Source organism: Toxotes jaculatrix, chromosome 6 (assembly GCF_017976425.1).
Source record: "Toxotes jaculatrix isolate fToxJac2 chromosome 6, fToxJac2.pri, whole genome shotgun sequence".
In the NCBI taxonomy this organism is placed as follows: domain Eukaryota; kingdom Metazoa; phylum Chordata; class Actinopteri; family Toxotidae; genus Toxotes; species Toxotes jaculatrix.
In genome coordinates, this window is record NC_054399.1 from 30,047,749 (window position 1) to 30,119,837 (window position 72,089).

At 40.5% G+C, this 72,089-nt stretch overlaps 2 protein-coding genes across 6 annotated transcripts; one reads left to right on the forward strand and one right to left on the reverse strand.

The window, feature by feature from the left end:
• Positions 1–16,710: 16,710 nt before the first annotated feature.
• LOC121183713 lies at positions 16,711–20,971 on the reverse strand. 5 transcript variants are annotated; one of them, XM_041040903.1, is made up of 7 exons: positions 20,874–20,971; positions 20,429–20,474; positions 20,214–20,279; positions 20,045–20,116; positions 19,766–19,843; positions 19,592–19,651; positions 16,711–19,370 (listed from the first exon to the last, which is right to left on the reverse strand). In XM_041040903.1, exons 1-7 carry the CDS (start codon positions 20,954–20,956, stop codon positions 16,950–16,952), a joined length of 2,826 nt encoding a protein of 941 aa, XP_040896837.1. In that variant the 5' UTR covers positions 20,957–20,971; the 3' UTR covers positions 16,711–16,949. The 5 variants fall into 5 exon arrangements, with proteins under 5 accessions (XP_040896837.1, XP_040896834.1, XP_040896835.1 ...); XM_041040900.1 differs by having other exon boundaries at positions 20,045–20,119; XM_041040901.1 differs by having other exon boundaries at positions 20,214–20,282.
• Positions 20,972–21,074: 103 nt separating this feature from the next.
• Positions 21,075–24,306, forward strand: LOC121183714. The gene is made up of 6 exons (XM_041040904.1): positions 21,075–21,384; positions 22,098–22,234; positions 22,455–22,695; positions 23,030–23,172; positions 23,275–23,494; positions 23,893–24,306. Exons 1-6 carry the CDS (start codon positions 21,090–21,092, stop codon positions 24,024–24,026), a joined length of 1,170 nt encoding a protein of 389 aa, XP_040896838.1. The 5' UTR covers positions 21,075–21,089; the 3' UTR covers positions 24,027–24,306.
• The last annotated feature ends 47,783 nt before the right edge of the window (positions 24,307–72,089 follow it).

Here is a 72,089-nt window from a genome sequence, read left to right on the forward strand (position 1 = left end):
AAGCAGCTGACAGTAGCGCTGATCCATATCTGGCTTTGTTGAGCTACAGAGCATCACCTCTTCAGTGCGGTCTGTCACCAGCTGAACTATTGATGAAGAGGAAGCTTCGAACTACCCTGCCGAGTCATCCAAACGACAAATCAGAGCAAAAGAATCCTGCAAAGATCGAAAACAAGCTACGACAGCAGAAATTGAGGCAAAAGTCATTCTACGACAGGACAACAAAACATCTTCCTCCACTGACAACCAACAAGACAGTCAGAATTGAGGATGCTGATGGATGGAGCACAAGAGCAACTGTTCTGCAAGAAGTAGCCCCACGATCATACACTGTGAGAACTGATGATGGACAAATCCTCAGACGCAACCGTCGCAGTCTGTTAAAAACTCTACAAGGGACTGTTAGTGAGCTCAGTGTGACCGGTGGTGAATCTCAGGTAATTCCCACACCTGCTATGGACTGTAGCACTGACTCTGACTCACCTACGCCTGAGTTGAGAAGGTCCACAAGAGAAATCAGAAAGCCTGATAAACTGAACTTATAAAAAAAAAAAAAAAATATTGACATGACATACATGTTGAACAAAATGTATGTGGGTTGATGTTGTGAATGTATTACAACTGTTTTGGTGTTTGCTTTGATTTAGGTTAGACCAGCTGACATACAGGATTTACTGTTTATGTGCTGCAGGGTCATTCTGAATTAGAAATGGTTAAAGTAACTGACACAGTTTGGTGATAGTTCATGTTCATGCATTTTGCATCAGAAAAAAGGGGATGTCGTGATTGACTGTTGTGACATGTTTTGACCACTGGTTGGCAGTACCTGTTAATAGTCAATTCAACACGCAATATAACAAGGTAGAGTGAGACCTGTATGAAGGAACAGGGTGTGTTTTATTAAAATGTGGTGACTGGCTCTGAACATGGCCTCATCATTTCCAACACGAACATAACAAAACATAGGGCTACTAAAGCCTATGTGGTTTAGTAGAGTAGTGCCTGTTGGTTCCGGGAGAGGGCGTAGTGCATTGCTAAAACACCCAGTGATAGACAGCGTCGGTTCCGCTTGAAATCTCCCCCAGATAATGCCGTGAAGCCGTACTGCAGCAGAGTTGGAAACGTGAGGAAAATAACTTCAGTTGAAGTGTTGATGTTGGAACTCCGGTGAGTTAGTGCCCTGTTCTGGAAGTTAAGATATTGTACACATAAAACCAGTCGGAGTTATAAGGGTATTGTTATATGGTTATGAGTTTTCTCTGTTTTTTTATGCAACTGTTGTGCTTAGGAAAAGACGCTAACCACTAACCGCTAATCGCTAACGCGATTGCTAATGACTAAGCTAGCGGCCTTTTGCTTATGCTACGGCAGAAATATTTATAACGGCTAGGGAATTAGAGCGCTGCTGATTTTTAGCATGGTCACTTTATGATAAGTTCAGTTTGATATGTTTATTTAATTCATGTTTGTCACTGCAGTGGACTGTATTAAAAAACACTATAACAATTTGGTTAAAAAAAGAGATGGTTAAGGTAAATATGGTCTGTTAATTCATGGTAAATACTGTTATGATAAGTGATTAGATTGTATTTGAAGTATACCCTCAGTAGTAGGCTATACATGATTGACTGATTGTTAAAAGATAATCGTTGAGATTTTATATAAGAAGGAGAGCGTTAGACAAAACAATTTATTTCTCTGCACTATTTGTGTAGGTTGTTGTTTTTTTTTTGTCACGTGAACTGCACGCTACATATGATCATATGATCTAATGAACCAGTTGTTGGCGAGCCTAGCCCAGCACGACGTTGGACGGTTCTGGAGACGGTGTGGCCAGCCATAGGAGTCCCCACTGAGAGCGTCTGCTTGCGGATCAGATAAGAGATACATTCACAATCCTAACTCTACCCAGGTCGGAGTACAACACTGGACATAGATATAAAAAGAGACACAGAACTGCTGAACCTTCAGCTCCTTAGCAAAAAGGAGCAACGAGCTAACTGAGCTCAAATAGAAAGGACTGACCAACTTTATTCTTTTGTTTTTTATAAATCTTTATTTTATCTATTTTGCATATTAGCTGCAGAATTGTCAGTTTAGTTTCTTTAGTTTTCCTTTGATGTTGTAAGACAATAAAACTGCCAACTCTTCATTTAAACATTACTTCCTTGTGAATTGTTCGGGAATTATTCTTTAGATGGCGCCGCGGATGGCGACCTCGGTACTTCGCTCTCTTGCACTTTGCGTGTTTTTGTGTTTTTTTGGAGCTTTTTGTAACCCCTCACTGATCACTTTCACCAGAGAGGAGCTTCTAAACATCAGAGAGACATCCCCAGATCTTTCTCCCCCAGCTTTCATCAATCCGGAAAGTTTTACAGGGATTTTGGTCGGAGGCGCAGCAGCGCTCTATGGAATTTGCCGGAGACGCCGTCGTGGGAAACGAGCAGGAGCGCTCGTCAAGCTGAGGCAGAGGGGACTTCGAACCTCGCTCCCGTCTATTCACCTGGCCAACGTCCGCTCCCTGGCAAACAAAATAGATGAACTGCTGCTGCTCAACCAAAGCAACTCGGACTTTCGTAGATCCGCCGCCTTGTGTTTCACTGAATCCTGGCTCTGTGAGCGCATCCCGGACAGCGCATTACGGCTGCCGGGCTTCCAACTTTTCCGTGCGGACCGTTGCACTGAGCTCTCAGGGAAAACGAAAGGTGGTGGAATCTGCTTCTATATAAACGAAGGTTGGTGTACAGATGTCACGGTGTTAGAAAAGTCGTGCAGCCCTCACCTAGAGACACTTTTCATAAATTGCAAACCTTTTTATTCTCCGCGGGAGTTCTCCTCGTTTGTTTTGGTCGGTGTTTACATCCCCCCCCCCAAGCCTGCGTAACACATGCGTTACAACAGCTTGCCGACCAGATATCAGACACTGAGAGAAAACACCCGGACTCCCTCATTATCATTCTCGGGGATTTTAACAGCGCAAATCTCACACGTGAGCTTCCTAAATATAGGCAGCACATCAAATGTCCCACCAGAGACTCAAACACACTGGACCATTGCTACACGGTTTTGAAAGATGCCTACCGCGCTGTCCCCCGCGCAGCACTAGGGCTCTCTGATCACTGTCTGCTTCATCTCATCCCAACCTACAAGCAGAAACTAAAATCTTCTAAGCCTGTGGTTAGGACTGTGAAGAAATGGACAGAGGAGTCAAAGCTGGAGTTACATGCCTGCTTTGACTGCACTGACTGGAGTGTTTTTGAAGCTGCAGCCACTAACATCAACGAACTTACGGACACTGTGACATCGTACATCAGTTTTTGTGAGGACATGTGTGTGCAGACCAAGACCTTCTGCACATATAACAACAACAAGCCATGGTTTACCCCCAATCTGAGGAAGCTGCGCCAGGCCAAGGAGGAGGCCTACAGGAGTGGGGACCAGGCCCTGTTTAAACAGACCAGGAACAAACTGACCAAGGAGATCAGAGTGGCAAAGAGAAGCTACAGTGAGAGGTTAAAAAACAGCCTCTCAACAAATGACTCTGCATCAGTTTGGAGAGGTCTAAATCACATCACCAACTACAGGAGACCATCCCCCCACCCCGCGGAAGATCCCAGACTGGCTGAGGAACTTAACACCTTCTACTGCAGGTTTGATAAGGACTTTCTCACACCTCATGGCCACACAAAGAACCCACCTGCAACACCTCCCCCACTGCCCCAGCCGCCCCCCCCCCCCCCCCCCCCCCCGCCCCGCCTGCCCTGACGATCCGTGAAGAGGATGTGTCTCGGCTCCTTCAGAGACAAAAGACCAGGAAGGCTCCAGGACCTGATGGAGTGTCCCCCTCCTGCCTGAGAGTCTGTGCTGAGCAGCTGACGCCCATCCTCACCAGGATCTTCAACCAATCCCTGGAGCTGTGTGAAGTGCCCTCCTGCCTCAAATGCTCCACCATCATCCCAGTGCCCAAGAAGCCCACTATCACTGGACTTAATGACTACAGACCCGTCGCCCTGACATCTGTGGTCATGAAAACTTTTGAGAGACTGGTGTTGAACCACCTGAGGGACATAGCTGGCCCCCTGCTGGACCCCCTGCAGTTTGCCTACCGGGCAAACAGGTCGGCGGATGATGCAGTCAACATGGGACTCCAACATACCCTGCACCACCTCAACTCCCCAGGGACATATGCAAGGATCCTGTTCGTGGACTTCAGTTCAGCGTTCAACACCATCATCCCTGAACTCCTCCATCAGAAGCTCTCCCAGCTCACAGTGCCCGCCTCCACCTGTCAGTGGATCACCAGCTTCCTGACGGAGAGGCAGCAGCAGGTGAGGCTTGGGAGAATCACATCCAAGACCCGGTCCATCAGCACTGGTGGCCCCCAGGGGTGTGTCCTCTCCCCACTGCTCTTCTCCCTCTATACTAATGACTGCACCTCAAGTGATCCATCTGTGAAAATTCTGAAGTTCGCAGACGACACCACTGTCATTGGACTGATCCAGGACGGCGACGAGTCTGCTTACAGACAGGAGGTGAAACAGCTGGTCCTGTGGTGTGGTCAGAACCACCTGGAGCTTAACCTGCTCAAAACAGTGGAGATGACAGTGGACTTCAGGAGAAACCCCCCCACTTCCCTCACCATCATGAACAATACAGTGTCCACCGTGGAATCCTTCAGGTTTCTGGGTACCACCATCTCCCGGGAGCTGAAGTGGACCCCCCACATTGACTGTTTAAGAAAGAAGGCTCAGCAGAGGTTATACTTCCTACGTCAGCTCAGGAAGTTTAACCTGCCTAAGGAACTGCTGATCATTTTTTACAGCGCCATCATCCAGTCTGTCCTCTGCACTTCCATCACCGTCTGGTTTGGATCAGCCACCAAACGGGATAAGACTGGACTGCAACGGACAATCCGGGCTGCAGAGAGGATTATCGGCACCGACCTGCCCTCCATACAGGACCTATACCAGGTCAGAGTTAGGAACCGTGCTAAAAACATCTCTGCAGACCCCTCACATCCTGGTCACAAACTGTTTAAACTCCTCCCCTCCGCCAGGCGCTTCAGAACATTGCTCGCCAAAACCAGCCGATACAAGGACAGTTTCTTTCCCCAGGCTGTGGCTCTGATGAACATGTGACTGTTTTTTCCCACTACCTCCTTCAGCATCTTTGCACATTTTCCAGCCCTCATACCAGACATCAATGATGTACGTGCTGGTGAAAGTACGTAACACTAAAATTTGCCAATGACCAGCAGTACAAACAGCCAATGGTCAGTTTTAGAAACTGAACTACCTATAATGCCCTGTCATCAGAAATGGTTAGAAACAATCCACCTGGAACACAATGAGTGATAGTATGTAGTGGACCAATCAAATCACTTTTCTCAGTGAGAAGGAAGGAACGTTGTCTCTCCAAACCTTTCACTGCTACAGTAGATTTTTTTCAGTGGTTCTGCAATAGGAATGCCCAAGACTTTTTAAGTAGAAACACAACCAAAAGTTGGTGGACACTCTTGCTCATTAGCTTTAATTGCTGAAATAGTAGCTCCGTTATCAACCAGAATATGCCCAGCAGTACCACTAAGCTCAATTAGCATAGCTGGATCTTCAGAGGGAGTCAACTTGTTGGTGCTTGTTTATTTTGATTTCTTTGTAAACCTCACACATTTACTACACATTACATTTACTTTTTGCACATTTACATACATACATTTTTCTGTTCACTTACTGTGTCTTTATTAATACTATTTTTGTAGCAATTTTTACTTTTTACGTATTTACTTCCTTTTTCCTCCTGAGTGTTAGGCAGTTGTAACAAAGCAGGGATTTGTTGTCATATTCCTATCTATGGACGAGCAAGGGGCTACCTCTCTGTGGACAGTAGCTGTTTGTCCCTGCACTTCCACGAAACTGAGTCAGAAGCTCAATTGTCTGTTTTTATTCTTCTGTGCCTTGTTAGATGTGTTAGGATTAGATAGTTCTCTCCCTCATCCCTTGTGTTTCTCCTGTTCCTTGGAGTTTCTTGTTTGTCCTGTTTGTCTCTCTATCTGTCTGAGTGTGTGTGCACCAGCCAGAGCTTGGAGTTCCAGTTTCTCCATTCCGTCAATTCTCCTTCACACCTGTGGTTAATCACCTCATCAATCCACCTGAAGACAGCAGTACTGAAAGACCGATCCTGCACTCTACTGGATTTTCCTCATACTGGTTTTCCTGTAACTCATTATTGTTCTACAGAATTTACAAACTCAGGTGTGTTCATTTGTCTTCTTGTCTTCATCCAGTTGTCAGCAGGGGCTCAGTGCTGAGCTGTGGTCAGTCTGGGTTTTGAGGGGTTCCATCTGTGGTCTTGGGGGTCCATTCTGGATCACCCCAGCCAGGGGTGGTGTTTACGTGTAAATAGTGCAAATATTTTAATGAAGGAATGAGGCAAGAAGAAATTTATTATTAATACTCGTTTATTGATTGTGGTCTTGTGGAGCTGTGGGGTCCATTTTGGATCACTCCAGCCAGGGGTGGTGTTTAAGGGCCTCCAGCGTGGGTCGGGCCTCCGGGCTTTTGACCAGACAGCTCAGCAGAAAACCCTGGCAGTCTGTCAGACAAACAGGGGTCATTTTTAACACTAATACTGTACTGTACTGTGTGTGTGTGTGTGTGTGTGTGTGTGTGTGTCTGTGCTTGACTGTACAGTACATATGTTTTTATGACTTACCAAAGGAAAGATCATCTCTGATTTCAGGGTTTTTATGGACAATCTCAGTGCTGTTGCTGAAGGGGAGAAATCTATGCAGCATCCCAAACAGAACTACACCAAGCTGCCAAACTGTAGATGGTTCAGCCCTGTACCACCCACTCTCAAATGTCTCAGGGGGGCTGTACTCATAGGTGCCTAAAATCCACACAGAGACAAGAAGATGGTGATGGACTGAGGTAGAGGAGAGAAACAGCAAAGATGCTGGTCTGGCTTGAAGAACAGGACTATAAGGAGAGCCTACCTTGATCAGCAATATATAATCCGTCTGACAGAAACGTGCCACAGCCAAAGTCAATAAGTCGGACACACGGGACATCAGAGCTGGTTTCAATGAGAATGTTGTCCGTCTTAATGTCCCTGTGGAACACACCTTTGGAGTGGACCTCAATGAGAGCATCAACCAGCTGTTTGGCAATGGTCTGAGAGAGAGAGACGAAGAGACATGTAGACTGTGAGACACGCTGGGTGTGGATGTAAACACAGACGCACACTGGTTGTAAATTGCATATTGAGTCTGTATAAGACTTCAGCATCACACTAGATTGACACAGGGTATTTCACACACTGCACAAACACTGAACACACATGCCATCATCTACTTACCTTAGCCTCACGTTCCTGCATACAAGATTCTTTAGAGTTGATATACTCTGACAAGTCCAAACAAGGGACTGGCCTCTCTAGGACAAGAATCAGATCATAGTCCAGATCGTACCAGTCCAGCAAGGGCACAACTGCACTGGTTTCTCCTGCCGCAGGTTTGACTTTGAGCAGCAGTGCCACTTCCAGAGGGACCACGCAATGCTTTCCAGCCAGAATCTTAAGACATAGAGTGACAGAGACAAAAGAAATAATAAAACATGTGTCTATACATTTGCATAAAAGTAAATCTCTTAACTCTTAGATTGTATCAGGTACAAGAGAAACCTGTAAATGCTCCAAGCATTTCAATAATGTACAGACATGTTGGCATTAGGACGAAGAACAAATCACCATTGATGTGCGTGGGACATCAAACTGGGAGATGTGTTTTATGGCCACCTACGGGACAGAAATACAGACATTTCAATAGCTTGTGCTACAGAAAGCGTGGCTACATGCATCTGTGTGTACGTGTGTGTGTGTGTGTCTTACAGGCAGATTGTCGTCTTTGCGGTGGCCTGCATAGACTGACCCATAGCCTCCTGCACCCAGCAGTTGCTCCTCCGTATATTTGGACTCAAATGCAACTGGAGAAACCACATACAAACTGATTGATTATACATGCTCACAACTTTCTCTGACCACACTAAGAAACTAGCTTAGCTTAACTGATGGAATACACAATTCATTTTTCAGCCATTTCTATCTCATCTCACCTCTGCTATGAGGCGGGGCAGTGTTTACAGATGAAGAGGTGCCAGGTTCGTCACTGGAATTGGTGCTCTGGGGGCTGGTGCCCTCAGAGGATTTGGTGGTCTTTCTGCTCCTCTTCCTGGGTTCCTCTCTCTCTTCAGACTTCCTCTTTCCACTCTTCCTCCCTTCAGCTTCAGCTGGGGTGGATGTGGAGGCATCCACCCCAGCTGAAGCTGAGGGGCTAGGGGTTCCTCTGCTTCTCTTCGTCGGTCCATCTCTGCTCTCGTCGAAGGTGGACTTCCTCTTTCCGCTCTTCTGGGTCTCCTGTGTTCCCTCTCCATCTCCAATGCTGGGTGCAGGAAGGCTCAAAGTTTCTGTTGAGACAATGTGATGACCAAGAAAAAGACTGTGAGCGTGTTTGCTTCACTTGTAGCTGGTTTCAGAGTTGAGACACGAGTTTGGGGAGTTAATACCAAACTGTGCACACATTTATCTATGCACCACTCAGACCTCTAAAACAATGCATCTGCAATCAGACATGAAGTTCAACACAAGTCTGATCTCAGGTGATTTTGCTATAAATGCTTTGACTTCACACACGTTTTAGGAGTCAACTTCAGCTGCTTATCCTCACCCTCAAACTCCTCTTTTAGTTTAGCATTTACTTTTTAAAACACAGATTTAATGAATCTTCCTATCATTTTTATCTCCTCTAACCTGTAGTGTCAGGTGGGCTGCTGTACACTGAGGGTGTACTGGGGGCGTAACTGGTTGAAGGCCCACTGAAAGTCTGGCTGCAGTCCTTGGAGGGACTTTGACTTGTCCTGCTCCTCTTACTGGCTCTTTCAAGATTCTCCTCAGGGTTTCTTTTGGAGGTCATCTTGTTTCCATGTTTTCTGCAGTCCTCTGCTACATAGATGACGGGGTCAGTGTGGCATTCTGCAAGAACAAAAAAGATCATTTCGTTTGCTTCATGTGCTTTATGTATATTATCTAATGTGTGAATGATCATTACCCTGACAGCTGAATCATATGGATTAACAAGTAAGAGAGAGGCAGTTTTTGCCAGGAGTTTGTCCTCATTACTCACTCAGTTGTCTACTGGAAGCCAGACACCGAACAGAACGTATTGTTGGCCACGTTTTCGAATTCATGACTTTCAAACAGTAAAGCTTGACGGTTGAATCTCCAAAGTACTGTGCTTGTCCAAGTGTAGTACCTGTCTGCTTACAAGCTGGTGCTCGGAATGTTCTGATCTCACAGCTATGACCTCACAATGTGCTACTGCGTGTGAAGTTCTACTCATTAAAATGCAGAATGTCAAGTCAAATCTAAACACACAAATACATTTAATCCAAAATAAAAATGTGATGTGATTCTGTGGTACCTCAAACACAAACAACAGTGATAGATAAAGATTCTTCATTCATCAGTCATCCTATACCATCCAAGGAATAACCCAGAATATCAACAACAAAACAAAGAAAAATAAAATAAAATAAAGAACTATATTAAACCCTGAATTCTAATCCTTAACTGTTTTGCATTTCACCGGCTCACATTATAGGAATTAATTACTTGACATTTTTAAGTTTAAGTTAAGGAATGCTATTGTTCACCACTCGAAAAAACACTTCCAGTGTTTGTAAATACACAATATCCATGAATTTTAAAAAAAGAGGATCCAATTGTGGTGGGGAATCCTCCCCTACTCTAGGTGGAGCTGCTGAGTGCAGCCTTGAGCCAGTCCCTCCTAACTCCTCCTAATGAGGAACAAGTTATATAAGACACCTGTGATTTATTGTCTCTCTCTTTGCCTCCTGCTCTGTTCCTGCTGTGGCTGTCCAGGTGCTGCATTGCTTGTGAGGGGTTTGATAATAGTTTTTAACATCCTGTGGTGAGTTGGCCTGTGACTGTTCTTTTTTTAATACTTTTTAAATAAGCAGTGTGAACTTGGTTAATGGTGTTTCTTCCCCTTTCTTTTAGGTTCACCTGCACTTTTGCTGTTTTTCCCCTTTGTTTGCCCCTTAGTCGTCTTTAGTTGCCCTTTAGTTTGCCCCTCAGTCGCTTCTTAGTTTGCCCTTGTTCTGCTCTTTTAGTTGCCCCTTAGTTTGGTCTTGTTTTCCCCTTAGTTTGGTCCTGTTTTGTCCCTAGTTTGCCCCTTTGTTTGCCCCTTTGTTTGCCCCTTTGTTTGCCCCTTTGTTTGCCCCTTAGTTCGCCCCTTAGTTCACCCCTTAGTTTGCCCTTGTTGGACCTTACTTTAACCTTTGTCTACTTGTTTAGATTTCTTTTACACTTAGTTTTGGCTGGTAGATTTAGTTTGACCTTTTGTTTTTGACTTCTGCCTTGAGTTTAGCCTTCTGTTCCTTTAGTTATTTTCTTATTGATTTCTTTTGTTTGAATTTGCTCCTGGCCAACTGGGTTATTTTGTATTTTTGCTTGGTTGATTATTGTTTATCGGGTTATATTTGCTTTACCATCATTGTTCATTTGCTTGTGACTTAATTTTGTTATGAGATTCTTTTCTTTCTAGGCAGAGTGCTACTGTGGAGAGGCTAGGCACCTGTGGTGAGGGCCCTTCTCTGAATTGCATGTGAGTTTATACACAGGGACACTGCAGACTGCATCATTTGCTGTGAGGTTGCCGTGAGTTTGATTTGCTGCACCAAGGGTGAGTAGTGGTAGCACTCCTAGCACTCCTTTGTGTAGTCTGCCACTCTGCATGTGGCCTCTGCCTAGTGTTTTTAACTTGAATTTTAAAATCTTAAATATATTGTTCTTTCAACTTGATTGTTGAGGCCTTCCTCCTTTTTTAGTATATAAAATATAATATATTTTAACTATTTCATTCAGTTGCCGGTATTCTTTTCACCTTTACTTCTTTCTTTTTCAGCAGTTCTCATCAGTTCCAGTCTTTGTTTTTTTGTGATTATTAAATACATTTATACATTTTTTAACTCACGTCTCTGCCTCAGTAATGTATCTGTGTGTCTTGTACATTTACTAAGAAGTTTATGCTAGGAATTTCCTGGGGTGCGAGTCCCCAGGTGGCGATGTCAGTGATTTCAATCCTCCCCTTAGTGCCCCTCGCCACACTATAAACAATTGATTTAGTTGGTTGTTGGTATCCAACGTTGTTTATTATTCTAATGGCTCTTTTCTGAAGTTTAATAATTGGGTCTATTTTTGTTTTATAGGACTTTCCTCAAACTAAAGCACAATATGACATGTAAGGCAGAACAAGTAAAGAATACAGTGCATTCAGACATTTCTTAATTAACAAATCTCTTACTTTATAAAGAACAGCAACTGATACAGATAGTTTCCGTTTGATATATTCTATATGTGGCTTCCAACACAGTTTATGATGTATAATCACTCCCAGAAACTCATTTACCCTTTTAATTTCAACACCATTTAAATTCAGTTGTATGTCACCTGGGGCCTTAATATCACCATCAACACCATAAATTAAGTATAAATAATAAGTAATAAAGTATAAATAAATTAGGTCCCACTACTGAACCTTGTGGAACACCACAGGTTACGCTTTTCATCTGTGATTCAATATTACTAATTTTTACATACTGACCTATTGTTTAAATAAGTTTTTAACCAACATTGTGCAACACCTCTTATACCATATTGTTCACATTTCTGCAGAAGTAAGGAGTGATCAGTAGTATCAAATGCTTTACTTAAATCAATAAACACCCACAGTGTGCTTTCTTATCTATTGCTGTGGCTATATGTTATACGAATTCCATCACTGCCAGAAATGTAGGTTGATTACTCCTAAAACCACACTGATGGTCATTTAGATGCTTATATTTCTCAATAAAGGCATCAAGTCTTTCAACAAATAATTTTTCCAGTATTTTAGAAAATTGAGGTAGCAATGAAACAGGTCTGTAATTTCATAGTGTGCTTATCACATTTTTATGAATTGGAATCACTTCAGCGATTTACATTTTATCAGGAAAAGTACCTGTTAAAAAAAAGATTTGTTACATATATAGGTAAATGGTTCAATGACACAATTAATTGCTTCTTTTATGAGTGACATATCAACAGTATTACAATCAGTAGATGTTTTATTCTTAAACTTTCTAACACATCACTTGAACAAAGCCCCCCAAGAAACATAGAACGTATCCATGTGACACCAATCAGACAATAAGGACTATCTACTATTCTCAAAACAGCAATCATTGAACTTTATCAAAATACCATGATCATAATTGTAATTTAAACATGGTAATTTATGTAAATGAAGTTAACAGTGTATGGGAAACAGCGGTTTAATATATGCAATGTCATATTTGAAACTTAATAATAATAAATAATAGCATATGAAAGCGAAATACATAGTACATGTGGATGCCAATAATCATGTGTAATGAGAATACTTCTTTGTGTGAGAGTTTGATTGCAACTGAAGCAAATTTGATTGACGAGGAAATGCGGCAGCTCTTCAGAGCTGGATCATCAGGTTTATCCAGGAGTTCCACTAGCGCTTTGTTGGGAGCTAACCTTAATGTGAACCAAGTGATGTGACCTTTATATCAAATTCAACAGTACACTCTAAAAAATGTTTCTGTGGCTTTGTAAATGTCACAATAATAAATAACTATAATGCTTTGTTAAATTCACTAAATATGGCTTGTGTTTGTTTGGGTTGGAAACACCAAAATAAATGCCTAAAAATCTAACAGTTTATATTGTGTTAGATTTACAAAAAAATGACTAACACTGCATTTGCATGATATCTTCAACATATCTGATAATATTCTCTAGCAAAATTTGAGAATGAAACAACCAGTCTGATTGATTTTCAGAACTGTACTTTTTACTGAATTCAAATTTGTATTCTTTGTCTGTAACAATAACTGAAGATAATGATTTTTTCAGTTGACATCCGTTGAGCGCAAAAAGAGTGCGCAGTCTAGCAGCAAGAGCGACCGAGCAGGAGACATGGTGGCAAGAGCTGTTGTAAAGGATTCTTCAAAAGTTTATTAACGTGAAACACAGACCATATGTTGTATTGAAACAACTATATACCATAGACTGTATAAAACATGGATGTAGCACTTGTGATGTCACCTATTGGTTTCGGGGAGTCGGTTTTGTGACCAAACCATGGGTATTTGAGCTGTGCCATCTTGGATTTTAGTGGGAGTGTACTTTCCATATTTGGTGGAGAGTTTACTCTACGGGTAAACCAGGGTCAGCCGGCCGAGAACCTGTCCACTTAGCTCGGGGCAACTGAGCTAGCGTAAGGCTAATCAGCTAGGCTAACAAGCTAAGTGGCAACTACATGCAGCTACATGCAGCTACATGCAGCTACATCCACCACACGACAGTCCCAGAGTCCGACCCAACTAGCTCGACCCCGTGTGATTGCGACACACAGCAAGCACTTGAAATAATAAAATGTCACCAGTGTTCACCTGGTGTTCACCTTTCATCTGGTTCACTGTCTGTGTGGCAAACTACTCTTAAAAACAGAGATCATAATGAACACAGTAAACACAGTTGTGGGGGGAAATTTATTTCTACACTGTTAACCCGAAAGTTATTTCTACACAAACAGTTTGAGTAAATACCACTTTTAATAATTAGTTTTATTGCATTACTTAAACAGTATGAGTATATGAAGACTGTATGAGACAGTCATTGAGTGCACTCATTTTTCTAAGTTTAACAAACTTAATCAAGTTTTACCTCAGGCCACATAGTGCTGCCCTGTGATTGGCTCAAAACTCAAGACAAGTCTGTGCATGTCCGTTGGAGGTTACAGAGAAAGTAGCGCCATTTTCAGAGAACATTTAAGGTCTTTGCACTTTGCATGCACCTTGGAGAATACATTTTCTACCTGCATTTATCTGTTTTTTGCAAGTTTGAATGCTTTTAATGGACATTTGCCGTAAAGAAGATACCATTTTCTGGCTGAATGAGGTGAGTTGTTTTCTCTGTTCAAGTTAGAAACTGGAAGTTCTGTAGTTTGAAACATGTAGGGCCTACGTTTGAATGTGTGTGAATTTGACGTTGACTCAGGTACGTTTTGAGCATTGGACAATTGCAGCATTGTGTGTAGCTCTCGCTATTTGTCTGCAACAGGCAGTTTTGGAACAGCAGTGTTAAATAGATATTCATGTAGGTTTGAAAAAAAGTGCCCACTTTTAACATTAGCCTTATTAGCCGTACTGTTTTTGTTTAAAGTCATTAAAATGCCTTGGAAATGCAAGTACTGCCCTGCCATCTGTGAAAAGAGAGCACAGCTTTTTAAACACTACAGGTGTTGAGTAACTGCCTGAATATCAAAGTTCAGGTTACTTCATATTTTTCAGATATACTTGGAGTTTAACAGGGTTGTTGGGAGAAATCTTAAAGAAGAGTTTTTTGGTGTTCTCGATGGATTGTGTGCAAGCTTAATGGAAATCTTCAAGAGGAAGACAGGTCGGATAGGCAAGCAGTTGGCTGACCTGTTACAACGGTGGGTTGATATTTCTGTTTTTTTTTGTAATGATATTGATGGTAAATTCATTCATATTACAAAAACTAATCTTCCCACCTTCCCTTGTGGTATATGAGCAAATAAACTGATAAATGGAGAATAAAGAAATATATCTTTTAAGTGTGTGTTGTACCTCTTTGCAGAGCACTGAGCCAACAGCCATTAGATGCCTTGTCCTGAGAGGACTTTTGGTCATTCTTGGGGATGATCCGTCTATGTTCTTCAAGAGCAGCTCAGTGAGTTTTTTGATTGGTATTTGAATCAGTTTTTTCTTCATTCTCCTATGTTTAGTGTATTTGAGATGATGGGTTATGATAATGCTATAGGCCACTAAAACTGGTCAAAACACTGTGTGTTTCACCCCGGTCAGCAGCACACCTACACAGCTTGTTAATACATTATCTAAAATAAAACCACTGTGAATAATCAAAATAACAATAAATAAACATCATAATATTTTTGAAGACCATACAACTGATTGCTGTTAACCTGAATATTCTCTTTTGTTTTTGTTTCTCTCACTAAAGGCTCTTAATGAGGGAGACTCCGTGGACATTCCAATTGTAATCCTCTGCTATGAGAACACCAGTGCTGCAATCCCAGAAAACCCAGCACTGCCACAACTAAACCCCTCAAGAGTGGGGATCATCCTAGAGGGCAGCCTTATGATGGAAGACCTCACCAACCTACCTCAAGTAATGTGCCTCTTATTTGCTTGACATACGCACTCCACCTACAATACCCAAAGTGCTTGAAAAACACTTTTACCTTCATTCAGCAGGTAATGCTGAACTTAGGCAGAAGTGAGCTACCACCAAAAGTTCAAAAGCTGAAGAATGATCTTGCAGTGTAAGACACATTTATGCTCATGGAAGAATTCTTCACATCTGTATCTGGATTGTTACACGTACTGTATACATTGCTGTGATTGGAGCAAATATTTTTGCAGTTTTGTATGTGGTTGTTCTTGCACTAGATGTGTCTAAAATTGTTTGTTTTACTGAAATTATTCCATATTTTAGAAAGTTGCACGGCCACTTTTTTTTTCTCACCAACTCTAGTCTTCACTGCCTAGTTGTTCTTAATGCCTACTTTGTTGTGTGGCAAACAGAGCATACCACTTTCCTTTTTGCACTTGGAGTATCTGCATGGTCAGTGTAGTTTTTTTTTCAGACTTGCAGTAAGCTTGCTTGCTTGTAAGACACATTTATGCTCATGGCACAATCCTTCATGTTCGTGTCTAGATTGTTGCACAAATACATTGCGCTCAGTGTATTCCTGCAGTTGCTCATTTTGTATGTGATACTACAGACTACTGCATGTCTCTACTGTTGTTTTTTATCGAAATAATTCTACAGAGGATACATGTTAGAAAGCTAGAGTATTTTTTTTCTATCAACTCAGGTCATTACCGTACAGTTCTTAATGCCTGCCTCGTTATGTGGCACACAAAACATGCAAGCTTTTTCAAACTTGAAAATTGTTCACAGAGCAAACAGTCAAAAACTGATGTATTTGGAAGGAAATATATTGTATGCATCATTGTTAATGCATATTTTTTGCTTTGTTGTAATAAAATAAAATAAATAAAATGCACTGTATTGTGTGGTCATTGACAAAATAATAATTTAATTGGAATTTATTTTCTTATCTCAAACATAAAAATAAAACTAAAATTTCAAGTGTATTTAACTTAAAATAGTAAGTTTTGACTATAAATACTTTTAAGTAGAACCCACAATTCATTTCGATTGCTGATTAATTAAACCATTTAAGTGTATATAACTTGAAAATGTAAATTCTGACTATTGCACATTTAAGTTGACTGTACTTAAACAAATTAATTTTGTCAACTGTCATTAACTTAAACCGTTTGAGGCAATCACTTGACGAAAATGGTTTAAGTACAATCAACTTATCCGCCCTTACGAAACAAAAGTATATTGCAATATACTAGAATTTATATTGCAATATATTAGGAAATATATTTCAGTATATGAGAAACTTAATCATATATTTAGAAATATATAGATGGATGACATTTGCTATATATTGATTCATATATTTTAAAATACATTGCTATGCAAACAAAACTGCATTATGTTTATTGAAACATTTTAATAACAGTTTGGATTATTTTTTAGAGTTTTGGAACTCCAAACTCCAAATCACATTTTGCATGATATCCATTATTTTTTACATTACACATTTAGCCATCTGGATGGACCACCTACGGCTATGTATTGATATATTGTAAAATGTAGATGACTATTATAAATCAAATCACTAACAGCAGCAAAAAATACAAAATGTTTTCTTGAGTCCACTTTTTATTCGTAACATTTCAGTCCTCCACACTGAAACGTGGAGGTACACATGCATAAAGGTTGGCATACTGTGGCAGATCAACTAACATACATTTCCTATTGAATTTCATCACATCAAAAACCTGTTTCCTGCCCTGTAACACTCTTTTCAAGCTAACTACATTGTCTAAAAACACAAAACTGTGTGATTTGTCATACTGTTTTCCAACAGCAAAACATTTTCTGTTATCCAGTCTTTCTACCACAATGTAATAATACACAGTGATTATGTGTCCATTATCCAACAAAACAGTGAAGCTATTCCTTTTCATTACTCTAGTGAACTGCTCCGAGTAATACAGTTCTCCTTTGACTAAAGTTCTACTGAATATTTTCACTACTGTATCCGTGGTGACTGAAAGTTTCTCTCTCATAGCCAGTACTTCTTCTTTAGTAAGTTTTCGTACATAGTGTAAACCAAGTGTAACAACTTGATCTGCTACTCTTTCAAAAAGCTTCAGCTTTTTTTCACCAGTCAAGTTGTTGTACAGCTGTATACATCTAGGCACAGCATTTGTCAGTGCATTTTTTTTCAGAAGAGGCAACACTTGTCTGTATGTGAATTGTTTCATTATTTGTAATGGAACACATTGGGTGCCATGAAACATCTTCAGTATTTCCCCATTAAAAGACTCAAAAATATATCCTGAATGTGCCCACAAAGGTCCCCAATTTCTCACAGAGTCTGGCAAATGAAGACATAAATGTACGTTAAATGACACATTTTCCTTTCCATACAGTGTTTCAAACTGTTTGACAAACTCAACAACTAGTTTTTCACATCTTTTTAACCCCTCTGATGTGACAGTGTCTTTACAAAGCAAGAACATGAAGGTGACAAGGATTAACCAGTGCTGGTAAAATGCATGTGGTAGTATTCCCTTTAGCACAAAGATGCTATAAAAAAGTAACCAGTTCTGCCATTCACTAGCTTTCCAGAACTTCCTTTGCTGAAAAGAGCGGGGCACTCGGGTGATATTGCAAGGTGGTTTAATTCTCAAGAGTTGGTGGTCGAGCTCAGGAATACGATTACCAATATAATATGGCTCCTCATGGTGTTCACTATCCAGCCACATGCTTGCCATTTGCCTAACAACTCCAAGATGTACATTATGCATATGGTCAGGAGGCATTCCAGATATAATGTCAAAGTGTGGGATGTTGACAAGACATGTAGGCCCTTTAATGCCTTTCACGGATTGTCCGGTACGCACAGCTTCTCTTGCATCAGTTAGGGTTGAAGCATGATCCCTTTTTGGAACATGTTTGTATGGATAAACCCTAACAGTTCCATTTCCCTTTGGAACTTGTTCACCAGGATGTAAGCAAAGGCTGCACCCGTAATGACCATTAAATTGGGTCATGTTTTGCAGAATGGGCCTGGCAACTGAATCACACATTATAACAGCTGCTATCACTCTACAATGATTCACAGAGTTGTTTCTGTGTAACTTGAAGCCAACAGTTGACAGTGACTGACACTCTTGAGTGAATGGTTTTAAAAATGTGTTAACATTCGGCTTTTTAGTACCAAACCATAGGCCAAATAGTAAAACATTCTCTTTGCGGACAAGATAAGGAAGTTCATTTACCATCCCTTGTAATGGCCAGATTCCATACTGGGATGATTTGAATACTGGAACTCCATCACAATTTAATGTTAAGGAGAATGCATGAGGACTATCTAGTGGGCCACCAGCTTTGTTCAGACTATGATACATTTTACCACAACATATGTCATCATAAGTTTCTGGATTACATGTACCATTTCCTGACTTAAGACAACATGCTATATCTTCTCTTTGAAGAAGATGTTCCAGTTGTGTATGGATGGGTAAGTACAGGAAGAAATTTCCATTCTTCAGTGAGCTGTTTCTATCCCATGCAGAGTTACATACAGAACAGCTCCCTTCAGTGACTTGGTCACCAATGTAATACTCACAATTGGGACAGTATATGTGACATTCTAGGTGACCTTGTATTGGGTTAAGCTCTTTTAAGAACAGATACTTTGAAGTTAGAACATTTTCTGGACAATGGATATTAATCAAATCTAAAAGATCAGACAGGGCCACACCAGTAAGTGAGTGTCTCAAAGCATATGAAAGTATAAGTAAAAAACTCTGAGCTTTGGATAGTTGTGAGCCTGTGTAAAGTGGCTCATCGTTTACTGGAGGAAACCTTTCATTAATGGGTGCTCCTAAATGTGATTCTTCAGTTACTGACTTGTCAGTGCTGTCTTCTTCTCCACTGGCAATGGATTCAGAGTCAGTAAAAGACAGCCACAGTGGTTCAAACACACCAAAATCGACACTGTCCTCATAACTGAAGACTGATGACTCTGTTGTTTGGCTCAAATTTGGTGGCAGTTCATCAGATTCAGGGTTGGTGTGCAGGCTCTGTAATGGGAAAATACAGTAAGTCTATGGAACAGCTGACAAACATAAGCACTAGGAAATTTGCATAAAATTATACAAATATTAATATGTGGCATTGTTGTATACATGATAAAAGTAAGGCTTAGGTTAGTCTAAAAAAAAAAGCTAAGAAAGCAAAACAGTTAAAGTCTTAAGGTCATAAAAATCCTATGCGAGATAATGGCCCTTTTAAAATTACTTACTGTAATGTCATCACCTTCATGTGCATCTTCAGATCTGTTGTCAGAGGAATCCTCATTCTGCTGTGTAAAAATAGAGAAGTCTTAGAAGAAATGCTGACAGACATAGTCAAAGACAGAAACCTGTAGATTAATAGTAACAGTAGTATTAGTAGTAGTTATTAGCAGATTACTTACATGAATCTCCCCACCATCATGTGTGTTTTCTGAGCCACTGTCAGAGTTGTACTCAGAGGAATCCTGATCTAGGTTTAGCTGTACGAGAATAAAGAAGTCTTTGAGGAAATGTTTTCAGTGAAATAGTGAATATAGAGACCAGTAGAACTTGGCTATAAACATCATTAATGGACCATTCAAGGACACACTTACATCAGAATACATAGAGGGTCTTCTGCCACCCTTTGCAGGTGGATTATTACAAGGTAGTTTTATATAATAACAGTACATTGTACTTACAGTAATCTCATTATCATTTGCGTCTTCTGAGCCACTGTCAGAGTCGTTGTCAGAGGAATTTTGATTCTGGTTCTGCTGTGGAAGAACATAAGTCTTAGAGGAAATGCTGACAGACATAGTCAAAGACAGAGACCTGTAGATAAGTAGTAGTTATTAGCAGATTACTTACATGAATCTCAGCCCCATCATGTGCGTCTTCTGAGCCACTGTCAGGGTCAGAATCCTGATCCAGGTTCTGCTGTTCAAGAATAGAGAACAGTTTAAAGCATGTGTATGGTATATAGCTATGTATGTTGTATGTTTGATATGCATTAGACTACTTATTTGCTCAACTTTCTTAACAAATATTAATTAAGAAGAACTGCATTTCATTTAATGACCTACCGTTTCCTGGTTTGACTGATGCATGTTGATGGCCTCAGTCAGTTTCCTACCATAAAAATGAAAAATATGTCTCAATTTACTGAATGTCTATTATCGGAGGCTGTCCATGCATGGGCAACATGTATGTGTCACTATCACTCCATATAAACGTTATGAAGCCCCTTCCCGCCTGCACAACTTGACCTGGAAATGAGCGGCAATACTGATTATGTCCCCCTCTCTCTCTTATTTATTTATTAATTTATTTACTTATGTGTGTGCGCTCCGTTACAGATTGCCTTATTGGTCATTGCAAAAACGGCCATGGTCGTTTAAATAAAGTTTGCGAGCCAACATTCTGCATACTAGCTACTTTTAGCTAACTACAACACTAAAATAAACAATGTCTAAATACAGAATAAATGTTTAATAACGTTACTTCACTAGGTGGGTGTAACTGACAAACCTCCTTTTCCAGTATCTCCTTGTTCTTGATGGAATATTGAATTCTGAACCAGGAGCCGTGTATTTTCTCCTCCTTCCGTCCATGCCTCCTCTTCTCAAAAAAATTCTTCTTTTTCTTCTATTTGATTGGCAGCTGACATCCTGTTAGGTGTACGTCTCTGATTGGTCGAGCTTGTTGCTACCATGGTCACGTTGAACGGCAAACTTTTATGGGCGAATGGCCGCGAACGGCAAGGTTCTGGCCACGCCCAGAGATATTAGGGTAAACTGTGAAGCTACGGTAGAACCTTGTCAGTTGTTGGAGGAGTACGTTAAAAAGATGAAATTTGCGCTTGTGAGCTGGTTAAGGGGGGAGGATAAAAATGCTCTCAGCATTGTTCCTGTCAGTTGGATTGTGGACTTCGACCCGGAAAACGCCAAAACGGAATACCTTATTGAGTGCCGCAGCATTGGTGGAAAGAGGCCCACTAATGGTTGGAGAGTCGAACCAGCACAGATTTTGCAGTTGGCGGGCAAGTACAGTGCTTATATTTTTTTACTTTGTTAGTCTTACAACATTAAGCAATTGTTGAGATTTTTCATCATTGGCCAAGTCACTTTCTATGTAGGCTTTTAGCTTCAGGACAGTGACGAGCTAGCTAACGTTAGCTAAAAGTTCAAATGAAGCTAGATTGATGTAGCTAACGGGCGTTAGCTATTTAGCCATTAGCCGCTAATATTTTAGCGACCGTTAGGTTGGCTAGCTAAAAATTCAAATGAAGCAGGGCTGACGTGGCTAACGGTCGTTAGCGAACTAGCCATTAGCTGTTATATGTTAGTTATCTAGCTAGCTGAAGTGAAGTTTAAATGAAGGGGGACTTGCAATTATCAGCCACAGTTACATAAAGTTTTGCTTCATATGTATTTTTAATTATTAGTGAAACATAAATTTAACATGTATTTTAAAATTGTTTAATTGAAGAATATCAGCTAAGGTTTGGAACTGTCATAACTGAAAATCAATTTCGTGTCTATACATCATGCTAAACTAAACGCATATTAATGACAAAAATATGATCATGTAGTCTGTGTTTATATATACTAAATATATAATATAAAAGCAGAGGGAATACAACACAAAACTAAACAGCACAGAATTGTACAGTAAAGTGTTGTAATGTAAAGCTAGATAGTTCTGTTTCTAGGCATTACATTCTGTCTTGTAACTCTATATTTATATTAATAGAAAAGGAATCTACACTCAAGATTGCTGAGCAGAGACTCTTGCAAGAGGACCTTCCTCAAAGCAAGAAGAGAAAGAGGGTGCCCAACAAACTCTTCTTTGACCCACAGGAGGAAACTGTAGGAAAAGTTTCAAAAAAGGTAATGGGGTTCTTTCATGACCGCTATTTAAATTTTTCAGTTTTGTAGTTGGGCTGTGTGCACACTAATACAAATAGAAAGGGTTCAAACTGGCTGGGGCCTTTCTGTGTAGAGTTTTCTGTTCTCTCTGGCTACTCAGACTCATTAACTTATTAAACTTAATGATTAATTTTAATCAATTTTGGTTTCATACTAAATGCATTTGATTTTCACCCAACAGAAAAACTACAAACTCATAGCTGCAAGACATTCTGAATTAGAAGTTCTTGAAGAAGAGCCTAACCTCAGCCAATTGAATACTGCAGAAGCACTTGAGGAGGAGGTCAGGGCCCTCAGGGAGGAGAACAAAAGACTGCGGTACCAGCAGAGTGTAGGATCTTCTGCAGCCTGTAAAGATCTCGAGACCCAACTCAAGGCTTTAAATAAGGAGAACGTCAGGCTGCGGAACATGGCAGTTAAAGGCAACTATCTGTTTTTGATTAAAATAGGGATTTTACATTGTATAAACCACTGGCTCCTTGTTTTTGATGTTATTCTTAAATATATCTGTGTCTATATTTTAGAGGAAATCTACACATATAGTGTAGGGTTTATGTAGTATAAACACTGGATTGGTGTTTGCTACCCCCCTAAGGCAAACATGGGGGTGGCAGTAAACCTGTAATGCCTTCCTAACCCCTCACACACTTTGAGACACCAAAAAAATGAACAGATGTGTAATTTTTTTTTCCTGTTAGGTATTCATAACATCTTTGGGGTTCCTTAGTAGTAAATTTGGTGGGCCATATTTTCCAGAAATTCCATCACTCTTGGCAGCTGTGAAGACCCTCATTTCGTATAAGATCACAGAGAGCTCAAGCTACGAAGGTGAAAGCGAACATGAGGCCAGTGTTGCTTTACCGTCACCTGCTCAACCTACATCTCCCAAACCAGCATCAGTAAATACATTTTTTGTTATCAGTTAAAAACATGAAACATTCAGTTACTGGTGATTTTCTTTGTATTTATTCTTTTATGTCTTTCCTTCTTCAATGAATTAGGTGCAACTAGGGAAGGATGACTCCACCAGAGTGTCTGCCCATTGTTGGGAAACTGCAAAAGCGCAATCCACAGCGAAAGGAATGGCCCGCACCCTCCTACTGGGCCTGTTCAGCATTGATGTGCTACTGAAGTCCAACCTAACGGGAGGGGTCAACAAGGTCGATCCATCTGCAGAGAGACGTCAACCTCTGGACCCCAAGAAGCTTCAAGCTTTACTCAGTAAGACTAAGAATTTATTTTTAATGGAATCATACATTTTTAAAGTTTTTGTAAACGGTAACAAACACTTTAGGACTGAAATGTACTAATAGCGAAACAGATGGATGAATAAAAAGCTTTGACAGCTTTGCTATTCTTTTAGATACAAATCATTTTCCTCTGTCTAGTTGGAATACATAAAACATTTTCTCACTATTAAAACAGATCCCCTCTAGTAGCTTTAATAGTAGTCAACTCTGATTTCAGACTTGTCTAGTTATATAAACTAGTCATATATAACCCACCGTGGAACAAGAACAAGGTATACAAGAAAAATATTACCAGTATCTCATCTTATCTTTTGCAACAATCAGAGGCCAACATTGTGGATGCCATTTTTATTTTAATATCTTTTACAGATGCAGTTGTTCAGCAACACCCAGGGGTGAAGATTCCAGACATACGGATGGCCATAAATAAAAGGATCTGTGAGTTAAGACACCAGGAGAAGAAAAAGTCATCTGAAGGACTGGCTAATCAGAGTGGGTCTTGATAAATTAGCATGTGGGATCCACACTGCACTAAAGGACTGTTGTCCTATTTTTTCCACTGTGGAATTGTTTTTGTTGTGCTCAAGACTTTTGAAGGACAGTTGCCTTCTTGTTAATGTTTTACTTATTTTTAAAGTATATTTGTTCATTGTAGTTGTTGTTTCCATCCATTGGATGAAATAAAAAGATTTTATGGCTTGGAACTAATTATGATATGGCAAACCGTTTGCCATTTGCTGAGTACATGTATAAATGTATGGTTATATTAAAGCGTTTCACATACAGTGCATACACTATCTAATTATATAATATTTAATATATTATGTATATATATACACCAATATATTGTTCAACATATTTTAAACATATTCCCATATAAACCTGATTATATTATCTTGTACATTAAGGTATATTATCTCATATATTACATATATATTTACATGTATTTACAACACCTCTTCCAATATATGATCTCATATAAATTGGGGCAAATTTCAATATATAACAATATCTTAAATAGTATAACAACATATATTTATTCAGTATATGAAAACGGCAATAATTGCATTATTTTCATATACTGCAATATATCACTAACTCATATATAATATATTATTATTTAATATATCACATGATATATTCGTACGTGCATTTCACAATATATAATTACATATAAAATATATCGTCATGTAATATATTGAGAAATATATTTTTGTTGCGTAAGGGCGGGTTTACAGTGTAGCCTATTATTTAACTGTGAAACAATTATTATTTCATATTAATAAAATATATTAAAACTTTAAAAACATTATTATTATTGTCATTGCTATCAATAACTAATATATAACAATAATGATAATAATATTAAAATGTTTAATATTTAATATTTACCGGCTTTCACCACTGTCTCCATCCACTATCCCAGGGGTATTCAACTAAAATTTTAAGAGGTCCAGTGAGAGAAAATTTCTTCAAGCGAAGATCCGGAACATCATAATGTCTATATATATAACTATATATATAACTATATATATATATATATATAGGAGTTGCCTCGTAGTTCTGCAACTGACTGACTTAAATTCAACAAAGTACAATTCAAAAATATTTATTGTCACTTAAGTTGTGAAGTATACATGTGTACGTTGAACTATACATATGATAATAATAATGTTTTTTCTCTCATTGGGTTAAGGCTGCATTTGAAAATAAAATAGAGAAAATAAAGAAAACATTTGAAAAATTGTGCAAAATAAATAAATAATCAAATAAAGTGATTAATTTTAGAAAAATAAAATACCAGCAGCTTGAGTTTCCCTTTTTCTTTGTAAACTGTCTCAACAAATGTTTACAATAAATGAATATAAACACATCTTAACAACTGAACAGTTTTACAGTTTCTCTTTCTTTCTCTCTTATATTTTATGCCCCCACTTTCTGTTGTTCAGTGAAAGAACTGAGCTCTAACTTCTCCTGTCAAGACTTTAAATCTGGGCTGGAATGGCGTCTCTCCCTGTCTCCTGCTCACTTGTCTCTCTGTCTCCTCTCCCTATCTCCTGCTCACTTGTCTCTCTGTCTTCTCTCGCTGTCTCACGCTTACTCGTCTCTCTGTCTTGTCTTCCTGTCTCCCGCTCACTTGTCTCTCTGTCATCGCTTGCTGTCTCCCGCTCACTCGCCTCTCTGTCTTCTCTCGCTGTCTCCCGCTCACTCATCTGTCTTTTCTTCCTGTCTCCCGCTCACTCGCCTATCTGTCTTCTCTCGTTATTTCCCGCTCACTCGTCTCTCTGTCTTCTCTTCCTTTCTCCGGCTCACCTGTCACTCACCTCTCACCTCTCTCATCTCTGTGTTCAGAGTCGCACTTTCACTCTCAAATTTGATTGGCTGAGCAGCGTCACATGGGATGGCTTAACTCGCATGCAATTGGTCTGTAAGGTCCGCTAAACAGATACCGTGAAGACTAGAAAAGCTGTGCTGGTTAAAATATTAGCGCCGCGTCATGATGTAGAATCCCTCAATAATTTATTGATTGTAGGTCTGGGTCCGGACCTGGACCGCGGTCCGCCTGTTAGTGACCTCTGCACTATCCACTCAGCAGCACTTGCTGATGGAGCTGCTCTGTCCATGCAATGTCGGACTTTTTAAACAGAAAAATGAGACGAAATAAAATTGTAGCCTAGTATTCCCGCAATAAACGGACTCTGAGAGCACGGAACACACCACAACAGCATTCCTAACATTAGCTGTGAGAAATTTACTTACCGAAAAAACTGCAACACAGACTCCTTCGACGGTCGGTTAGTACAGTCGACACTACAACAAGCCATATTGTCACAAAAACCTATCCGAACATTGGCAAACAAACACAGACACTGCAGCCCCTGTCAACCGCTGGAGGTAGCCGGAGGCCTCTGGATGTTGTCGCCTAACCCAGCCGATGCTTGGGCTGTCACTCAACGTAACCACGTCCTAATTTATGTAAGAAATTTATTTTCAAAACAGTGCCACAGCCATGCCGTTGTTACTTAAGCTATCATGGCATGGAGAGAGAAGCTAGCACGACCAGTGAAAGTAGCATGGTGTAATGTTAGCTTTACTCGTGAAACAAAGGCAGTTGTTTTCATATTGGTTAAACGTTTAAGCCAAATGAATGGGAAATATGCAGAGAGTTCTCTTTTACACTTCGCTGATATCTATGGTTGTGCTAGCATGTGTGGCCTCTCAAGTTTGGGGGAGTCGGGGTGGGGAGACACACACATATACACATTTATATTTGGGTAGGAAAAACTGGAGAGTGAAGAATGTGGAAGTCACAGAACTGTGTCAACGGTATGGTAGCTGTAAATTGATATGAACATTCATATCAAGTCTTTGCATAATTTTGCTTATTAGGCATTGTATTTATTTTCTTAATACAAGTGCTTTATTTGCCCAACTAAACATATGTATTCATATTTTGAGGAAAGATTTGAAAATGGCTGCAGCTATCAAACTGAAGTCAAAAATGTTTTCAGCATCTGTTTTACAGAACCAACACCACTGAGGAAGAAAAGAGAAAGGCAGGTTTGAACAAAAGAGAAGGTAAATTTTAGTAACTTGTTTAGTAACTGTTTAGTAACTTGGAGAGCAACATCGATCCCAGATGAATGTTCTACTCCAGATAGTAATCACCCACCTGCCTCAATTATAACTTTTCTTCATAATAGTCAAGTTTGTTACATTAACTATGTTTATTTAATATTTAATAATACTAGTAACATCACTCCTTTATCCCTTCTTAGGCTCCATCTTATTCATATCTTGCTTATCAGCAAAGCTCACAGTGTCATACAGTCAGAGCACAGGCCATAATGTCATAGCCATACGTCAACATATCATGGGCTGACCAAAGGGAAAGCTGCTAGCACTAAAGCTAGTCAGAGCCAGCAGCTACTGCTGTCTTTCTTTTGTATGAGCAGTGAAAAGGCCAAAGTGATGAGTAAAATTTTTGAATTATGGCAGTGTAGTGATTAGTGTAGTTTGGGGGAAATTGCAAAGTTTTATTTAATTCTGAAACTGAAATCTTGAAACCAGCAGTTCACACTTGTACGCACACACACACACACACACACACGCACACACACACACACACACACACACACAAGAAAAAGGGAAATCAGAATTGGCCAAGAAAATTGCAGTCAGTGCATTTCTAACCAAATTTTCATTGTTTTGTTATTCTTAATCAATTTCATATTCTTCCACAAATCTAAATCCCAACTTAAACTGATGTGGAAAAATATGTTTTATTAGTTTATGAAAGATTTTCTGTTCTGCAGAGTGGAATCCCCATTCACCAAACATGAAAAGTTGTCATCCAATGTCTCATCTATGTTAGTGCCTTGATCAATAGGATGTTTTCAAATGTTTGTTCTAAAGTTGCTCTCACAGACTGAAAGTAACACAAATGTGGCAAGAGTGGTGGCATGTTAATTTAAAGTTGCCCATGTATAGAATACTTTTCCTCTTTTCACCCAGCCCGGCCATCGGCAGGAGGGTCCCCCATCTGAGCCAGGTTCTGCTCAAGGTTTCTTGAGCGGTGTAAACAGTGATGCCCTTAAGAGAAAACAGTATTTGGGATGAGCTACTGTAAACAATTCTAAAAATAGAAATGTAATTATGAAATCTTAATTATTTAATAAAGCTTAGAATGTTTATATTGTCATAGGCTACCTACAAATTGTTGGATAAGAAATCCTGGAAATTTCAGCCAGTGTAATCACATACGACTTTTTGGCAAGATCATAAACTTTGTGTGTCTCGGTCTTGTAAAATGCAGGCTGAGAGTGAGTCCTAATCAGTTTTCTGTGTTTGCAGAGTACTGCCGGTGCACCAGTCATTGTACAAGAAGTGCTGGCAGAAGAACTGATTAAGATCTGCCTGCTGTGGAACCCATATGCATCAGTCAATGAACCTACTGAGATTGGGATTGTTATTGAGGGCATCACTGTCCTCAGAGGTTTTGGAAATCTTGGCAGAGCCTGCTGCTGTCTGTTGGGGCTAACCTATGCCCTAGATCTCAATTACCCCAAGTACCCACAGTTTTGAGGTATTCCAAAAATGACTGCTGGAGCTGGATCCTGGAAGGTTCAGAGACTGAAAAATTACCTGTGTGCATTGGTTGCTGCTATAATGTGATTACAAGGAACACTTCCTCTTACAATTTTAAAAAGATTATTATGATTATTTACCTATTCTTTGTGATCCACACCAGGATGTTAACTGTACTATCACTATTTAATTTCTACAGTTGGATTCTACATGGTCAAGGGTAGACTTATGATATTGGTCATATTTTACGAATAAATGTTAAATGAGACTGTTAATGTGTGTCCAGTGGCTTTATATTTGTATTTTGCTTTCATCACCTGTACTATTGCCCCCAAGTTAAGTATTGGGTTAATTCAGGTAAAAATACAGGTCTTTTTCGGTTACATTGACATATACATGTAATTTCAATCATATCTACTGAATTTTACTTGCAATTAAATTAAATGTAGTTATTCAGACCAACTTATTTTTTTTATATATGTTTACTCAATTCATAAAGGTAAATTTATATGATTTCACAGCTTTTAAATTTAATTTCAAGTATAAAAATGTTTCACCAAAAAAATTGAGTAGCTATTAGTTTAAGTTTAAGTTTAAGTTTAATAAACCCCATACTCTTAAACCCGAGTTAGCTGACTTTACTTGCGAATTGTGTGGAAACCTGCTACCTTAAACCAAAGCCATCTCCTACGGTAAAACACAAGTGTCTGGACATTCCTGTACCTCAATAAACTTCAAACAAGTTATTGATTATTAAAAAAAAAAAAAAACATACCCCCACAGCCTAAATACACAGAGTAAAACAAAATAAAAATGCTTAAAGGTGTTTACTGACTAGCTAAATAGCAACATGGGGTTTGAACATGCATATAAACAGTGGGTAAAAACAGTTACCAAGACATTCATTTTTAGTTATATCTCATGCTCCACCAAAACAGTTAATGTGGTTAAGCTTTGGACAGGAGTATACAATATATAGCTACCCCTTGACTGTACATTGACACAGTACACTTGACAAAGCTTTTCTTTACATGGCAAGCTGGTTTTTCAATGCTTGCAATCTTGGTTTTAGTTCTTGGTTGCCCAACTCGAGGAGTAACTGTTGATGAACTGGAATGTGAGCTTCATAGACTTGGGATAGTTAAAATGAAGTGCGTATGTAAGTCCAAAGAGAATGTACATTGCTTTTGGGAGATCTTTGGTGTTCATCATGACTTCTCCTTCTATGATGATCTTAGAAAAGGGGCGCAGTGTCAACCTGACCTAATAAGTCATCGCCTTAAGAAATGATAAGCAAATAAACATAAGAGCGTAATGGTTATCTTCCTCAATTAATAACCATCAATGTTTACTATGTAGCTAAATCACGTAAGAGTTACACACGAGGGAAGGTGTGAATTTGTTATTGATTGATGGATTAAATTTAACAAACAGAGGGACCAACGAGTTTACATAGGGTGTCTTCGATTACGGTTCCTGAGTGTAAATTATTTACGGTGTCGGCTCCAAAGAAAACCTATATAGCCTCAATGCACTGGCGTTCTGGGTGATAAGAGAAATTGTAGTTAACTGGAAATGATTGTCTGGAAGCAGTGTTGAGCAGTAAAAATATTCGTCATATAGCATACAATGTTGACAAACTATATTAAAAGAGCAATTCATTATTGCACAACACAAACAAAGCTTGTTCAATGACCCATGTCTATTTCAGTTTTTACTTTGAAGGAAAAGTTACTTACGCCTGTTTTGTAGAATTCTGTGGGGTTGTCTCCAAGGATGATTGGAAGCCCTCTGAGGACCAGAGTCTGTATGTCTGTTGGCTCCATAGTCTTTTGGGGTATAAAATGACAACACAATTAAGAAATGAAATATGGACCTAAAATTTGAACAAACAAATAACTACTTCAATTCAATTGCACTATTTAAGATTCCCACGTTCTTAAACTAAAAACTCTAAAACTAAAAACTAAACTCTTAAACTTCATCATCATCATCATCATATTTCAAGGATTTGATAGGATAATACAATCACACTTTTTCTGGCTTGTTATTACATATCAAAACAAAAACAATCTGAATAGCATTAGTCCTGTATAATGGTTATGAACTAATCTTGGTTTGTTATGAAAGCTCTGTCAGCAACTGGCCAACCTTCCCTCTTTTGGATCGAAAAATCTTTATAAGATGAGAACTGTGTCGATCTATCTATCTCATATCATAGAATTCCTGCTTGAGGTTCTTGCTAACAATTCTGATGAACTCTGTGCACACCTGAAAAATACAGAAAATGCTCTTTCACACACTACATTTCAAGACTGAATATTGCTGTGTCTGAGGGCATCAGTGTCAGATGAGCAATAGAAATCGCACAATTGTGGGCACAGTCATTGCCACAACATATCTTAGCCACCAAAAAGAAAAATCAATTTCATTTAGTTGTAATTTGTTCATCAGTCCACTTTTTATGATGGGAAACTGCTATATACAAGTCAGATATCACTCTGATGCCACCCGACTCCTTTGGCAAAAAAGAATTTTACCTCAGAAAAATGTAAAATTTCCTGAAGTGAATCCAAGCTAATACTGTAAAACACTGAAGCACATAAACTATTGGTACAACTTAGTGCAATTACAGTAGATTTCAAAGATCCACCGCTGTCTCAAAGGAGTGAAAAATGTTTATAACCGCAAGCTGACAGGAGAGTGTTGAGGGCCACACCCTTGCACTACTGTTAAGCTAACGTTAGAGGTTTCCTGACAAGTTGCCATCGGGACTGTCTACTGAGAAATAACTTCACAGCCATCAGAAAAAAAGTTAGTATGCTATCGTTACTACTATCATTATTAAGTTAACTAGCGTTTACCCAATAATTTAAATTGGCTTTTTACACCACAAGCCAATATTTAATATTAACATTAGCATGCTAACAAGTCAGGTAAATGCTAACAGTATTTTTACATTAGTGATAAATAGATACTATTAGCATTTACCTGACTTGTTAACCCTAGACTGGTGTTTGGAGAAATGACTTTTCACATAAAGTTTTCTGAAATTATCTTTTTAAAGCGCAAAGCTACAGAAAAATGAAAATGATAGCACACTATCACTGACTATCACTGACTAATGTAGCATTTTAAGCTGACAGAAAATATTAGCATTCAGGTTATCCGACTTTAGTCAGCACATTAGTTGCTTCACACACTCACCATCTCACTTGTTGTTATGTCCATGGTTCGCCGCAGTTGGACTAGCACCCATCAGACTCCTCCGACCAGATTTGTCTTATCATGCTGCTGAGTTCAAATTCAGTGAGCCCCTCCCCTCACCAGTGGCGGTTCTACATTGAATTACTCCCTGGGCAAGACCCCCTCTGAGCACCCCCCCCAACCCTAACTCTAACCCTAAACCCTAACCCCTAATCCACGAACAGCCATGTTTTATTATAACAATATTTATAACAATCTCCAACTCCAACATTGCCAAAATAATTTAGAAATTAAAGTTATCAGAAATTAAATAAATATACTCTATATACATAAAAGTGGCAAAAAATATACACAATCACACATAACAACACAGAGAATAACAATTATATAAAAATAAAAACAATATAATTTTATTATTTTAGAATAATAAAGAAAAGAATAATATACAAATGAAATATAGAATATATACATATTCCATATTCCAAAAACCGCCACTGTCCCTCACTTACAGAAATGAAACATCTGTATCATTGAGTTACCTCTGCTTAACATGATAATTTTACTGTATAGTTCAGTTGAATTGTGTAAACAGCTCAAGTAATTTAGTTTTGAGACCCTGTTTTTACAAAATATAAAATAATAATGACAGCTAAACAATAAGTTTTATACCGGGAATAAAGAAATGGAGCGCCCTCGCTCTTCCTCTCCCTCTCTCTCTCTCACTCTCTCAGCCTTTCTCTCACACACAGACACCAAATAAATTTGAAGCGGTGAACACCACCATGTAGGCCTGAGTAGCTGCTGCATGACAACTGCGAAACTGCCTTACCAACCTGTCCATAAACTGCATGTGGGCACTTTATGCACCTTTTTTTTTTTTTTTGCGCATTTGCAAACACCACAATTCTTTCGCTTCTCTTTGGGCATGGTTGGCAAGATATGCCTCTCAGTGTTTGTGTTGGCCTAGTGATGTGCTCACTCCATAACGGCTTGCAGAGCTCCAGGATAAAGACTCGCCGGGTTGTATTTGATTCCATGGGTTAGGGGTTAGCTACAGTACAGGACCCATGCATTCAGTGCAGCCATATCCCCTGTGTATTGCCTCACCATCTTGTCCAGCATGTCCCACTCCCACCTCTGCGCTGTAGTAGTGAACTGTCTCTGGCTTTGTTTTTACATCATTGTATCTTCTCTATTGCCTGATAGTGAGCGTATAGCCCTGTCACTTCGCATCACTTTTGTGTCCTGAGTCCAGCTTTCTGGTGCACATGAGGAGGCAGAGAGCATTTATTTTTGTTGGTGGTGCCCAGCTGGCTCATGTTTTTGGCCAGGAGCTTGTGGACAAAGGGATGTGATGTAAAAAGTTTGTTGGTTGTTACACTGTAAAAACTGTTACTTAGATTCAACTCAAAAAAAAAATAAGGCAACATACTTTTTGCAAGTTTAGTGAACTTCTTGGTATTTTGAGTTGGTAAAAATCGGTATTATGTATTTTACTGTATGCTAAAAAATGAAGTAGAGTCTACAAGAAAAAGCAAAACATTTGAGTTTAACCATTGTGTCAAATAGCAGGATATTGACCACATCATACTTAATTAAAATGAGTAACATTTAAAATAAAAAATAAAATTTTTTGATTTGAATTAATTTATTCTCATTAGACAAATTATTTCTGCAATCCACTTCAAATAATTAGTTAGCATTGCCTTAATTTTAATAAATAAGGAAAGAGAGTTATTAGTTTATTACAACATTTATTACTGTATAACAGCTGTCATATACAAACAACTGGATACACTAAGTTTCTGTAATCAATTTTAATGTTAATGTTGTAAACATTAAAAATTACTGAAACTTCTGACCTTATCTTCAAGTGCAGCATAGAACACCTTCAGAGAGCAATCTGTATACTCTCAACCCCTTAATGCCTGAATTTATATAGCTGTATTTAAAAAAATGTTTTATGTGTGTTTTTGCCTTTAATTAGATGGTAAATAATGTTGAGATTATTAATTTTACTTTTGCACAAAAAATATATAGGAATTTTGGTATGTTGCAAATTTGCAACAGCAGGCATAATAATATAACAATAACACAGTAGTATAACAGTAAAAAACAATGTTTTATTTATTGACCTTTTTTTAAACTCATTTATTTATATAAATCTGCAACAGTGTAACATAACAATGCAAAATGTTATTTTTCTTTTTCTCATTCGTGGAATGCACAGAAGCAGTTTTTGTTCTTGTTTAGGCACAGGTGAACGTCACATTTTGTACGCTTGATGCCAGTGTGGCCCGTGCACTTAGGGAATTTGCAGCGTTGCCGCACAATGTCGATTTGCGGCCAGTGACCCACAGCATCAGCACAGACATCTTGTGTGGGAATAGCCTTAGTTGGTCCCCTGCGCTGCTTCTTCTGGAACTCTCGCTCTACGTCAGACGAATGCCGCCCACCCTTTTTGGCCGACAGATCTTTGCCTTGCATGCAGAGGGCCTATGCAATGGAAAGCCTGAAAGCCACCAAGTCCTTCTGCTTCTTCCGTGGAACATTCATATTGTCACAATCACGCCGATAGAGCAACCAGCTGTTGACAACCACCATGTCCACGAAGTGAAAGAAGAATCGGTGGTAGTACTTCTTAGACCTGATGTGGATGCGGTAGTAGGCGATTAGGGTATCAAGTGCATCAACACCACCCATGAACTTGTTATAGAGGGTGATGATGCTAGGACATTCCACAGACACTTTCCTCCTAAGGAATGAAAGAATCCACACATGCAGTTATCCCAGTGCCATGGTCACTGATATCGCTGGACTTCTCCCCCAGGTCATATCAAACCATCCAGGAGTCAAACATATCATTCTGCATGTGGGTGCAGTTGATACAAAGAGGGGCGAATCAGAAGTTCTAAAAAAAGACTTCTCTGCACTCTTAGAGATGGTCAATAAATCAGATGTTCAATTTTTCATCAGCGGGCCGCTCCCAAACATTGATAGAAGAATAAATAAATTCAGCCGCCTGCTTGCACTGAATACATGGCTGGCCAAAGCCTGTGAAACAAAAGGAATGAACTTTATTGACAACTTCAACCTGTTTTGAGAACGTGACAACCTCTTCAAAGGAAAGGGCCCTCATCTGAATGGACGTGGACTGAGGCGACTAACAGATCACTTTCTCCACTCACTGAGGCACCAAACCCCTTCTGACCTTCCTCGGGGCCAGCCTAAAGCTCAAATGCAGAGTGAACATCACCCAAGGAGAGACAACACCCCTACTCCACCAACTCTACCGCAGAGAGAGCAACAGCTGCATGGTGACAACGACAGGACTGCTTCACTGGCCCTCCACATGGATCTCCCCATCCCACGTCCTCCTCTACAGCCCTGTACCCCCTCAACTGCATCCTCCTCCGACTCCCCAACATCCATCTCCCCGCCTGCTTCACCCCTCGGATTTCCAAGTCACATGGAGAGTCTGGTGAAGTCTGGGATAAAAATGGTTCCTCTAACTCCCAACCTAGCCAGATCAAGGGTGCTACTATCATCAACACTGCAACCCCAACCAGCATCCCCCCGGACACCACCTCCAAAGCCCCCCAGATGCAGTATCCCCTCCCCTTCTTCCCCACAAACTATGCAGCTCAGGTCAACTGAACCCACCCCTCCTTCTTCCACTCCGCTAAACACACCATCTAGGCCTCCTCGACCCCCACCCAGACCACTGGTTGCTAAGGCCTTTAAAAGCACCAAGACTGCTATCAGGAACTAGGATGCCCAGGGTCTCTGCTGTTTGAGGACATATAGCCACAATAATCCCTCTATCAACCCGAGGCCCAGGGAGAGTACACTCTCCCACAGTAAAGTAAATGTTCTTCCTGACGTTTCCAAGGAAAAGCCAGGACACAAAGTGCCGATTTTGATAAGAAAAAGGAAAAGAAAGTGTCAATTTTTAATAAATACATCAACAAACCTAAAACCTATTCCATTTCAGCCACAGTCTGTCCCAGAATATGGACAGGTCATGGGTTTTAGTAAACTAAACTTAGCTCTTTTAAATATCAGATCCCTGGCAGGCAAATCATTCTTAATTAATGATTTTATTCAAAAGCACAACCTTGATTTTATGTTTTTAACTGAAACATGGCTGGGGCAAGATAACAGTGCAGCAGTTCTTATCGAGTCAGCTCCTCCTAACTTTAGTTTTGTGAGTGAAGCTAGACTGCACAAGAAAGGAGGAGGAGTCGCCATTTTGTTCAATGACAGCCTCCAATGCAAGAAGACATCCTATGGAAAGTTTGACTCTTTTGAATATGTTGCTCTTCAAGTAAAATCCTCCTACCAAGCAATATTCATAACCATCTACAAAACCCCAAAGTACAACACAATGTTTTTTGATGAGTTTGCCAAACTGCTTTCTATTGTATGCATTGATTTCGATTGTGTTATTGTAGTGGGTGACTTTAATATCCATGTTGACAATCCTAAAGATGGAAGTGCTAAAGAACTCTTCAACATCCTGGACAACTTTGGACTTTTGCAGCATGTAACAGATCCAACACACAACAAGGGACATATATTGGATCTAATTATTTCAAAAGGTCTCAATATTTCTGAGGTTGTGGTGACTGATGTTGCTCTTTCTGATCACTACTGTGTTTCTTTTAAAACCATCACACCTGCTAATCATAACAAAGCTGAAGAAAAGGTGGTCAGAAAACGCTGTATTAATGATAACACCTGTGCAGCATTCACTCAGGCATTTGTACCATCACCAACCCTGCCCACGGCTCCCGTTGATGACCTTGTAAATAGTTTCATTTCCAAAGTTAAAACTATTATCGATCCAATTGCCCCGTTCAAGACCAAAGTTCTATCAGGAAGGAAAAAGCCACCTTGGAGAAATGCTACACTGGTTAAAGCTCAAAAAAGAATCTGCAGGCAGGCAGAACGCAGATGGCGAAAAAATAAACTCCAGGTCTATTATGACATCTACAAAGAAAGCCTACATAACTACAACCAAGAACTGAAAGTGGCAAGACAATCCTTTTTTTCTGACATTATTGATAGAAACAGTAACAATGCTCACACGTTGCTTTCTGTTATAGACAGACTGACAAACCCAGAAGTATCAGTCCCACCTGAACTGCTCTCCGAAAGATCATGCAATGACTTTGCACTGTTTTTCACAGACAAAATATCAAAAATAAGACAAACAGTTTGTAGTTCCAGCTCAGGTAAAATGATGATGTCACTTCTGCCTTCCTGTCCACCAGTTAGCCTAGCACATTTTAACCTGCTAGATAATACAGCACTTACAGAACTTGTCAAACAACTAAAATCTACAACATGCTCACTCGATGATCTGCCAACAAAATTTTTCAAAAATGTTTTTAACTGCTTAGCTCAGATGTGTTGCAGATAGTCAACAAGTCTCTTGAGTCAGGGCAGTTTCCCCAAGCCCTAAAAACCGCAGTTATTAAACCTCTTCTTAAAAAATCTAATCTGGATGCTTCAGCTATAAACAACTACAGACCAATATCCAACCTTCCTTTTCTGGGAAAGATCATTGAAAAGGCTGCTTTTCAACAAATTCATGCATTTTTGGTGCAAAACAATCTTTTTAATGAATTTCAGTCTGGTTTTCGAGCACATCACAGCACTGAGACAGCACTTGTGAAAGTCTTGAATGACATACATCTGAATAATGATGCATCCAAAGTCTCTGTCTTAGTATTACTGGACCTTAGTGCTGCATTTGATACAGTTGATCACAATATACTCCTTGACAGACTGGAAAACTGGGTAGGACTCACTGGCACAGTGTTGAGTTGGCTCAAATCTTACTTACATGGTAGGGATTACTTGGTCTCAATGGGTAACTATGAATCTGACCGAACTAAGATTACATACGGGGTTCCTCAGGGGTCCATTCTTGGACCACTTCTGTTCAATATCTACATGCTGCCCCTAGCTCAGATCATCGAACATCACAATATCTCTTACCACACTTATGCAGACGACACACAACTTTATATATCAGTGTCACCACACGACCACAGTCCCCTACGTTCACTAAGCAAGTGTATTCAGCAAATCAATGAGTGGATGTGCCAGAATTTTCTCCAGCTCAATGCAGATAAGACAGAATTGATTGTTTTTGGCTCCAAAAATGAAAGGTCCAAGATCAGTGCTCACCTTGACTCCATGTCACTGAAGGTTACAAATCAAGCCAGAAATCTCGGTGTAATCCTTGACTCAGACCTGAATTTCACCAACCATATAAAAGCTATCACCAAGTCTGCCTATTACCACCTGAAAAACATTGCTAGGATCAAGGGTTTACTATCCAAACAAGACACAGAAAAACTTATCCACGCATTCATTTTCAGTAGGCTAGATTATTGTAATGGCATCCTAACAGGTCTAAACAAACGATCTATCAGACAGTTGCAGCTGGTCCAAAATGCTGCTGCCAGAGTCCTAACAAACACCAGAAAAATGGACCACATTACACCTGTCCTCAAATCACTGCACTGGCTTCCTGTGAGTCAAAGGATACAGTTTAAAGTTCTACTCTTGGTCTACAAAGCACTGAATGGTCTTGGACCAAAATATCTCATGGACTTACTGGTTCCTTATGAAGCATCCAGACCCCTTAGATCATCAGGGACAGGCCTACTGTGTGTTCCTAGGGTCAGGACTAAACAAAGTGAAGCAGGATTTAGTTATTCTGCCCCTCACTTGTGGAATAAACTTCCGGAATACCTGAGGTCAGCCCAAACACTCAGCTTATTTAAGTCAGGCCTGAAAACACACCTTTTTACTGACGCATTCTCTTAAATTGTCTTAACTGCACTCTTCTTATTTAATTATTTTACTGTTTTCTATTTTTTCTGCTCCAGTGTTTTAATATATTTCTTTTATTCTATTATTTATGATTTTAATGTAATATGATTTGCTTTTATTCTATGATTTTATTGTAATCTGTAAAGCACTATGAATTACCTTGTGTACGAATGGTGCTATATAAATAAACCTTGCCTTGCCTTGCCTTTGCTTTCTGTCCCACCTCTCTGTGAAGGAAACAGGCTGGGCACTTGCAAAAGTGCTGGCAACAATCACCCCTCTGTTGTCAAACCATTTGACAGCCCTAATCTCCACACTGTCAACAACAGCCTGTTGCTCCTCAAATGTCCCTCTTCACTTCTTTTTGAGCATTTTGTCTTTGCTGAAACTGCAGCCTGTCAGGCGATTTTGGCGCACAGTGCCAAGGGCTGGTATCCCCATGTTTGCAAGAGCTACAAACAAATCGAGCAAGGAAAACCAGTTATCAAAGTACAGCAGGTGGTTAACAGAGCCTTCAATAACTTGTGCAAGTTTTAGCACAATGTTCCCGCTTGCCCCAATGTCTTGTGAACCTGGTGGATCAGATTTCCCTTCATAAACATCAAATGAGTGCACCAGGCCTGTTGTGTCACACAAAACAAAGATTTTGTATCCCAATTTGTATGGCTTTTTGGGGATGTACTGTTTTAGAACAGATCTTCCTTTGAATGGCACCATTTGTTCGTCAATAGACAGCATCTGATCTTGAGGCAGAGCTTGGAATTTGGGGAGCAGGGAATCAATTAGCCTAATTTTGAACAGCCTGTCACTGTTGTTGGGTGCCGTGTTGTCATTGAAATGAATGAAATGTTTAATTTCTTCCCACCTGTCACGGGGCATCACATCAGCCACCTGCTGTACACGACATGCATTACACCAGTAGATCTTAGAGCGAGGTAAGCGGATAACACTCATGTACAAAACAGTTCCAATGAACTGCTCCAATTCCTTCTGATCTAATTTCAGGGCATGGTTTGGATTTTCTTGTGTACTGTACAGATTGCTCTGATTGACAATAAGAGCCAAAAGTTCAGTGTCAAAAAACTGAAAATAATGAGTCTGAGAATAATAGTCTGAAATAATCAATAGGCAGTCTGACTGAGTCACTGTCTGGGAGAGCACCTTGCCACACTGGTACATTTTTTGCATAGCGTGCAGTCTGTTTCACCGTCTTCCATGCCACTTTTTCTTTGTTTCGTCTCTTTCTTGCAGCTTGGGCACTGGTGCTGGCAACCTCCTCATCATCGCTGCTCGCACTGCCCGCATTTTGGTCTTGAACCTCCCTGCTGCTCCTGTCGCAACTGCTCTCACCATCACCTGCAGGGGTGAAAATTAACTTTTAGAAATGTGAAAATCTATGGATAATCTATGGATAAACTGGTGAAATTCAATAGGAAATCAGCATTTTCAGTCTAATATCTACCAGCCAACATCAAAATTTACCAACAGTTGGCTGGTGCTGGTGCTAATTTTGAATCCTGATTGACCTGGCTTGGGAATATATTCCTCATCACTGCTGCTCCTGTCGCTCTCACTGCTTCTCTCTTCATCACCTGGCTTGGGAACATATTCCTCATCGCTGCCTGCACTGTCGCTGAGACTGCTATCTTCACTGTCTTTTGGGGGAGCTCTACAGGGTTCCTACGCAAGTATGGAAAGTATGGAAAAGTATGGAATTTGATTTTATAAATTTCCAGGTTTGGAAAAGTATGGAAAATGGAAACTATTATATGGAAAAATATTAATGTTTCCAAGACTATTACCACTGTTCTGTTTTCTAAAACATAAAATTATGAATATCGACAAAAAGAAATGGATCGATGTGTTTTTAAGGCCCTTAGCAGCTCAGCTAAAATGTTTGTGTGAGAGGACACAGTAGGCTATGCGTCATAGACTGTATAAAACAGCAATGTGTTCATATAATAGATCCATGACTGCACGTCACAGAAAGCATTTGGGCACAATGACAAGTTGAATGCCCAGCCCTCTACTCTTATCCTCCTCCAACCCACTGGCCCGCCCAGGTGTCATCAAGTTTCACTGCTGCTTCCACAGACGGGCGATGTCCACACCGTGAGCGACTGGCTCATAAATCCCAAATATAAAGATTGGTTGGATAAGGATCCCAAATGGATAAAGAAAGCTAAATGCAGACTTTGTGTCAAATCGTTTGACATCTCCAACATGGGGGAGGCGGCGGTTGTGATTTGAATTTTTCTGGGTTTGGTCTTTATTTATTTATATGTATGAGCTACATTACCTAGCTATAATCTTCTGGAAATTATTTGGTGACATAATGGCATATATATTCAGAATAATGAAAACAAACCATAAATTCCATAATTTATTTACATGATACACATCTATTTACTCAAATGTCCCAAATTATTAGATTTTTTTTTTACAGAGAAGTCTGGAAATTAGGGTCTGGAAAAAGTATGGAATTTTGACATTTCAAATGTGTAGGAACCCTGGCTCTAACTTGAGGTCGCCATAAAACATGGAAGGTTTCATTCGGATCTGCATAAAAATAAATAGCAGTTGTATTCATATGCCAGCATGGTATATCCTAGCATGGTGTCTGTATAAAGACTATTGAAAATAACTAAGCAAAATACAAAGGACTACCTAGATAAGCCGTCCGGAAAAGCATTTTTCTATATAGGGCTGGTTAGCGGTTAGCATTAGGCTCATAGCCTACTGTCGCTAATATGCTACAAAGCGAAATATTATAATAACTTCAAAAATACTTGTCACACATATTTCACCTCATTACCTCGAGTGTATAAGCACACAATAAGCAGGTGAGTATTTTTACCCTAGCACAACTTACCTTATATACACCTCAGGATCAAACTTTCCCGACTCATATCGATAGCTTCGCAACCGGAGTAATCCTCGTGCGTCACCAGTAAATAAGTCCGTCACTTTGCGGTCCCACTAGAAACAAGTGCTTGTAGAAGGTTCCTAGGTCCGTAGCAGATATGCACTAACCGGTATTGGGGGAATGCAGACGCTATCTCGGCTGGTTGATTGAGTCAAACGGTTTGTTGCATATTTGTGACCGCAGGCGTTAAGGGGTTAACACTGGCATTAAAATACAGTGACTCTTGACCTGAGCGATTTACATAACAGAACTGACTTAAACTTAAGTGCACAGTACAGTACCTTTTCATATGTATTAAAACATGATAACAAATGCATACAAGAACACAGTTTAAGTACAATCTGTGCTATATTCTACTAAAACATTTGACATAATAATACACAATAAAAACTGACTTCAACTCATCAAGTGCCCAGCAGCTGGAGACAGATCCAGGAACTTAAGAAGTCTTTGCTTGACTGGTGGTGAATCAAAGGAAACAAAATCAAACAAAAAGGCATAATCTTACATAAATCCTTACAAGAACACATTCAAAGTACAATCTACACTGTATACTCTTAAAACATTAAATTAAAACACAGGGACTCCTGAGCACAGCATTTGACATGAAAGAACTGACTGCTGTTGCTGGCCTTGCTCATCAAATCTGATGCTGCAGCAGCAGCCCTCAATTGTTCTTCGAAGGCCAGTAGCTCCTGAACACCCTTCCTACATACCACGCTCATAGACTTTTTCTGCCATCAAATAGATTATTGGAGTTTATTTATTATTATTGTTTAACTATTAGTTTAGTATCTAGTGGTCAACAGTTATTACAGAAAAACCCAGCCCGGCCATCGGCAGGAGGGTCCCCCATCTGAGCCAGGTTCTGCTCAAGGTTTCTTCCTGTTAAAAGGGAGTTTTCCTTGCCACTGTCGCCTTAAGTGCTTGCTCTGGGGTCAGGCTCTGGGTCTCTGTAAAGCGCTTTGAGACAATTTTGATTGTGGAAGGCGCTATATAAATAAAATTGAATTGAATTGAATTGAAAAATTGAACAGTAACCTCCCCATATTATCCATATTAACCCCACCCACCACCCAAAAAACTCTGTTTTGGATACCTTAATTCCTCTAAATGACAAATAACAGATTACAACAAACCTCTGAAACATTTACCTCAGTTCCACCAAGAGCTTAGCTACTCCATGAACTGGTCCTCCCAGTAGATCCGATGAAGCAACACAAATAAAAAAAGAATTTATTTATGAAAATATCAGGATAATTGATGTAACTGCAATGCAAAAGAAAGACTTTAATCTTTTTACTTGAACAAATGGTTTGAAAATATTTCAATAAATTTCAGACAAATATATCAACAGATTAAGTTAAGGCATATGCAATTCATTTGCAACCAACAATTACTGAGAATATTTAATTCATTAAAATCATGTACTATATAGTAGTACGTAATGGTCATACTCTCTGAAAAAGTATTTTTAATTAGTCCTTGTTTTTTGATGACACTGATTAAGTGAGAAAGTACTCATTGTAAAAAAAAAAAAAATTAAGACTGCACATGTAAAAATATGAATGATTGCATGCTTAGGACTATTTATGACCTTATTCAAAGCCAATACGCGTGTGAAATTAAGAAAATCAAGCTGATAAAACAATGTTAAAGCGGACTAGGTCCTTGGACAGCTGCTTTGCTGAACTGATGCGGCAGGTGTGTCCACTCAGGGTGCGAACCTGCTGCAGTGCTGATTCTGCGAGTCCTATCTTTATCTCTCTCTCTCTCTCTCTCTCTCCATATATATATATATACATATACATATATATATATATATATATATGTATATGTATATGTATATGTATATATATATATCCTCATCTTTTTCAATCATGCAGGAACAACAGTGACTACAAAGTCAAAGCAGTTAACGTAACTTTTAACCGACGCGTGGACGAGGATGAGAGGCGATGCTACTAGTGTTTTGCTAGCTAATTTCTGACAGATGTAGAAAATTTAAGACGAGTGATTTGAGACGCTTCAGGAGCCTCCGAACAAGAACCAGTAGACTCAGGAACAGCTTTTTCCCCACAGCTGTTTCCTTATTGAACTTAGCCCCCCTGTAACCCCCCACCTCCACCTCCCACACCAACCCTGCCCCCCGACGACATCCCCCCCATTACCCACACACACCAACCATACTCCTCACACCACCCACTTTTCTTCTCTATATAGTGTACATATATTCATAAATCCATCTATATAATAAGTTAATATTACCTGTATATCTGTATATACACTTAGATACATAATGCATCTGTATAGTATGTTCATAATACTTATTTAACTGTACATACTGTTATAAAACACTCATCTGTATATCATGTTTATATATATTCATATATGTATAGATCTAATGTGAATACTGTATATATTGCACTTTTTTTTTTGCCATATCCTGCACTTGCTGCTTTTGCACTTCTGGTTAGATGCTAACTGCATTTCGTTACCCTGTCCCTGTACATGTGTAATGACAATAAAGTTGAATCTAATCTAATCTAATCTAATCTATATCTCACATATACCTATCCTACATTAACGTTAGCAATAGTTGTTTGAGATTAATGTTAATATTAGACCTTCCGTGAGGCCTCATGGCACCTGCATAATTGGCAAACTTAGCGTTACTGGATGACACCAGACGATGCTTTTGCATTTTATAGTGCAATACATGTGTGCTCATTAAGCTAAAACCTAAGAAGGGCCAGGCTAAGCTCCCAGGCTTCAGCTTCAAACAGTGTGCCTCTTACATCCTACAGTCACTGATGTGTTGCAGCATCATATGATCCATCAAATGCATGAACACGCTCAGAGGGCACACCCTGGCTGTGTGGGTGTCCAGACAGTTTGATCTTTGCCTATCTCATGCAGCTCAAACAGATGTGGTTGAGCCGATGCTAAAGAATATAAATTTATTATTAGTTTAGCAAGAAGAGTAAACTAGCCAGAAACTTCTAAACAGAATAGGTCTAACGAGAAAAATGTGTTCTGCTAGACTGTAGGCTTACCTGTCACTGCATCCAAGGGCGGCTGTGATGATATGGGTAAGGTGGCTGGTCCCTTTCACGTCTCCAGGGGTCTGGGCCTTTTTTGGGATGTCTCCTCCTCATCCTCTGATGATTCCACATCAGGTGAAAATAACAGGTCATTGATCTCCCCCCATCAGAGTCTCCCTCACACATATCAGAATCAGCAGGAAGAGTGGGCCAAAATTACTAAATCAAGAATATAAAGACTCTTAGCTGTGACAAAAAGTGATTGCAAGCTGAAGAGGGAGAAAGAAAGAAAGCCTTGTTTTTAAAGTTAGCTTTACTTTGGATATCAGTTAAATATAGAATTGCCCAGATATACCCACATTTTTGTTTATATACTGTATGTGTATATCTTCCTGTACATCTGTATGTAAGTACACCAAGAGCCACAGGAAACCAGAATGAAAACGTATGTCTAAATATGCACAGACAATGAAGCTGGTCCTGAGGTTATATTTAACTTATATTAACATTATGGTCTGTGAAAACACTGTGCCCTCCAAAAGGGTACGGTGTTTCACAAACAACAAGCCGTGGATTACCCCTGACATTAAAGCTCTCCCGAAGGAGAAGAAGAGAGCTTTCAGGTCAGGGGACAAGGAGGAGCTCAAGGAGACACAGAAAGAGCTGAGAAGGAAGATCAGGGAGGGCAAGGCCAGGTACAAGAGGAAGATGGAGGAGCAGCTGAAGCAGCAAAACATCAGTGGGGTGTGGAGGAGCCTAAAGACCATCTCAGGCTTCAAAACACCCCACTCCCAGGCTGAGGGGGGCCTGCAGTGGGTGAACGACTTGAACCAACACTTCAACCGGTTTGACCAGCCACCCACTACTCCCCCCACGCAGCTGCCCCACACCTTGTCAACTGGACAATGCCCCACACCCGCAGCCCTTCACACCTCCAGCTCAACTGGACAATGCCCCACTCCTACAGCCCTTCACACCTCTCACTCCCACCTCACTATTTCCCCACCGGCCTATGGACTCAGTAACCCCCCCAGCCCACCCCTGTCCTTCACACCTGCCCAGGTGAGGAGAGAGCTGAGGAGGATCAAAGCACGAAAGGCAGCTGGACCAGACGGCATCAGCTCCAGGCTCCTGAAATCCTGTGCAGAGGAACTGTGTGGGATTATGGGGCAAGTCTTCAACCTGAGCCTGAAGCTGAGGATGGTACCACAGCTATGGAAGACCTCCTGTGTGGTACCAGTGCCCAAAACACCACATGCTAGGGATCCTAGCAGCTTCAGGCCAGTGGCTCTCACATCACACCTAATGAAGACACTGGAGAGACTGGTCCTGGGCCACCTCCGAGCTGAGGTGAGCTCAGAAATGGATCCTCTGCAGTTCGCCTACCGACCCGGGATCGGAGCAGAGGACGCTGTGATCTTCCTGCTGCACCGTGCCCTGACTCACCTGGAGAAGCCTGGCAGCGCTGTGAGGATTCTGTTCTTTGATTTCTCCAGCGCATTCAACACTATCCAGCCTGTGCTTCTGAGGGACAAGCTGGTGCGGTCTGGAGTGGACTCACAGCTGGCAGAGTGGGTCCTGGACTACCTCACAAACAGGCCCCAGTTTGTGAGAGCTCGGGACTGTGTGTCTGACCCCCTGACCTGCAGTGTGGGTGTTCCTCAAGGGACGGTGCTTGCGCCCTTCCTCTTCACCCTCTACACTGCAGACTTCAGACACAACACGGACGGCTGTGTCCTGCTCAAGTTCTCTGACGACTCTGCTATCGTCGGCCTGATCAGCGATGACGATGATGCAGAGTACAGAGGAGTGACGCAGGACTTTGTGGACTGGTGTCGGCCAAACCACCTCCTCATCAACGCAGGGAAGACCAAGGAGATGGTGGTGGATTTCCGCAGACACCGGTCTGCCCCCTCACCGGTGAACATCCAGGGAATGGACATTGTGAGAGTGGACTCTTACAAGTACCTGGGTGTTCACCTAAACCACAAACTGGACTGGACTGACAACACAGATGCACTGTACAGGAAGGGGCAGAGCAGGCTCTACCTCCTGAGGAGACTGCGGTCTTTTGGTGTGCAGGGGACACTCCTAAAGACCTTTTATGACTCTGTGGTGGCTTCAGCCATCCTGTACGGTGTAGTCTGCTGGAGCAGCAGCATAACTGAGAAGGAGAGGAAGAAGCTGGACAAAGTCATCAGGAAGTCCAGCTCTGTCCTGGGCTGTCCTCTGGACTCAGTGCGTGAGGTTGGAGACAGAAGGGTCCTAGCAAAACTGTCATCTATGCTGGACCACGAGTCCCACCCCCTGCAGAACATCCTGTCAGTTCTGCAGAGCAGCTTCAGTGACAGACTGCTCCACCCTCGGTGTGTGAAGGAGAGATTTAGAAGATCTTTCCTTCCTGCTGCTGTCAGACTCTATAACGAACATTGTTAACACACATACTGATTACCATACATCAATGTGCAATAACCCAGTTATTAGTGTGCAATATCTGTGTACTATAGTCACTCAACTCAACAATCTCCATCTCATATTTATTTATTTATGTAGGTATATATTTTTTTATTTTTTACAGCAGCTATTTTCTTGTCTCTTAGTTATTCTACCTTATTTAAATCTTGTTCTGGCCATATTGGCCTCTTACTTATATCTCACTTTCACTTACTGTACTGTATCCCTGCTGTTGCTAAATGCAATTTCCCCACTGAGGGACTAATAAAGGATTCTCTTATCTCTTATCTTATCTTATCTTATCCTATAATTTTTCTGACACTAGGCCTTCTAGGCCTGTGGTACATTTGGCCAAAACATTATCACTCACGGAGAATAAATATGAATGAATGTAACTGATAAATGGGATGGGGGAAAAAAATCGAATTCGAATTAAAAAAAGCAAACAGTAAAGCTGGTGCTGTTCAGTAGGCAGCTGTTGTTGTATGTCATTATCATAATGGCTAAGTATAGAACAGTAACTTGAATGTGTGGATATCTGTGCAGTTTGAGGTTAAATACCTTGCTTGAGGGTACTTCACCTGTGTGCAGTTTGGGGTTAAGTGCCTTGCTTGAGGGCACTTCGCTTGTGTGCAGTTTGAGGTTAAGTGCCTTGCTTGAGGGCACTTCACTCATGTGCATGTAGAGTGTTGGGCTTCTATTTGAGGGTTTGGCTTGTGATACCCCATGTGTGTCATCCTCTGGGTGTGTCTTGTCTTTATGTGCGACATCCTCTGGGTGTGTCTATTCCTCCTGTCTGCAGGTGTCTTGAGTGGCTCAAGGTGTCTTGAGTGGCTCAAGACACCTGGGCCCTAGTGGAGAATCTATTTAAGCCACTGCAATCATTGCTGCTCATTCTCTCTCTCTCTGTTCACAGGCACACCACGTGTTTGGTTTGACCATATTGTTTTGAGTTAACCTTTTGCTTCAGTTTTACATCATTCAACACCTGCATACCCACACTCTTCTCTCATGCATACTTTACACTACTGACTCCACTGATTTCCCACATCCCACAATGTAAATATCTAATTTGATCATTTAATTTGGGTTCAATCTGGTCTCATTTGGTTTAATTTGGTTCAATAAAGTCTTTATTTGAACATTTACATGGTGTTGTCTCCCTTTTTGTTGTGACCCTTTGAACCAGGTCATGACAGGCTTAAGAGCGTTTTGTGTTTTTTTTAGTTTTTTTTTTATTTTCTTTTAATTTTTTTATAACTTATAAAAGTGGAAAAACGTGATGGAAATCTTTCCACCCTCAAGCATCCTATATGACATGTGTCACTAATGTTCATGCACACACACACACACACACACATACACGCACACACATACACACACACACCTATACACACACACACGCACACATTCCATCAGCGTGTACAAACCCAGCCCACCATCTGAGATTGTGGTCTAATTCATGTTGGCAGATAGGAGTCGGGATGAGAGCAATGAGCAATCAAGGAGACAGATGAGAGAGAGAGGAGGAAAGAGCAGAGAGAGAGAGAGAGAGAGAGAGACAGAGAAACATGAAAGCAGAGGAAGGAAGAAATTCAACCCGACAGTATTTGAGTCTGCTTTGAAAGAGCAAAGAGAGAGACAGAGCTTGGAACAGAATTAGAATCTTTTAATTTGCCTAAAAAAGTCTTTAAAAAATGCTGCAGTTTTGTGTAGGTTGTGACATCAGTTCACAGTAACAGCAACAGCTTACTGTCAGAGAACATACTGATCATATACTCGTTCAAGTAAAGGAGGACCTCATTTTATCCTGTCAGCAATTATATTGACACAAGTTCTCAGTACACATTATGGGAAGCACTGTCTGACAGCTGATTCAATCCATATCATAAGTTCATGAATATTTCATCAGTGATATGGCATGCAGTTTCTTCCCAAAAACGGATTCACTTTGGAAATATAGAAACAAATCAAATGTCATGCACTCACTATCATGTGATCTATCTTATTAAATGGACTTGGCAAAACAAATTAGTGTTATACACATTTTACAGGAGACTGGTTTGAAAAAACAAACAAGAGAAAAGACAGATGACATGTGACAGGAGCCCCCGGCATGATATGTATTCGAGAGCGGTGGTTCCCAGCCATTTTTGCTTGTGGCTACTTAAAAAGAGGCCACGTCAGGCCGCTCAAAGAGTGATTTTCCCTTCTTAGTTTCAGGTGTATTATTCCAAAACACCTGCAAAGGTGTGCTGTAAAGAGTAGAAAAAACCTGAAAAATAAAGAACATTTTTTTACAGTTACCTCCAAACGTTCATCACCCAAAACCCCCAGGTTGGGAACAACTGTCCTGGACCACTCAACTGTTTCTGGACAACAGTGGAGATCTACAGCACAAAGGAATTTTGAACATTAGGTTTGATCCTCGGTTCCTCTGATTGCCTGTCAAAGTGTCCTTGATCAAGATACTGAACCCCAAATTGCCCCAGATGTGTGAGTGTGTGTGTTAGCAAAACGGCACTATATACTTAGTAAGTGCACCGTATGAATGTGTGTGTGAATGTGATTTGTCGTGTAAAAATGCTTTGAGTGGTCAATAAGACTAGAAAAGTGCTATATAAATGCAGTCCATTTACCATTTACTTTGGATACACACACAATAGTGTAACAGGACCTATCCATTGTTGGATTGGCTCTGCACATAAGATATAAATAGATAAATAGATAAAATCAAACCACAGTCAGACTTCAGAGAAATCTGTATAGTATAACTCTATGTCACCACCCTACTGTTTAACATATAAATACATACTGTACATTTTTTATTGCATGGAAGCAGCAGAGTAGCCTATATAACGTGTTTCCAGCTGGTGGGATGAATACAGAGTGAGGAAAGAGACATTAGACAGTGAATGGAGAAGGGGGGGGGGAGACAGAAACAGACGCCCATGGCTAAATGAAATGATAGAGAGGAAAAAGGCTTTAGGAAAGAACAGAAGCAATGGAGCGAGAAATAAAAAGAAAGCAAGGAGAGAGATGGACTTATTTATATAGCGCCTTCCACAATCAAAATTGTCTCAAAGCGCTTTACAGAGACCAGAGCAAACACTTAAGGCGACAGTGGCAAGGAAAAACTCCCTTACCTGGCTCAGATGGGGGACCCTCCTGCTGATGGCCGGGCTGGGTGAAAGGAGGAAAAGGAGGAAGATAGGACAGCTAGGAATGGAGGAGAGGAGGAGAAGGACATGCAGCATAATACAAACAATGGACAATGTTAGAGGGTCAGCATTTACATTACAGTTAGTGAACAGTTAGTGTGCTCAGCAGATTACAGTTATGATAGGAAACAGAGCACAGAGGCAAAAAGCTGTCATGACTGGTAATTATTTACATTACAGTCTGCAGAGAATATTAATCCAATATTTATCTGTAGCAGAATGGAACATTAAACGTGTTAGAAATGGATCATTGTAAACAATAAACAGCAGCAGGTGGGTGGAGCCAGGACCATAGAACATGCAGCTCCGGAGCCAGAGATACCTGCAGAAAGGTACAGAGAAAGAGAGACCAGAGAGAAACAAACACAGGACTACGGGACAGAGAGGACACAGAGTTAATGACATGTAATAAAGGCTAATAAATGTGAGAGTGGGTCTGAGGAGAGAAAGAGAAAGAAGAAGAAGTGCGCAGTAGATCATGGGATGTCCCCCAGCAGCCTAGGCCTATAGCAGCAGAACTAAGGGATGGTTGTTGCCTGAACCAGCCCTACTAAGGGCCAGGCTGAAAGCTCTCCACTTCAGCAGCCTGCTGGCTCCTGCCTCATATCACATGCACACACACAAGTCGCACACACACACACACACACACACACACACACACACACACACACACACACACACACACACACACACACACACACACACAGAGTCTGTGACTTATGCCCACTTCAGTACAGTCAAACACACATACACATTTACACACCTTTACACGTCACAATACCGTTTAAAGCTGCGGTAGGCAAGATTTTTGGATAAAATACCAGCTTTCTTATCAGCCCAGATCACAACATCAAGCTCCATCCATCCCATCCCATCCCTGCTCACCCCACACATTCCTCCTACACCCACTTTAAAGCCCGCTATTGTGCTAGATTCCCTAGGCTGATCAGTTAAAATAGAAAAGTGCCAGAAAAGCATCAATTTTCAGATGTTACCTTTCAGGAATTATGGTTATTGAAGTTTTTGTTAGCTCTCTGCCATTCGTCAGCACGTGAAGGTGCTTTGTGGTTCCAATGTACAGCAAGCATCAACTGGACTAGGTGATGTGTATTACTTTCCATATTTAGTCAAGGTCAGTGTATGTTCCTTATAATTGTATGTGAAGGCTGCTTTTTTTTGTAAACCACTGAATACATTTATGATCACTGTTCTCTCTAAGCAAACAACTTGACCAGCATTTGACTAATTCGTGAAATAGTCACGTAGTGTAATCTATTGATTTATGTACATGGGCACGAATTATCCACTTTTTGAGACAGTAAGGTATTGACTTGTAGTGACTACAACATTATTAAACTGTTTATGGTTCTGTTCCGTACTTGATTAAAGTTAGAGACTTTAATCAAGAAAATTATGACTAATTATGTGAACAAGGTTAAGGTTTGTCCTGGGCTATGTCTAATGCAGCATGACTCCACACGGTAAAGAAGTGCCTGAACAAATGAGAATCAGATAATGAGACTTCATAAAGGTGGACAGGAGACAAGAGCATCAGCAGGTGACTGAACATAAGCTGAAACACAGTTGCAGCATTGGTTAGGGGATTTAGGAAGAACCAAGACTGGACAAACTGATCAGGAAGGCCAGCTCAGTCCTGGGTTGCTTCCTCGACCCAGTGCAGGTGGTGGGAGAGAGGAGGATGGTAGCGAAGCTATCATCAATGATGGTGAACGAGTCCCACCCCATGCAGGACACACTGACAGCACTGAGCAGCTCCGTCAGTGAGAGGCTGCTTCACCCCAAGACAGTGAAGGAGCGTTATTGCAGGTCCTTCCTTCCTGCTGCTGTTAGACTGTACAACCAGCTGTGCTGAGCAAACCACATGCACACACACTCATTCCTGGACTTAAATTTGGTGCAATATGTACAGCCTTTCTTCTTTTTTCCCATACTGCTGTACAATGCACATGGTCACTTTGGTCATTCTGTTTATTATTATTCTCCTCTAATATGTAAATTTTTCTTGGAGTCTTTATATTTTTTTGATCTTATCTGCACATATATATAAAATGACTCCCAGAGTCTTTAAAAGTTTTTAAAGAAGAAAAAAGTGAAGATTATGACCTGACCAACTATTTCCCCTGACTTGAATCCAAGAAAAAAACCTTTGGAGTATTTTAAAACAGAAGGTAAAAAAACACAACCCCTCCAGCAAAGAGAAGCTTAATAGAATCATCTGTGAAGAACAACTTTGTGTTAGACTGGTATCATCCCGCTGGGGCAGGGGGCTGCCTAGTGAGGCGCCCGGGGAGCTGGAGTGGATCGGTGCCTTGCTCAGGGGCAAGGCACAGCCATAGTCACAGAGGCAGGGGAGACGTGTCTCCTTCACACCAAATGTTAAATAATCTGCAGAAGATAGTCCCCTCCTTTTTAAACAACGAACACACTGTTTTTGGCATCATTCATTTAGGATCTAGCCATTAGTCTTTTCATAGGAACAGTGTTCATATTGAGTTTTTGTGTATTTTTGTGAACTGTGAGCTGAACGTATAATTTTTCCACCTGTGAGATTAGACATGAGTTTCGCTCAATCTGGAGGGAAATAACGACATTCACCCCCATTCGGGAAAATGGGGTCTGAAAAAACAAGTCCGGACGTCCACCACATCATTGTCAAATTTGAAGCGGCATATCAAGTTGAAGCATCCGGCCAGTCTTGGGAAATATCTGGAAGTGACTGAGCATCAGATTGCTGGACTGCTGTCAACAAGGCATTTATGGGCATCACAATTCACTGGCTCAATAAAGATGACGTTTCTCAGAGAAGGTCTGCAGCACTTGCATGCTGACGTATTAAAGGAGCACACACACACTGTGTGTCGGCAAAAGCATTGCCTGATTTGCATAAAGAATTCAAAGTCCAAAATAAGATTGCATTATTCGTTTCATGCAGGCTAAATTTACATTGCATTTATATTGCATCTACAGTATGCCTGTCCTGCACCTCTTTTTCACTTTCTGTCCAATAAGACACATTGTGGTAAAACAACATACAACAAGTGGTAAAACACATACTGACATTGCTTTTTCTTGACTTTTACAAGTAATCTGTTTCTATGATTCCATAGTAGTGTACAGTACAGTTCATTTAGTTTGGGAAGTGAGTGGAGGCAATAATTGAGGGAAAAAATGAATGGGAATTGTTGGAGTCTATGAACTTAGTTCAAAATTAAAAAATGTTAACTATGAACTTGAACTAGTTCACTTTAATCTGTGCGAACTGAACTAGTTCTTGTTTAGTGTGAACTTGCACAACACTGCATAGAAGTAATGGAAGACTATATGTACATACTGATGTAGCATGTCATCTGAACAGTCTTTGAGTAGTGTGTGCCATTCTGGCAGTGAAGGAGCGAAAGTGACTGAAAGAACAGAGGGAAATAAAAATTTCAGCAGTTGCAACTGATCATTTTGTAGAACAGGGAGCAGTGAAAGCACTTTTGTACAACTGGCCAGTGCTTTTGTTGTACAGAAGGAGTGGTTTTAAAACTGGATGGGGCTGGGTTTTGGTTGGTTTGGAGAGAGGGTAGTGGGTCCACTAGTGCTGGTGATGTAATTTTATTCATGCTCCCTTAACTGACAGGATACAATATCCCCCTTAACTGACAGGGCCATCATAGATGTTTTTTTGTTGGCATTTCCACCGATAACAAATGGTCCAACATTTTTAGAAGTGGTATCAACTTTGAGGAGGAGACTTTCTTCTCCTCTTGAGAGCTCTGCTATGGCATCGTTAAATGGTGACAGCACACTCAGGCAATAATTAAAAAAAAAAGAACTATCACAACTATTTGCATTCCTACCTGTTAGAGTCCACTCACATCACACACACTGCACATCCACAGAGTAGCCTGCTTGACCTGCCTGGACTGTCTGAGGTTCACACAGTGTCTCCTTCAGTATGACCCCTTCCTGGTTGGGAAGGTTAACTATGGGTCATAATAAGAGGACCGCCTCAGCGATTCAGAGGTCTGAAACCAGGATATGAAAACAACACTGTGAAAATTATTACAAACAGTTAATCTAGTATGAGATTGGCACAAAACTGACATGTCTGCAGTGAAAAAGTTACTAGTTACTAATACATTTGACTAGGTTCATCCTTGACTGTGCTTATAGGCAGCATAAATAAGGGCATTTTCATACCTTGTGGATGTAAACAAAGGTCTGGTCCTCACTATCGGAAAACGTGGAAAGTGTAGTGGTATAAAAGGTAAACAAATCAAGAGTCAAATGTAAAGATCAGCCTTTGGGGACACCGGTGCATTGTTGTGTCTAAACTTACTGTCTCTGTGGACTTTAAAAGCAATCCCACACCACAAATAAGCAACAAAGGACTTCATACCAGAAAGTGAAAACATACTGGCAGACATTTCTTTGAAGGGTATGTCAAGCTTTAATGTAACATGATTCACAAAGCATGTGCAGTTGAAGTGGCAGTACACAAGAGACACAATGCACAAGGACACACATTCATTTTCTCTTGCTTTCAGACTGCACAGAGAAAGAGGTAGAAATTAACTTGACTTACAGGGCTTCTTTACATGCACCTGACTTTGTCAGTGAACTCTTTTTATTTATTAGCCCCCTGAGATCTTTATCCATCACATGAATGATGCTCTGAGCTACAATGCGCAGCATAAATGAGTACTCTGCCAAGATAAACATATATTTCTATTTCTAAATGTATTTGTTTATTTATAGAACTCCTGGATCCTGTATCGATGAATTAATAAGATTTCTGAGTTATAAGAAAAACATAATGACAAGGTGATTTTGGTTTGTGGTGACTTTAACATTGACTTGTTGAAATCAAGTGATCATATGAAAACTGCAGAATTTGTTAATACTATGTTCAGTTTGAGTTTCTATCCATTAAATTTAAAGCCTAGCAGAATAACCACAGACAGTGCAACATTGATTGATAATATTTTTGTAAATATAACTAATGGGAAGATAAAAAGTGGACTCTTTGTGACTGATGTAAGTGATCATTTACCAGTTTTTGCAGTATTAGAAATGAATAAGCTAAAGACAAGGCGAAAAGGCAGATTTGTAACTTAGATTAAAATTGCCAGAAGCAATTAAAGCTTTTAAAGAAGAACTTATAAATCATCATTGGCAGGAAGTTTATGTAGAGTACACAAATGACTCATATAATGCATTTTTAGATACATTTTTGACATTCTATGATCAACACTGTCCCCTTAAAGAATTAGGACAAAACTCCATGAAAAAGGGGAAACCATGGCTAACAAAGAGTTTGGAAAAAGCTTGTAAAAAGAAAAATAGACTATATAGGGAATTTATGAAATATCGAACAAGGGAAAAGGAGGACAAGCATAAGAAATATAAAAACAGATTGACATATATTATAAGATGTCAAAAAAAAAGAATATTTTGGTCAGTTGCTGCAAAGACAAAAAAAACCATAAAGGCTCCCTGGAATGTTCTTAACGAGTTGATTAAAAATCGTTACAATAAGGATTTTCCAACATACATTGTTAAAAATGACAATTTAGTTATTGAGAATAAAGAGGAGATTGTTGATGAGTTTAATGATTTTTATTTGTTAACCCCTTAACACTCCGGCCTAATTTGCCCAAAACACCTGTCAAAAACATGCCCAAATTAAATTCAAAGCTGTTCTTGAGCCCTTAGAAGGACATTCAAAAGTTTGGTCTCTTTGTGAAGGTAACACTCTAAAGTTTTTATTTCAGCAGTCTGATCCACTGTAGGTGTAACTGGTATCGAGTAAGAGAATATTAAACACAGAAAAAAAAATTTTTTTTTTCCTTGCCTGGATTTTTTTTTAAAAAATGCATCTTTCTAATAACCTGGGCTTGTAGGATAGGATTAGATGACAACATATTTCTGTAGACTGAAGTCCTACCCATTCCATGTTAAAATTTCATAGCAATTGTACAAAAAATTGACTGTTTTGCACAGGTTTTTCAGTGGGTATGTCCAGGCGTTCTCAAGAGCTATCCAAAATGGCCACTTTGGATAGCTCTTGGGCACGCCAGGTGCCAAGTGTATAACTCCTGAATGCTTCAACATACAGACATCAATGACGGCTCTAATGAAAGGTGACACTTAGAGGAATCATATTCCATATTGATTCCTCCAATATATTAATATTCATATTAATATTCATATTCATATTCACAATTAGTAGTACAAAAATCGTTATGGAAGAGAGAACACATGGAATGCTCATTATTCTATTGAAACTAAACCTGCATTATAAGAAATTAGTCAGAAAAAGTGCTATGGTCAGAAATCAACACCTTTATGTGAATGAATCACATACTATTCACAGCAAACTGTTTACATATTTACAATTTCACCTTCCTAAGTTTGGCCACCTGGTTAGCTCAATTGGTAGAACATGAGACTCAATATCTCAGGATCGTGGGTTTGAGCCCCACTCTGGACGGCACCACCTCCACCTCCCCAGGTGGTGAGCCCACAGGTGGTGAGCCCACCGTAGAATTTCGGTGTGGACTGGGCGGCCGCAACCTGGGCCTGGACCCATATAAGCGGCAGATGATGACATCATCACATAATTCTCAGCATGCCATGCAGTAAAGTAAGAGACTTGACTCATTTAATCAACGGATCTCAGTCTTCAGACAGTTGATTGGTCAAACTGTGTGCTCTTGATTGCTGGGAACAAAAACCCACAGCCACATGGCCCTTTTGCTCTCTCCTGTTTCTAAGTGATGCGACCGCAATGGCCATCTATGAAGTGAACGACGGGAGCCGCAGCCGCTTTGTTTTTGTTTTTTCGTTCACGTGATTGGTCAACTACGTGACGTGCGGCGTGTCCGCACTAAGCCGGGGGGGGGGGGGGGGGGGGGGTTGCGGTAGCGGGGGTTACAGACACAGGAGAGAAAGAGAGAGAGAACAGCCCCTAAAGAGACAACACGCTGAGAAGGTGACAAAATGAGTGACCGCAGGAAAATTAATTAATTTTACACGTAATTTTACATTATTTTGTTAATAAATCAATTTAAGCAACAAAAAACATCTGCGGAGAACCTGGGGAGCTGAAAGAACCGGCACTTTTTAGCGAGCCGAGCCATAAGAAAATCACTACTGTGTTTACGCACGTACGCACGACTAGCTGACATCCAGTATATTTGTTTACGCACGGTCTTGTAGCCCCTCCTCCTTCTACAATCACAACATGTGATGCTTCCCCGCGACTGCAATTTCATTGGCTACACGGCCATTAGATCAGATTCAGCGTAAGATATGATAGGCGGAGAAGACAAGCGTCAGAGTGGGCGGTGCACTTTAACGTGTTAGAGTCGCTCATTGGCTATTTCTGGCTGTGGGGGGGCCATAGATCTTCCTGGATGGTCAAATGAGGTGTCAATCAAAAGCAGAGGGCAGGGACTACAAACCAAGCTCCATGGTATTAATTTTCAAAACAAAACAGAGGCGACAAAACGTAGAAACGAAGGAGCAATAGTGCACTGTAGTTTTCAGTCGGAAAAATTCGATTGCAACTTTTGATCATTTATGCACCTAAAGAAATGTTTTTGACCGCATTTTTCAACTCGACGTGATTCTTTAGACTTTTCCCGACAAAACAAGACCATTTTTGTTGTTGTTGCGCTGCGTGTTGAACCGCAGGGCGACTAGTAAAAAAATAAAAACAGTGAGCGACGACAGTTATTACTTTGTTGTTTTTTAGAAGATGGTTTAGTTCTACCTAAAGTCGTTGTTTTATCTTGTAAAGGTTTATATCGCTGAAAAGATAAGACTTTCAGCTTTCAAATGATACGCTGCATGCGCACCACCTTAAATGCAGTAGTTATGTAGGTACAAAAAAACACAGACATGTCCGAGAAATAGCATGACGGCCCGCCGGCGGGCCGTCGGAGCGTTAAGGGGTTAATGTAGGCCGAAATCTGGCAAAAGAAATTGACCCTCCAAGAGATGGAGATATTAAATTTGATAGTGACTTTAATAATTATATCTATGTTTCTTGGAGGGGTTTGTTCAAGTGACGTGTTAGAAATTGTTCAAGTTTAAGAATAAATCATCTACTGATTGTAATACGGTTGATATGTCACTCATAAAAGAAGTAATTAATTGTGTCATTGAACCATTTACCTACATATGTAACAAATCTTTTTTAACAGGTACTTTTCACGATTAAATGAAAATAGCTAAAGTGCCCACAGTGGAGGCGTCACAGGCGGTGCGAGGGAAAACAGAAGAGGGGGTAAGCGCGGTGGAATCCGGGATAGGCTAGCGGCTAACCCAAACAAACCTGCCATCCCCACCATCGTACTGTCCAATGTACGCTCGCTGGACAACAAGCTGGATCACGTACGTCTACTCCGGTCCACTATGAAGTCTGTGAGGGAATGCTGTGTCTTTGTGTTTGTGGAAACATGGCTCAACAACTGCATTCCCGACAGTGCCATTCATCTGGATCGGCTAACATGCTATCGGGCAGACAGAGCTCTCGTCGAAGGAGGAAAGACTCGCGGCGGGAGACTCTGTGTTTACATCAATGACGCCTGGTGTCGCGACGCCGTTGTAATCAGCAAACACTGTTCACCACTGCTGGAGATCGTCATCATCAAATGCAGACCGTTCTATCTTCCGAGGGAATTCACAGCCATATTGCTTGTTGCTGTTTACATCCCTCCCAGCTCCAACAACAACAGGAGTGAGGCACTGAACGAACTGTATCAGCAGGTCAGTGAGCAGCAGACAGCCCACCCGGATGCTTTTCTTGTTCTGGCGGGCGATTTCAACCATGCAGACCCCAAGTCTGTGCTTCCCAAACTTCACAGCCACATTAATTTTCCCACTCGGGGGAGCAATACTTTGGACAATGTTTTCACCACCCAGAGAGGAGACTACAAAGCACTCCCCCTCCCCCACCTCGGTGCCTCTGACCACATCACTGTTATGCTGATGCCAGCATACAGACCGCTGGTCAAAGTCACCAGACCAGTTCGCAGGCAGATACGTGTATGGCCAGAAGGGTCCTCAGAGGCACTGCAAGACTGCTTCTCCACCACAGACTGGGAGATTTTCAAACAGGCTGCCACCTACAACAACTCCACTGACCTACAGGAATACACAGAGACCGTCACTGCCTACATCTCCAAGTGCATTGATGATGTCACAGACACCAAGACCATCACTGTTCGGGCCAATCAGAAGCCATGGCTCACGGGGGAGGTCTACAGGCTCCTGAGGGTGAGGAATGCTGCCTTCAGAGCTGGGGACAACGTGGGCCTAAGGACAGCAAGGGCAAACCTGTCACGTGGCATCAGAGAAGCAAAGAGGCAGTATTCCAGGAAGATCGCGCAGCGCTTCAGGGACAGCAGAGACACCCGGAGTCTGTGGCAGGGGATACAGTCCATCACGGACTACAAGCCCACACCGCAGACAGCCGACAGCTCCACCTCTCTGCCGAATGAGCTGAACGAATTCTTCGCTCGCTTTGAGGCACACAACAGCATCCCTGCACAGAAAGCACCACCCCCTCCTGGCGACCAGGTGTTGACTCTATCCCCGGTCAGCGTGAGGAGATCCCTCAGTAGGGTCAACGCACGCAAAGCCCCGGGTCCTGACAACATCCCTGGTCGAGTATTGAGAGACTGTGCTGCGGAACTCACAGATGTCTTCACAGACATTTTTAACACATCGCTGAGCCAGGCTGTTGTCCCCACGTGCCTCAAAGCCTCCGCCATCATTCCCGTGCCGAAGAAGCCATCTCCCTCCTGCTTCAATGACTACCGTCCTGTTGCACTCACCCCCATCCTAATGAAGTGCTTTGAACGGTTAGTCATGCATCACATTAAGTCATCTCCCCCCCCCACCCTGGACCCTTTTCAGTTTGCATATCGGTCCAAACGCTCGACCGATGATGCAATTTCAACAGCCCTCCACTCAGCCCTCACACACCTGGACACTAAAAACTCATATGTCAGAATGCTGTTTATAGACTTCAGTTCAGCATTCAACACAATCATCCCTCAGCAACTTATTCATAAACTGGACCAACTGGGGATCAACACCTCAATGTGCAACTGGCTGCTGGACTTCCTGACAGGAAGACCACAGGCAGTACGAGTCGGCAGCAACATTTCTAGCACCATCACACTGAACACGGGGGCCCCCCAAGGATGCGTGCTGAGCCCCCTCCTCTTCACCCTGCTGACCCATGACTGCACACCATCACACAGCTCCAAGCTCTTCATCAAGTTTGCAGATGACACAACTGTGGTAGGTCACATCAACAACGACGATGAGACATACTACAGGAGTGAGGTGAGCCGCCTGGCCGAGTGGTGCAGTGTCAACAACCTCTCCCTGAACGTGGAGAAGACAAAGGAGATTGTCATAGACTTCAGGAGAGCGCACGCCCAGCACACTCCACTAACCATCCACGGTGCTGTTGTGGAGAGAGTGAGCAGCACCAAGTTCCTGGGTGTGCACATCTCAGAAGACCTCTCCTGGTCAAAAAACACTGCATCACTAACCAGCAAAGCCCAACAGCGACTCTACTTCCTCCGTAAACTGAGGAGAGCCAGAGCCCCAGCCCCCATCATGTGCAGTTTCTACAGGGGCACCATAGAGAGCATCCTGACCAGCTGCATCACTGTGTGGTATGGCACCTGCACCGTGTCCTGCCGGAAGAAGCTACATCGCGTAGTGAGAGCAGCTGAGAAGGTCATGGGTGTCTCTCTCCCCTCCCTTCAGGACATCTACCACACTCGTCTCACCCGCAAAGCCCTCTGCATTGCAGGTGATCCCACCCACCCGTCCAACAGCTTCTTCAGTCTGCTGCCATCCGGAAGGAGACTGAAGAGTCTCCGGGCCAGAACCAGCAGACTGAGAGACAGTTTTGTCCACCAAGCTGTCAGGATGCTGAACTCTCTCCCTGCCTTGCCGTCCCTCCCCCTGAGGACCCCCGCACACACGAACCCTAGACCCTCACCCACATCCCCCCTCTGAACCCCCCCGGAAATATGGACTCATTCCCACACACACACACACACACCACTGGGCTGAAACAAACTTGCACCGACACTTACATTCAGCTGCTGCAATATAACCCTGTTACTGCTTAAATTACATAATTTGAGCTAAAAATTACACACAAATTCTTTTGTGTCACTGTTTTTTGTATTATATACAACTCTCTTCTCAACTGAGATATGTTTATGCTGTTTATACTGCTTATGTTTATTTATGTTTATACTGTTTTCAATTTTATTTTTTTACCGTAACACTGCGGGCCTAGGGAGCACTGCAATTTCAAAACCTGTGTATGACCTGTACATATGGTTTTGACAATAAAGTTGACTTTGACTTTGACTTTGATTCCAATTTATAAAAATGGTGATAAGCAAAATGTATGAAATTACAGACCTGTTTCATTGCTACCTCAATTTTCTAAAATACTGGAAAAATCATTTGTTGAAAGACTTGATGACTTTATTGACAAATATCAGCTACTAAATGACCATCAGTACGGTTTTTAACAGTAATCAATCTACATCTCTAGCACTGATGGAATTTTTAGAACATATAGCTACAGCAAATGATAAGAAAGCACGCTGTGGGTGTTTATTGATTTAAGTAAAGCATTTGATACTATCGATCACTCCCTACTTCTGCAGAAATGTGAACAATATGGTATAAGAGGTGTTGCACAATGTTGATTAAAAAGTTAAGTAAGCAATAGGTTTCAATGTGTAAAAATTAATAATATTGAATCACAGATGAAAAGAGTAACCTGTGGTGTTCCACAAGGTTCAGTATTTGGACCTAAGTTATTTATACTTTATATTAATGATATTTGTAGAGTTTGCCTTACATGTCATATTGTGCTTTAGTATGGGGAAATTCATATAAAACAAATATAGACCCAATTATTAAACTCCAGAAAAGAGCCATTAGAATAATAAACAAAGTTGGATACCAACAACCCACTAATTGTTTATAGGATCCTCTATTTTAAAATTCATGGATATTGTGTATTTACAGACACTTGAAGTGCTTTTTCGGGTTGTGAAAAATAGTGTTCCTATTTCCATTCAGACTCTATTTAAATTAAGAAAAGGAAATTATCATTTAAGAAGATTGTTTATGTTTGAAATGTGCAAAGTGAGAACAACTATAAAATATAGATGTGTTTCAGTTTTGTGTGTCAAACTGTGGAATGGACTTAAAGACGAATTGAAATCATGTAGTTCCCTGTTGAGGTTTAAGAAAACTTTAAAATGTGAAGTAATTAATTCCTATAATGTGAGTCAATAAAATGCAGTTAAGGATTAGAATTTAGGTGTAATGTAGTTCTTGTATTTCATTTTATTTATTTATTTATTTTTTTCCCTTTGTTTTGCTGTTGATATTCTGGGTTATTCCTTGGATGGTATAGGATAGGCAATAATAAGCATTGTGCTTCATTCCTTTTTCGGTTACTGACTGTGACATTTGTGTGAAATGATCTTTGTTTATTTTATAAGATGTATGTAACCGAAATAAAATTGGAATGTCTGTAAATGATATTACTAATATTACTTAATAACAACAGAGAAATATTATTACATATGCAGAGAAACAGGATGGAGGGCCAAAATGCAGACAGACAGACAAGTAGGAAGTTACAAGAAAAACAAAAACCGATAATGATAGGATAGGATCTTTATTGTATTGGACAGAAACAATACAGCCAATATGCAAGAAGCAATTTATCGATCCGCGTTGAATTTATCCAGATCACTAATCAATCAGTCTGGTCTCAATGCTCGTCATCCCCTGCAGATGCATGGAGTAGCTTCGACATCTCCTCAAGCTTGATAGACAGTCCCTTCACCGATCTCAACAGGTGTTCGGTCTGATTCAGATTCAGAGAACTTTATTGTCATTCCTTCTACGTTCAGGTACGTATTAGGAACGAGATTACGTTGCACCAGCTCAGAAGATCGCAGTAGAAAAGTTACAGAAAAATAAGTTACCATAAAAATAAGGATAAGAATAACATAAAAAAAGACACAAAGTATTTACAAATAACAAAGTAAGTATTTTCAGCAAGATTGTGCATAGTGGAGGTTGAGGACGGTCTTCTGATGTTAGTAATCTGTCTCCGTTCCTCCTCAGATTGGGCTGAGATGTCACTGATCAGTCCTTCAATCAGAAGAGCTATCTTCTGGTGGAAATCCGTCAGCTGAGTACCCATGAACCCGTGGTGCTGTTTTGTCTCCGCGCTTAGCGGTTGTGCCGATCTGCCAACAGCGGTTTTTCCAATTCTCCGATAGATCAGGGCAATACCCAGGCCAATCAGTAGTATCCCTGCTATCAATGTCCAATAGATAAATAGATCCTCCACGTCTTCCAGGGACAGCGCTTCCAGACATACCAGACGCCAGGAGTCCCAAGCATCTCGGAAATACCCCGCAGTGAATGTCCCCTCAGGGCAGAGTGGTTCTCCCGGTGATTCTTTTCTTTGTGGGAAAATTTTGTCCAATGCACTGAGTGACCAGTTAATTAGCTCCATCTCAAAAAAATATATCCCAAGAGTAGCAGAGCAGGGTGTCCAGGAAAGAAAAATCACAAAGACGAGAGAAACAAAAAAGCAAGCCAAGAGACAGTAGGAGCAGTCAGAAACACGTCTGCGCTCCTCAGAAGCAGGAAGTAGGAGAGTGATAAGAAAGTCATATTTTCCTGTTTAGTATTGACATGTTCCATTGGTAACTGATAGTCAAGAGTTGCATGGGCATATATGTGTTATTTGTAAAGAGAGACATCTGAATTTGTTTCAGAAGGGGTGTAATTACTTATGTTGTATTCTGTAGGATGGTTAAATAGAAAAAAGGAGAACATCCAGGTATCACACTTGAAAAATCAAAACAACTCAAGTAGGATATTTTTGTAGCTTCTTATTTGCTCACACACAAGAACACACACGTTGATCTTCTAGGCCACAAAGGCCCCATCAAAGCCCTTATACCTGATCAATAAACCTGTGGAAAAAGATTTGCTTGTGGGTTAATTATCACCTTTGAATATAGTCGATGTATTGCACAGGCTGAGCATTCATTAGGCACCTCAAAAACTGAATAAGAATTTGTTTATACAAGCATTCATATCAATACTATTGAAAGTATCAGACATATTTTTATGAGTGTGATGATACATGCTGTACTTAGCAGCAGTATTGGCAAGTCCTCATCATCTCCAGGGAGATTTTTTTAAAATTTATTTATTTATTTGTGAATTTCATTATTTCTATGATTCTTTGAGTATAACTATTGGATTTGCAGGGTCTCATGAATTTAAAAGAAGTTTCATTAATTAATTTCACATTCATTTTCTAAAGAAAATTCATGATGTGAACTGGGTTCTGAGCTCTGAGTGAGTTGGCATCAGGGTGAGACTAACCTGTTATAAAACAACACACCAAGACATGAAGGAAGTGGCAGTCCTGATGTACTGTGGGCAGAGGTTAAACAAAATATAGCTTCTGTTAAGTCAACAGAAAAGCTACCTCTGACCTGTAACAAGAGGACGTCAGGAGTTAAATGACAGGGAGCTTAGAGAAAAAAATCCACAAACTGATGGATCTGCTTCACGTTGGCTGTTTCACGTACAAAGCCTAGCACACTGGTGGCACACTTATGTGGTTGAGCGAGGAACATTGTGACATTTTTTCCTCTATAACACTATGGCTAAGCCATGCCCTTTACACAAACAGCTGATTGACGTGGTAAGTCAATGAAACAGTGCATTGGAAACACCTGGAAAGGCTCGTAGAGCAACAGCCAGCCAGTCATCTGGAGAGCAAAGAAATGAGGGAAACCTCTGCACTCTGAGTCTGACATGACTGCCACAAAAGAAGTGGTGAAGGCTTCAAAGACACTGAAAGCAGCAACACTTGTTATGTATAACAAGAGCTCCCCATCTCTGCTTGTTAAACCCTTGCATGTACAGCTGGGAGACGGTGTGCAGTGTGCCACCACTGACTACACACTGATAAAGGAAAAACTTGAACTTAAGGAAGGTTTATTTATCCTTTGACAAAACCAAGCCTGTTAAAGCATAGGTGCTACACTTTTTTTTTTCAATATTTTCAGTGTCAAAGTATTTATTTTCTTTTTCATTGTTCTTATGTAGAATTTCTTAAAGATCACATCCTTATCCGTTACTCCTACCAAGGAGTATCAGATCATGGTGAATGGAGATGCATGAGATACGATGATCAGCAGCACCCATCAAAAGCCAGACCTGGTGTGAGTGTTCACTGCTCATGGATGGGTTAAATGCAGAGGTCAAAACATACTTGGCGAATAAAAGATTCTTCTTCTTCAAGGTACATGCACCTGGAGGATGAGCTGTTTGTAGTATCAGCTATTGGTGTCTGTTTGAGGAGGACTGTGAGGACACAGTGTCTAGACTAATAACTGAAACTGCCACTCTGGTGCATGCAGGGTAATCGAACTGTAAGCTATGGTAATATAGGCCTATATAAAAAGGTGTCATGATTCCTGTCTCTGCCCTGCTCCTTCTGTTTCCTGCCATACTCCACCTGCCCACCTGATGTCCAAAAGATGTTCTTCCTCTTACCCATTTCCCAGTCACTGGAACTTCTCCCCCAACCAACACACCTGCTCCTCATTTCCCTCATTTTCTCCCCTGTATTTATACCAGCCCAGATTGTTCGTGTGTCAGTGGGGCTCACTGTGGGTGCTGTTTATTGTTTCATTCTTGTTACCTTGTGTGTCTGGTCTTCGGGGGGGAGCAGGGTATCCCCTCTTGTCTCTCAAGCAAAGTACATGTGTGTTCTGATACCTAGTGTCTGCAGAGAGGGTCTTTTGAACAGCTGGTTACATTGTTATTGTACAAGGAAAGCCAGCTAACAAGTTCACAAACTACTCTATATTATAGCACTTTTTAAACACTTTCATTGGCTTTTTCTTTCTTTTTTCTTCACATTCTGAAAAAAAAAGATTGTGGCTGAATTAAGCTGTCTGAACCCTTGTTGATTTGATACTGTTTATACATTTACATGGCAGTTTTATTTTCCTTTTGGTGCTGCAACTTTATAACAGGCAAATGTGTATATTAAAAAGTTGGTTATTTGGAGAACGGAGCATGCTAACATGCTCACAATGACAACACAAGTATGATAATATTTAGCAGTTGCAGTGAGACAAAAATCTCTTTTGGACCCCACTGTATGTATTTATCATGTTCACCATCTTAGTAGGCTATTATATAGGCTATTAGCATGCTATCATTTACTAATTATCAGTAAATGCAAATTAGAGCTGAGTATTACCCCCCTGGCCAGGTGAGTGTCAGGGTGTGTGTGTGTTGTTTGCAAACTTGTAGCTGTCTGTATGTAAGACAAAAGAGGCACAAAACTTAGCTTCTGCTCAGCTTGGCTGCAGGATTTATTCTGCCCTTGAACATCAGAATTCCTAAACAGAGTTAACAACAACTGCTCTTAGTAGCATCAAGTTAGCTTACAATAGTCAGAATATACCTCCTGAATAAACACAGCAGATGCAACTGCTTTAAGAACTGAAGCACCATGAAGTGATTGATACAACTGTCCATTAGTGTCCATATTCTTCTGGTGCTTTAAGGATTACACAGTGACCAGAAAAACAACAAAATCACTTTCTTCCTATTTCTTGCCATGACTAACATTTGCCATAGTTCACACTTTTTATCATATTGAACGTGAAAACAATGATGTATGACAGTGAGTAGTTATAACATTTTGTTCTTTGCATATTACTCTTGCCGCGCATGTGTATGGTCACACATCACTGCATTTTTTTCTCTTCATATCAGATAGCAACATAGGTGTACACAGGAAAAAGTTTGAATATTCATTTACACACATTTGCACTCATTAACATGGTAAAACAGAGTTCTTCACACATCCTTTTAGCAGTTCTGTTGTGTTACACATGTTCACTGTACCCATTAGCAACAAGTCCGCTAGCACAGCATGGCCAAACATCTCTGTTTCAACAACTTACTTACTAACTTAACCATTTGCACTATTCAGCAATCTGCAATTTTCATATGTATATGTATATATGTATATATATATATATATATATATATATGTGTGTGTGTGTGTGTATATATATATATATATATATATATATATATATATATATATATATATATATATATATATATATAGTAAAATGCACATTGCTAAGAGAGAGAAACATTTCGATTCCCCTGTATGTCTGACATATGGTGAATTGACAATAAAAAAGCCTTTGAATCTTTTGAATCCTTTGAACTTACTGCAGAACTCGATTTTAAAAACAACAAACAAAACTTTAGCGTCTGTTTAGCTTGGCTGCCAGATTTATTCTGCTGTGTCTGCCTCTAAAGGGTTTTAGGTTCCTCTCTCCCGCTAGGCGCTACCTAGTGACCTGTTTGTGCATTACGCTAATTCAGTCTTAATTTATTTAGTTAATTAGCAAGTACCTCGGTGTTAATTTGGACTACAAGCTGGAGTGGTCCACAAACACCAAGGTGCTCTATAAAAAAGGCCTGAGTCGACTTTATTTCCTTAGAAGGCTCAGGTCTTTCATCGTCTGCAATAAAATGCTCCACAAGTTCTACCAGTCGGTAGTGGCCAGTACCATCTTCTTTGCGGTGGTGTGTTGGGGAGCAGGAATCAGAACAAAGGATGCAAACAGACTAAATAAACTCATAAAAAAGGCTGAATCAGTTGTTGGCACCAGCCTGGCTCCATTAGAGGTGGTGATGAGAAACAGAATGCTTGGAAAGATCAGAGCAATTTTGGACAATGTCTCTCATCCCCTTTACAGCATCTTGGACAGTCTGAGGAGCTTCCACAGCAACAGAGTGCTGCAGCCCAGATGTTCTAAGGAGCGCAACAGCAAGTCCTTTCTACCTGAGGCCATCACACTGTATAATACACATGTAGCCTCCAGAATTGTGCACTGAATTTTACCTGAATTTTACTTAGATTAATCTCGCTATTTATAACTGTACTGTGTTTGTTGTGTATGTGTGCTGCGGGGACAAACTAATTTCCCTCTGGGATTAATAAAGCTAGAGAGATATCTATCTATCTATCTATCTATCCATCTATCAGCAATGAGCGAAGTACAACGAAATTGTAATTCACCTACATATTCACTTTAAGACACAATAAAATAAAAAAAAATATGAGGTGACCATTTTCACACATTTAACTTGTTGCTTTCACCATGAATTGTACCATAGTCCCATAATGAATTGTCCAATAGTCCAGTAGTACTTTTTAACATCTATTTGTCATTTTTAACTCCTGATACCTTTTAATATTTTACACTTAATGCATATTTATGTCTCTCATCATCAGCCCTACTTTTCACGTGAGGCTGAAGAAACAGTTATATAATAGTTTTGCAGGTATTTGATCATAAACCAAAGTATTTTGACCTAATGATGAAAAGTAAAGGAATCACAAATGTCGAGGTTACAGTTCATCTTGAAAGAACATGAATGTCACTACCAAATTTCATGACAATTCATCCAATAGTTGCTGAGACATTTCCCTCTGAACCAAAAAAGCTTCCAATTTGTGATGCTGATGATGAAGTAGGAACAATGGTCTTGGAATCTCTGCCAGATGTGTATCCTTGTATAGGAGATACTTAAATGATGTGTGGTGCTGGAATGAAAAGTCAGCATGTGACCACGTTGTTGGGATTTATTTGTGCAAGTGTTTATAGAAAATTGAAATAGCATATATGTCCATTCAGTAGAGATTTCAGTGTGGTCTTTCAGTGTGGTAGTACGCCAACCAACAGAGCAACATTTCCATCCCTAGAACTGTGCTGATAGCATGGTTTAACACTTTTGCAACACTGGGTTCTTTTAGTGAAGACATTTTGTTTGGCTACTGTTCTTCAGCTCCACTCGGTTGTTGCTGAAACAACAATAGGAATTGTCCTGGATATCCAATGGTGAATTGATTTTTTACTCAATCAGTTAGACTCCGCTGTAAACTGAAATTATTACATCTTCCAGCCAATGAGCGACTCTATCACTTGAAAGTACACCCCCTACTCTTACGCTTGTCGTTTTCGCCTATCATATCTTACGCTGAATCTGATCTAATGGTCGTGTAGCCAATGAAATTCCAGTCACGGGGATGTGTCACATGTTGGGGTTGCGGAAGGAGGAGGGGCTACAAGACCGTGCGTAAACAAATATACTGGATGTCAGCTAGGCTCACTAAAAAGTCTCCCAAGGGGCTCCACAGATTTTTTTTTTGTTGCTTAAATTAATTTATTAACAAAATAATGTAAAATTACGTGTAAAATGAATTCATTTTCGTGCGGTCACTCATTTTGTCACCCAGCCTGTTGTCTCTGTAGCTGTTCTCTCTCTGTTTCTCTCCTGTGTCTGTAAGACAAAACACCTCACGTCAGGTAGTTGACCAATCACGTGAAGGAAAAAAAAAAACAGAAACAAAGCGGCTGCGGCTCCCGTCGTTCACTTCAAAGAGCCATTTCGGTCGTGACCGACATATCACTAAAAAACAGAGAGAGTGTCTATCTCAGAGGTGTCCAAACTGTTCCACAAAGGGCCATGTGGCTGTAGGTTTTTGTTCCCTGCAATCAAGAGCACACAGTTTGACCAATCAACTGTCTGAAGACTGAGATCAGTTCATTAAATGAGTCAAGTCTCTTACTTTACTGCATAGTATACTGAGAATAACGTGATGATGTCATCATCTGCTGCTTATCTGGGTCCAGGCCCAGGTTGCGGCCGCCCAGTCCACACCGAAATTCTATGGTGGGCTCACCACCTGGTGAGGTGGAGGTGGTGCCGTCCAGAGGGGGGCTCAAACCCACGACCCTGAGAGATTGAGTCTCATGTTCTACCAACTGAGCTAACCAGGCGGCCAAACTGAGGAAGGTGAAATTGTAATTGCAGTTTGCTGTGAATAGTGTGTTTCATTCACATAAAGGTGTTGATTTCTGACCATAGCACTTTTTCTGACTCATTTCTTATAACGCACATTTAGTTTCAATAGAATAATGAGCATTCAATGTGTTTTTTCTTCCATAACTTTATTTCAGCACTACTAATTGTGAATATGAATCTGAATATTAATACGAATATTAATATGGAATATGGAATATGATTCCTCTAAGTGTCACCTTTCATTAGAGCCCTCACTGATGTCTGTATGTTGAAGCATTCAGCAGTTATACACTTTTTTTATCCTGGCGTGCCCAAGAGCTATCCAAAGTGCCCATTTTGGATAGCTCTTGAGAACACCTGGACATACCCACTGAAAAACCTGTGCAAAACAGTAATTTTTTGTACAATTACTATGACATTTTAACATGGAATGGGTAGGACGTCAGTCTACAGAAATATTTTATCATCTAATCCATACCTACAAGCCCAGGTCATTAGAAAGATGCATTTTTACAAAAAAAATACAGGTGAGGAAAGATTTTTTTTTTTTTCTGTGTTTACTATTCTCTTACTCCATACCAGTTACAATTACAGTACATCAGACTGCTGAAATAAAAACTTCAGAGTGTTACCTTCACAAAGAGACCGAACTTTTCAATGTACTCCTAAGGGCTCAAGAACAGCTTTGAATTTAATTTTGGGCAAATTTGGCCGGAGTGTTAAGGGGTTAAGTTAGGTCGAAGATCACAGGAATATAGGGCTAAGCAGCTTGGGCTGGTTCCTGCTTGTGCTGCAGTGGTAATCTGCTTGAAAAGAGAAATCTGATTGAAGTGGAGAGAGATAATTTTAGTATCTAAAATGACAAAGTGTCTTTATTTCAAATAAAAACTGCAGTATTCTGTAGTTTTCACATCTAAGTGTATCAGTGTATTAACAGCAAAAATACATTTTTGTCTATTTCTATGTATTTTCTAGTACTAAAGGTGTATGGGGAAGAATGTGAGGAAATCAGTCACCTATCAGTAATGAGGGTAGATGAGGGTAGATCCTGGTGTGAGCAAGCCGAAGTGAAAGTGAGTTATAATAAGAGTAGTAGGGCTGTAGTCATAATTTATGGTGAAGTTTATGAGAATGATGATTTACAATAAATCAAACATTAGACATCATCTGTACTGTGACTACACAGAAAAATGTGTGATACAGCTTATATTTGTGTGGCGAAAAGGGGGGAGGGTAGTATGGTAAATATACTAAAAGTAGGAGTCTGAAAATGCCACCTTGGGAATTTCACCCAAGGAATATTAATGTAAATTTAAGTGCATTAGCAAACCCCAAAACAAGCGCACTCAGTCCGTCCAAAGAAGGAAGGGCAGGAGACGTGAATCCAAAATCAAAAGGTTACAAATTTTATTAACAATGGATTGAACAATTGTAAAAGCAAAGAGCTAAAATGACTGACCCCCACCTAGGCTTACCGGCTGTGGGGAGGGTTCAAACGGGGGGGTCAATGAGTCCAAAAAGAAATAGGGAACACCCCACTCATAAGTGCCACACACACAGGACCACAGGACCTTAAACCACAGGACCACACAGCATAAGAGGACACCACCACCCGGGACACCGCCACCACCACCTTCGGCCGTCAGCACTAGGGGAACAAGAAAACACAGTTAAAAGGGTTGCCAGTCAAAATAAACCGCCAACAAGAAAAGCAAGAAACAACCAAAAGAAAAGAAAACAACAGACTCAAAAACT

Coding starts and splice junctions, on each gene's coding strand:
- LOC121183713 (XM_041040899.1), bottom strand. CDS start 20,956: ATGGACGGAAGGAGGAGAAAATACACGGCTCCTGGTTCAGAATTCAAT. Junction 20,475..20,873: donor AGGAGATACTGGAAAAGGAG/GTTTGTCAGTTA, acceptor TTTTTATGGTAG/GAAACTGACTGAGGCCATCA. Junction 19,652..19,765: donor ATGATGGTGGGGAGATTCAT/GTAAGTAATCTG, acceptor ATTTTTACACAG/CAGAATGAGGATTCCTCTGA.
- LOC121183714 (XM_041040904.1), top strand. CDS start 21,090: ATGGCCGCGAACGGCAAGGTTCTGGCCACGCCCAGAGATATTAGGGTA. Junction 21,385..22,097: donor ACAGATTTTGCAGTTGGCGG/GCAAGTACAGTG, acceptor TTATATTAATAG/AAAAGGAATCTACACTCAAG. Junction 23,173..23,274: donor CATCTCCCAAACCAGCATCA/GTAAATACATTT, acceptor TCAATGAATTAG/GTGCAACTAGGGAAGGATGA.